At 40.4% G+C, this 52,500-nt stretch overlaps 2 long non-coding RNA genes across 4 annotated transcripts; one reads left to right on the top strand and one right to left on the bottom strand.

The window, feature by feature from the left end:
* Positions 1–6,282: 6,282 nt before the first annotated feature.
* LOC111927507 (uncharacterized) lies at positions 6,283–10,064 on the top strand. 2 transcript variants are annotated; one of them, XR_015282492.1, is made up of 4 exons: positions 6,283–6,496; positions 7,168–7,246; positions 8,687–8,751; positions 9,310–10,064. It is a non-coding gene; the product is annotated as an uncharacterized LOC111927507 (long non-coding RNA). The 2 variants fall into 2 exon arrangements; XR_002863590.2 differs by lacking the exon at positions 9,310–10,064 and having other exon boundaries at positions 8,687–9,303.
* A 26,777-nt stretch (positions 10,065–36,841) lies between these two features.
* Positions 36,842–44,476, bottom strand: LOC147654570 (uncharacterized). 2 transcript variants are annotated; one of them, XR_015282677.1, is made up of 4 exons: positions 44,048–44,116; positions 42,102–42,240; positions 41,349–41,469; positions 36,842–40,073 (listed from the first exon to the last, which is right to left on the bottom strand). It is a non-coding gene; the product is annotated as an uncharacterized LOC147654570 (long non-coding RNA). The 2 variants fall into 2 exon arrangements; XR_015282676.1 differs by lacking the exons at positions 41,349–41,469; positions 42,102–42,240 and having other exon boundaries at positions 44,048–44,476.
* Between the last annotated feature and the right edge of the window lie 8,024 nt (positions 44,477–52,500).

The raw sequence follows: 52,500 nt of genomic DNA on the forward strand, positions 1-52,500 counted from the left end.
TGGTAATTGGACACCTGTGCTAGCAGATTTTGGCCAAATATGCTCATTTTAAGCAGTCCCATTCTGGTTGCCTTGACCTGATCCTTGCTTTCTGTGACACAAGTAGAACTTTAATCCTTCAGTCAGGGTTTCCTCCTCTGTTTCCCTCAGCCCTGTCCCCAAATGTCCTCAATGGCTAAATCCTGAGCTTTCTGATCCCTGTTACAGTCACTGTAGGTGTCCCTAAATTTGGACCCAGCTATTTCCAGCCAAGAAGTCTTCCCAGCATGCCAGCTTCACACTGCAGCATCAATTTTCTGTTCCCATAGTGTCCAACCATATCTTCAGTGGAAGTGGGATCAGCATGACAGATATAGCTGGGTTCAGGTTAAAGCCCTGACAGACTCCAGATGCCTGCTGTCATAATTAAAATAAACCCCACCCTCATAGGTAAAACCCAGTGATCCACACTAGTCTACTCAGGATGAGTTTTTTAAATCCCTTGAAATAATTGATGTTCTCAAACAAAGTGAGGTTTTGATCTTAAAGAAAATAAAAGGTATTCTAACAAAGAATGTCTAATTTTGAAAAGCTGAAAGTTGCTTTTCAAACAATTCTTCCCTGGCCCTGGAACAGGCAGCCCTAAGACTAGTTGTTTTATGGTGAAACATCTTCAGTAAGAAGTATTTAGAAAAGGAACCACAATGCCTCAAGACAGACATGATTCAATGATTTCCCAAAACAGGGATTTTAAATAAATATTGCATTACATCTTTCTGGTTTTGTTTTGTTTTTATAAGCCATCAGTAACATACATGTAGCAGCTTCCAGGAAGGATATGCAGGTAGTGAATTATCCATAAGAAATGACCAGGGGCTGAAAGCTCAAAGCTTCCCTCTTTCCTTGAATTACCTGGCTGGCAGGCTATAACAAACATACATGCCACCCACACACTGTTTTAAAAGAGCATTATTAAGGTTGCAAATCAATTCTTAACTCAAAAATGAACCTTAAATCATTTTCCTTGTGTGTATGAATTATATAATTCTTTAATTAAATGAACAGCTTGTATGTTTTCTACCACCTCATTCAGAGTGGATGGTGTGCTCCTAATTCAATATTTTGTTCTCTGCTTATTATCTGAGGTGTGACCCCAGGCCTTATTTACAGTAAAAATCTCATTCTGAAGACAGAATTATTAATTTCCTTGTGGCTTCTCCTGTGGGGCTCATCACTATAGGATCCAAGGGATTCACAAACATTCACTCATCTCTTCCCAAAACAGTGGAGGGGATGCTGTTGCCTTTGCTGATCTTTCAGAGAAGCAAAGCACAGAGGGATGGAAAATGGGATTTAGGGGGACACAGTATGAGACACATGCCCTGACCGTGGCTGAAGCTGGGAATGACAGCTGCTGCTGCTGCAAGGATCTTATCAGATACCTGGAAGATGAGAAATGCAAAGTTAATGACTTGTAGGAAGAGTTTAGCTTCAGTGGCCAAAGATGGGTTAAACAAACACCAGGATAAATGTGAATCCAACTCTAATTTAACCAAGAGACCATCCATTCTTGTCTTACAGCCTTAATTTTCTAGTCTTCCCTCACCATTTTCATGCTTCGAAAGCACTGAGGGCAGGACTTAAAATGTTTCCTTCATTTAGGATGTCAGGTCCCAGAGCAGACCCTCCTTGCACTGAGACAGAGGGCAGTGAGAAATGCAGGAAGTCCTCAAGCCAAGAAAATCTGCATGAACACCACTTAGACACAAGAAACCAAACCATTAAAATTCAGTGATTCCTAATCTTTGCATCATCCTGCAGTTAACATTTACTGTTTTATTTCCTAGGCTTTTATGAAGACAGTCTGAAAAAATTGATTTGGCCAAAGGAATTATGCTCCTGGCACCCACAAGGACCATCAGCAGGGTTGGAGCCTCTCAAGCACCTTCTTGGACTTCTTCATTTGAGATAACAGAAGAATTGGGCAGAGGAAGACTTTGGGGAGGTTGCTCAATCAATGTCTTTAAAACTGTGTGAATTGTGGTTTTTCAAAAGCCTGAAACTTTGCCAAATCTGGGCAGATTCTCACAGGGAATGCAAAAGACTCATCTCAACCATAGTAGCCAGCCAGCTGTAAAATTTGAGATTCCAGTTAGAAATCAAAGGCAACCGTGTCCAGAACTTAACGCAAAAAAATAATTTAGCCTTCTTGCAAATGGCTATTTCACCCTAAATTTCTACAAAAAGTAAAAAAAAAAAAAAATCAAATATAAACTAACAACCAAAATGGAAAATTTTGATTCCAACACAGAATCTTGGGCAAGACACAAAAAATTGGAAATTAGAGTGTTTTAATAGTATTCATTGTGCAATTCTAAGTTATTGTGACAGAGAATGTTTATAAGTTTTTCTTTTCATCTGGAACAAGGACATAACCTGAGAGATGCTATGTCACACCTTTTACCTGTGCTTTGTTTGCTTGAAGCAATGCAGACTAATCAGAAAATGTGATCCATTTATCAGGTGGTTCAGTATCTCTACTTGACTTTGTAGTACTTTGACATCTCTTATTAAAATGTTGAGAGGAGTATATGCAACAAAAACCTCAGATTGTTACTATATCTGTTCCCACTCCCACTCCTGGATGAGACATTGAGTCAGCCAATTCCTTGATGGTTTCTAGTAATTTTCAGAGGTGTGAAAAGATTACAGTTCCCCCACATCTGACTAGCCCAACTAGAAAATCACACATCTTTGCTGCACAAATATGATCTGAGTTGCCAAACTGGAAACCTTGTGACTGAAAATGCTTGACTTGTTTTTGAGATGTTCAAGGCATTATCTTGTCTACACTGTGCAAAAGCCATTGAGAAATTTAAGTACTTTTTTGATGCCTGGCCAGGTAGCTCTATGGTAGGTCAGGGGCTCATTTATTGTTGGTTGTTGCCACTAGGATTCCTTCTAAAGAGCAAATGTCACCTGCAGTAGGACACGGGGCAAGGATCAGTTCCTGCACGCCCAGGTGCAGCACCTCCCTTACCCCGTCAGCTGCCTGCCAAAATCACCATACAAATGAGACCTACCCTGCACACAGCAGACAGAGCAGGGAGCAGAGGAGTGCCAGGAGGGATTTGCAGGTGGAAAAGGTTAACATCTCCCTGTGGGGTCCTGTTGCATGCTTCTGAACAATCCTAGCACAGACTGGGGTGCCTCTGCTGGATTTCTCTGCTGCCAGAGAGGTGGCATTCCCAAACCTGTGTGCAGTGCCAGCATGGAAGTCACCTGTGAATGGCTTTGGAGTGAGTAGCTGGAGAGCCCTAGCTTGATCATTTGGGTATTATTTTCATTTACATTCTTCTCATACGCCAGCTGATTATTATTGGATGTGTAAATCCAATAATGTGCAATACATGTTGTTGGCTGCAGCTGGCTGGTAGTTGGGTGGGGTTAGAGAGTATTTTTTTAAGAAATCTTTTTGATGTTTTGCGACAGAAATGAGGATTTGTTACAAAATCCCTTTTTTTTTTTTATCTTGGTATAAATGAAACACTCCCAAATTCAGATTAAACACATCAAGTGTTCTGAATATTTTCCCCATGATGCAGATTGCCAAAGCATTTGAATTTTGAGCAGTAATGGGTTTTTCTCTCCCCCATGTTTTCAAGTTGATGCCAAGCAAAAAAAAAAAAACCAACAAAACATTTTGCCCAGTACTAGCTGGGAGATCATTTAGATAGATGCTCTGTCAACAACATCCATAGAATTTATCCCCTAGGGTGTTATATCTGTGTTTCTCAAGCTCTACTATATCACAGCTTGCAATATCCTTTGGAAAAACCATAGGTAGACCACTGAATTAATCAGGTTTACTTGATTTTTGCCCACTTGAACTGGAATAAACAAAACAAATACTAGTGTCTAAAGCAGAACAACTGCATGTCTCTCTGATGGATTAGGAAATCCAAGAAGTATGGTTTTTTAAAGCACGAACAATGGAGAGCTGACATTGCAAAAGGCCTGATAAATGATACTATATTGTTTTCTTTTCAGTGCTTTCCACCACTGCCCACTTGCTTCAAGCCCTAAAGACCAGCTCCAGAAAAGAAAATCTTGATGTTAGTGAATGCAACATCTTACAGTGGAGCTCGATGATTTATATAGTTGCTCTGTAATTAAAACCCCTCAATCTGGATGCCACGTTCTGTGAAGAGCCTTTCTAGACTTTTAGAATATTTGTGAGGAGATTTATTCATGGTATTAAAGAGCAAACTTCTGCTAGCAGTGGAGTATTTAAGTCATCTAGGCACCCAACAATATTTTTCCCAGTCATCTGAATTGAATCTCCAAGGATGTGCTCCTGAAAATAATGAAATAATAAAAAAAACCCCAAAAAACCAGCTGTTTTAATACATGGTTAAAAGCAACCAATAAAATAGTTCATTTTCCCTACCTCTGATACACTTGCAAGTTTAGCTCTGTAAAGGTTAAATAATTGTTTTAACCTGATCCCTCTATGACTCTCCTCTACCTTGTGGGAAAACTCCTGTAAGCTTATTGTAAACATAATTATGCTGTGTGGGCTTTTCATTAATCTACCAAAAAACCACAAGATGACATGCATCAGACTGGTTTTTTTTCTCTTTCTGGAACTTGCCTCTACTTGCAGTTGCAGCAAGATGCTTATTTGTATAGTCTGAGCTTTTTTTGCAAATATACCATGAACTAAATCTTTGGTTTTTACATTCTGAGAATTAAACAGGAGTCATCCCAGGGTTAATAATAACAAGTTTAATACAGACCCACCTCTGTAGCTATTACATGATGGACAGAAACCTCTCGCCCTCCTGTTCTTGGGCTTTGTTGGCAAGTCAAGCCGTAATGTATGAGGTGAGAATGTGAAATACAAAGAGTGGAAGTTACTTTGAGCAATAATGCTGAGTGAAGAGACACATTGCACAGTGTCTTGGTGGCAGGGTAGCCTGCTGATTTACATGCAGTTTGCAAGCTCCCAGGTGAGGATCCTCTACCTCGCATGTGGCAGGAGCTTCCTTTCCATACTGATGCCAAGAGACCCAAAATTACTACCCCAGAGCCATCTGAGCACACAGTCAAGGCTATTCTGCAGGGAAGCAATTGGGACATCTGGGAGCCATTGGTTTCTCCACCTTCTAAGGACTTTTGGAAAGTACTTTCTGCTTTCTAAAGTATGTGATAAATATCTGGCGGCTCTTTTGGGATTTTGGGTTAAGATAATTGGAAAGGAATGGATTATTGTACTGGGTTTGTGGTGGGTAACATGGACTTTCAGGGTGTGTTCATTAAATATAGGTTAAACCCAAGAATATCCCAGTTTTCACATATCTACAGGCTAGTTGGGCTGTCTTCCTCTGCTTTCTCCTTTTCCTGTCAACCACACAGGGTTACTCCAACAGCTCAATCTCTCCCACATTCCAGCAGTTGCCTGTTGTAGAGTAGCTGATGAAAGACCAGAGCTGGAAATCACCCTACAATGTAAGGCCTATTTCCCTTCACTGTCTTCAATAATTAGGAAAAAAGCAAAAGAGTGTAACACTTGTTTGGTTGCCTAAAAGGATGTTTGGAACACAAAAGGATAACATTGGAAAAAAAGCTTTAAATAGACCATGTTACATATGGCTTTAAACTGAAAGAGTAAATTTAGATGGGCTATTAGGAAGAAACTTCATTGTGAGAGTTCTGAGATAATGGAACAGGTTGGGCAAAGCAGTGTGGAAGCCCCATCCCAGGGAGTGTCCAGGACCAGGTTGGATAGAACTTTGAGTGGAAAGTGTCTCTGCCCAAGGACAGGGGTCGAACCCAACCAGTTCATGGCTGGAACGAGAAGAGTTTTAAGGTCCCTTCCATCTCAAACTGTTCTAGGATTCTATGATTCTATGATGTACTGAAATAATGGGTACAGATCCCTTTTGTCACCAAAGAGAAGGTGCAACCAGTGCTAGAATATGCTTTACAAAGTGAGTTTGTCAGCATGGCCTTTCACAGACAGCAGGACTCCAGAATGGTTGCACCTGAAGCAGCTCTGATCCCAAAGCAGCAAGGGGCTCTCTGAGGGCAGCCCAGCACTTCCCACACACTTAGGGACCTAACAAAGCACTCGACTTTCAAATCTGGGCTGGCTCCTCTCCAGCTGAGCCACTGCAGCCTCTGCAGAGGCCAGTGCAGAAAACCCCACAGCTGGTGCTCCTGGGGTGGGAGCAGGGGCAGGAGCCACCTTGTTCACAGCATCCAACAAGATGCATAATTCAGGTCAGCTGCTGCAGCTACAACAACACAGATGCTGCTTCCAACCCTGTATCACTGAGGTCTAGGTGAAAAGCAGCAAATAAACTCTAAAAATGCCTTTATTTTTAATCCCACATTTGGGATTCAGAGGTTGGGCTGCAGCTGACCTTGAAACAACAACCATATCATCATCTGCAGACAAAAAAATGAAAGCACACAGGCTCCCAGTCTGCCAACACTGCTACAGCCCACATGGGTAAGGTGGGGACAGGAAACTGCACTTCAGGACCTTCCTCTGCAAATCAAAGTATTTAGGTCTCCCATGATGTCCTAAAGCTGGGTAACTCTGTGGGCCAGAGTTGGTAAGTGGGAATTGCAATGCCTGTGAAACAGCACGAGAGAAAAATTGCTGTCGTGGATTTTTTTAGAAGAAATCCTGCCAAAACAAATTAAACCTTTTCTGGCACAGCAGCAGGCCTTTTGGATAAGGGAGAAGCATAGATGTTTTATCTTGCCTCTAATAAGCTTTTGATATTGTTTTAAACACTGTTCTTTGGATCAAGTCAAAGGGATAGTAAATGGGAGAGGAGAAATTGCTGAGAAACTAAAGGCTGACAATACTACACTCTCTACCAAGAAATATGTCAAGAACAGTAGTCTCCTGTGGTAATATTCAATCCCCTCATGAATTAATTGGAGAGAGAAAACTCATTAAGTACAAGGTTGATAAATATGCAGGCATCCAAAAGTGAATTCTGAAAGTATATTCAGGGACCAGAGTAGAATTAAAATAATTTTCACAAAATAAAACAAAGACTGGTAAATGGATGCTATTTGACAAGGACAGTAGGGAATCTTATTAATAAAATGTGATATACTCCTGCTTTACTTGGTTTGGCTAAATTTAAATTGAATTACTCTGTTCAGTTTCAGAGAGATGTAGTCCATTGGTAGAAGACACACAGAAGTCCAACAAGAACAGTAAAAAGGCTAGAAAATGCAACCTGTAAGTGGAAGGAATTGGGATTATGTAGACTTTCTTTAGAGAAGATTGCAGGCAGATATGATACTGTTCTTCACATATATGAAATTAAGAATAAAGAGGAAAGGAATAAAATATCCCCATGTCCTAGTGCAGGTAGAACAAGAAGTAATAAGTTTAAATTGCAACAAGAAAGATTTAGGATAGCCTGTGGGAAAAAATGTAAACATAAATGTAATTAAGTACTGAGATGGATTGTTTTGCAAGGCTGTGGAATCTCCAGCACAGGAGGTGTTCAAGAACAGGTAAAACAAGCATTTGTTGGGATTAATACAGCTATCACTTACCTAAGGCTGGTTTCCCACAATAGACTAGATGACTTTTCAAGGCTCCTTCAATCCTTTTACAATTTTGAGAGGGGAATAAGCTGCAATGTGTTAACTACAGCACTGTAAATATGGAGCAGAGCTCTAAGAGTATCCTTATTTCTACTCCTAACATGTGACTTGATTAAAATACTCCTTTTTCCACAATGGTCTTCCTTAACTTTTAATTGCTTATCCTCTAAGTTATTATATTATACTTCTAAGTATCTTTGTTTCAAAAATTTCTTCTGTGCAGGTTTCATAGACCAAATTATATGGGTCAGTGAGATATCAGCTAGGGTACAAAATAACATGAGGGGGTTAGAAGAAGATGATCATAATTTCTTAAAATCCCCACTATCCTAAATAACAATTTTATATGAATACTAAGGACTTCTGAATTTCCTTCCCCTCTAAGACAGGTTTTTCATTAAATATTCTAGTTGAGAATAATAGCTTTAGCTCCTGGATAATAGTGTTCATGTCTTGAATTACACTGTTTATATTCAATGAAATTGAAAATTTCATTGTGGTGGAGCAGCAAAATCAATATAATAAGTACAAAGAAGATTCAACCCACAAACCAAAACAAAACCATGACAGAGAGGATTTTTGCAGACCTTGGCAGAAGTGTAGAATGCAAAAGGCAATGCAGTTTTGGATGTGACCTTAGTACTGTATAATTGTGTGTGTGTGTGTGTGTGTGTGGATATGCCTTAGTTGAATGTTGGTATCTAACAATGTTCCTTGGATGAACTGAATATTGTCCTTCTCCTGTCATCTGGAGCTCATGCCACAAATGAAATTCCTCTCCTCTTCTGGACTGCTTGCATATTTGAGTGACTGATTACTGTGCAAACAGAAAGAGATGTCCTGCCCTGGGCAGTTATGAGGAGTGACTCTGAGGAGCAGGGTGGATGCCAAACACATTGCTCTGCAGATCTTTTCCCTGCTTTCTTCTCATTTTGGATGCAGTACTGGTAGATTATACTTAATATGTATTTTGAAACTAATTAAGTTTGACGGTTTATTATGCATCTAAAAAGGCAAATGTCTAATTTCCAGTTTTTAATATTCTATTTCATATTTTCCTTTGCAGATTGCTAGTGAAAGCACTTTAACTGGAAAGACTATGACACATCATCTCAAGAAAGAAAGATAAGGGTGATTTTTTTTCCCCACATTTGCAGAAATTTTTCCATACACTTCTTTGGATTGAAAAGCCTCATCTTTGGGATACATACCACAAGGCAGAAGGATAAACCAAAATCCTCTTTGGCTGTTATTGCAGCATGTTGCAGGAATCCCCTATATCCTTTGGGACAGAGCAGAAAGCATTGTAACAACATTTCAAAGGAAATAAAGCGTGCAGAATGTACTACCCCAAAATGAACCTCACCTATAGTGGCTTCCTAGACCTTAGAGGTGTTCAGTTGCTGTTTTTCATAAGCACCACTTTGATGCCCCCTGTTTTGCCTTAGGTGTTGGCTGTAGATTTTGCTGGCTTTGCAATTGTGCTTTTAAGTCAGTGCAGGCATTTTCCACTGACTTTATTGGTCATGGGATCAGCCCTATAAGAACGTATCCAGCTTTATGAGAATTTCATTAAAATAATGCACGTGGGTCCAGACCATCTCACCTGACTCTCAAGCCCACAAGGGTGAGGTATGTAGGTAATTAGATGGGGTTCCCTGATGCTGACAGATTATTTCTCTTTTATAGATGATTTAGGAAACATTGAAGGAGAATTACATTCAACACATTCAACACATCATAGAGGTAGGATGAACATACCTATGTATGTCAATACCTGTGCAACTGAAAACCCAGCTAGGAGCTGAGAGACATGGAATCACAGAATGGTTTGGGTTGGAAGGACTTTGTTCCACCCCCTACCATGGGCAGGAACACCTTCCACCAGACCAGGCTGCTCAAAGCCCCATCCACCCTGGTCTGGAACACTTCCAGGAAGGGGGCAGCAATCACTACGGATGCTACTGTCTCTCTGAAGTGGACCTAGAGGAATTCTCTGCAGGAACTTGGAATGTTTTTGCAAGTCATGCAATATTTTATCATGCAAAGAAATTTCTCCATAGTGCTGTATGTCTTTAAGATATGATAGCCCCTGTGATTTGTTAATATTTACTATTTTGATTAGTTTAATACTTTAACAGATACAAGGAGGACTAAGGAGGAAAATAACATCCAACCATGGCCAGAGATGAAAGATGCTGTAAATTAAAATAAGAAATAACATCTCAGACCCATTGTCTTCAGCTTCTGTATTGCCTCTAAAGGCTTATCCTTTTGCAAAGCCCTTGTCATGAATTAAATACCTTCTCCATGAACTGTAAGAAGGAAAAGATAACTTTGAAAGCTTTCTCCACTGGAAGTCATAGAGAAAATGTGTATTCAAACTGGGCACAAGGTTGTGTAGGATGGGGATCAGGAGCCAGGTGCTTTGGATAATATTTTGATGCTGGTCTTGTCATCTCTGTAGTACACTGAACATTTTGAGCTAGAGAAAGGCAGCCTCTCTTTTTTTAAATGCAAATGCTATAAAAATTAACTCTCATTTATAATACTGACCCAGCACAGTTTTCTGATTAATAAAAAAGTCCTGTCTTCCTCCAACATATTGATTGCTCTCAAGAGAAGAACAATTGAATACTCCCTTATCATCAGGAGTGAAGTCATCTAAATTTTGCTTAAGGATGCTCATACTATTTGCCTCAAGATCCTTTGAACCAAAATCCTTCCTGGCTATTTATTCTTTGCCTAAAACAATGCCTCCTTCAATTCTTATGCTGATGTCATCTGAGGCATTCAGGATGTGCTTACAAAAAAAGATGGATTAAACCTCACAATGACCCTTCAAAACAGAGAATTATTATATTTCTGACTTGGTAGAGAAGGGAATTGAGATGGACCAAAAAAAAAATCTCTTTACCCAAAAGACAGCTACATACAGTCTTAACAGTGGAAGGCCTTAGCAAACAGAGTCATTGTTTGTTCTCTGGATTTCAAGTCCATTTTCTAGCAGTAATACAACACTTTCCCTCCCCTATGTAATACTTTCCCCTCTTCCTTCGAACATCTGTCCCTGAACCTCCTGCCTCGTGCAAATGCATTATAATCCTTAGTTTCAATATTTCATTCAAGTCATCCCATAAACAGACACTTTCAAGAGTAAATAATTCCATTTTGAATCATCCCCTTTGTATGTGAGTCATTTTTCCCATGTATCATATTTGCAGTCAGATGCTTTGTGCTTTCCAGCTGAAAAGTACCTCTTGTCTCAGTAATTATTTAGGAATCAGTATCTGCTTTCTATATGTTAGTGAGGGAAAGCTTCCAAATATTCTCAGAAGCTTTCTTGCATTTTCATCACAGCCAATTCAACGGCAAATCTGATTTTTATTCATAAAGAATAAGCATGTCAAGTTTTGAATCCCAGTACAGTCTTTACTGCAGCCCTATATTATGTATTCAGTTTATCCCATGTTTCCATTGTCTTCAAAAAGAGCTGGATCAGGGAGGGATAGAGCTGAGATTTTGGAACAGGTTTTTATTGGCATAAATAGAGTGAGGTGCCTAACCTGAGGCAGTTTGAATGCACAAGTATCACGGCTGTTCAAAGCCTTTGGGGATTTAGAAGTCTCTTCCCAATGCCCAGTGCAGTAAAACAACCAGATCCACACCTGCTTTGTGGGAAGTGTGTCTGGACAGGATGGCAAAATGGAGTGTGTACTGTAAACTCACACCTGAATTTGTTTCACAGCAGCTGCCCTGTGTAGAGAACTCTCTGAATTTTTAGCAAAAGCAAATAAATTGTGTTCACCACTCTGGCTGTTTGCTGTGATCATATTAGACTGGACACTGGACTTCAAAATTAAGGTCTTGCCATCCAGTTGGCAAAATTTGGGCATAAATGTGATATTTCCTGTGTCTATGTGAAACAGTACATCGTGGTCCTTGCAATATTCTGTGAAATTATTGTCCCATGTCACATCTGTGTCCTGCTTTCTACCTTGTTTTGTTTTTAAATCCAGGAAAAGGATTCACTTAAAGCTTGAAATTTTGGAAAAAGAATAAGAATTGATCAAATTCAGCAGAGTGACAGGACGCTTTTCCTGTAACCTGAAAGTTTATGTGGGATTTTGACAGCTAGAGGGAAAATGATTTCTCTTTTCTTTTAAGCCTGTTTCTGATCTCAGGAATTGAAGCTTCAAGGCTTTGGGCAGGTGAAATGATGTCAGAGTCTATTCCAGGAGCACCCTGCAGTGACTGAAAGGACACTTGGCACACTCATATCTCCTTCCCCATCCATGTTAATAGAGAATCCTCAGCTCAGGTTGGCCTTGGTGACTCAGCCCAGAAAATCCCCTTCCTGCAGTCACATGTATGGGAAAGGCTGACTGATTAAATAATTCTTCTACACCATTTTCCAGGTCCTTTTGGAACAAACGAAACAGAAAGAAGCCCCAAGAATGCTTGAATTAAGAACAGCAGGGTTCAGTATTTGGTACTCATTTGGAGGGAGGGGAAAGTGAAACAAGATAGCAGAGGCAGATATGCAAAAAATTGCCTTTGGCATCAGGGAGTCAACAGATAATGAAATGTAGCTCGGGAGAAATGTGGGCAGAGGGAATTTGCTTCAGCTTATAGCTGGGATTAGTTTGTGTTATTGTGGCATTCACACATCTGAGCCCACCTGACAGAAGTCTACATCTCCTCATGGCTTAGTAGTAATTACACAGTATCCTATAAATGTAGGTTATAATGGTCCAGCTGACATTTCTAGAGCCTGTTGTCATTTTGTTAGGTGTTTGGTACCTGGAGGTGATACCTGGAATTGGTACCACCTTAGTTCAGGTGGGACAAGCACTGTGTAAGCTGAATAAGGGAGTCAGTCTGCTCCCCACTGCCAGGCAGAGGTTATGTCAAGGACTTGACTGATCAACAGTGATTTTTGGGTGATCCATTTTCTAGGCTTGAGCTGTGCAAAAGCTGTGCTGAAATCCATGCTCTGCCCACTTCACAATTAAGATTTGAACCTGCACTTTCCTATTTTTCTGGAAAGTTTCCTGACTGTTTGATTGCCTTTTTTTTTTCACCAAAGAGTTTTATCTGCCTAGCTCGAGTTAGTGCCCTGCTGTTTAAGTACCTGTGTACGTGTTAGTCCTCCTACAACAACAGCTGCTCACATGGCCAGTAGGAAACAAAAAAACCCTCAGGCACAAATAAAAAAGAGAAAAGTTTGAAGGATATCATAAAAGTGACCCAATGAACTGTATGAATCCAGGCAAGTTCTAGTCACATCTTTAGGGTCTGGAGAGGAATTGAAATCCTCAGAAGAAACACTCCCATGACAGCTGGGATCTCCCTGCAGATGGAGAGAAGGTGCAGGGTATGGATCTCATCAAAGACAGGCACGACCAGGAGCCTCTTTGGTTTGTGCTCATTCATGCCTTGCCAGTTCAGCTCACTTTGATGATAAAATTCCTTCTCGCTGCAGTTTCAAGGAAATGGGGAGAAAACACACAAAATACTTTGGAAAATGTCACTAAGGCTTTTAGAACAATTTTCTGTTAAGGAGGCAATATTTTGTCTCTAAGGGGGATTTGCCATGTTTCAACCAATACTAAATAGGAAACTAAACCAACCTGTCACTAAAAGTAAAACGTCGACTCATGTCGACATTTGAGCCAAAACTCATAACAGGCCTTGGGAAGAACAGCTAAGATCTCCTGCATCTGCTTCCTATCTGGAGGTAGAGGTCATTAACTTTGCTTTACTTTTGACTATGATAAAAAGAAAGATGAATTAGCATAAACTGGAGTTAAAAATAAAAAATCTCCTCATATTCATAGTGCCTCTCACAGAAGTAAACCCTTGATAAAACTATCAATATTTCTACAGAATCACAATGCTCATTCTTAAACCTTTATTAATCCCATTCTAAGAAACAAAGAAAGAAAGAATTCAAAGTATTCTTAGTGTTACGTGTGATGAAGTGGGGAAATGCTAAGAATTCTTCTCCAGTAATATTCACTGTTTGCAACAGCTAAAATAACAAAACCCAACTCACAGACAAATGTGACACAGAGACAACTTTCCTGGCCCTGTAATTGATGATGCAGAGGACTGTAAGTTCGGAGAACTGCAGATGATGCTCATCAGCTGTGTTGAGGAGACAATCTAGGAGTATTAAAATCTGAAATACACATAACAAGTGAAAAGCTAATCAGTCTTCCATAAAACTTAACATAGCTCTCCAAGGAAGAGTTACAGTCTTTAGGAAAACATCTAAGATATCTCTCAGGGAAAAAATAAAGAACATTTCCACCAGATTTCTGAAGGTTAGAAAATAAAGCACATCTACTAAATCCTGGACTATATGTCCACACAATGGTAACAAACTGTCAGTCTCAGAGCCTTAGTTTCCCAAACTCTGTTGGAGGTGACTGAGACTCATTTCCAAAGCTTTCAGCTGGGATGTTTTATTTAATGGGTTTTGTTGTGTGGGAACTGATTAAGACCAGTGATATGATAAGGTCTGCCACTTAATTGGGAAATGGTTTGACTTAATGAATTTGAGCTCAGCCACTGCCAAGTGCTATCAGAGGGTGAAATCAATGTACCAAAAAGCCCCACCAAACGTTGTGTTATGGAAATGGGTGAAAGGATCTGGCTGGATCAGATTCTGATGGACCTAATGTGAGAATCATATGGTGAGGCTTTGTGGTTGGCATTATGCAGGGAGTCAGTCTGTGATGTTGCCTCCTGGCCCCAGCAGACATTAAACCAAAGGATGTTTTGATCTCTGTGTTGTTTAAAACCTATTTCTTGTGTCTGTTTTTACACTATAAGTGCAAGGCATCCACTTGCACTAGTATTTGTGAGCTTTTAGCTGCTCTAACCAAGATGCTGCAAATGTCTTTGGGAATGGGGCTAAATATATTCAAAAATGTTTGCAGGAGCAGGCATTAATCAGAGCAACCTTTCCTAAAAGGACTGCATTTAATTAAATTAATTATGTTTCTTTGTATTTAATTAATTCCATGCTTCAGGGTTTCCACTGGAGGCCTAGAGAGGCCAAGAAGATTTTTTTTCCCACCTTTGATGAACAACTTGGCTGCTGATTTTTGGTGTTTATTTTTTCCCTATTTTACTCAGATTCATCACAGATTGGCGGCACTCTGACATGGGACATGAGGTCAGGGGCAGTTCTGCTTCCCTCTTGATTTCTTTTTGCTCCTGTACTCAGGTTTAAACCACTCATCAGTTACACAGACAGGAAAATATTCTCCATATCAGATTTGAAACAATTTTGTGCATTGGGTGAATTCCTGGGGCATTTTCCCCTGGCCAGTGTCCTACAATTGAAAGCACCAAAATCAATGGTGATCACTTGAGTCTGCTCTGATCTCATCATGTCAGTACTAAAGTTATTTTGCTTTCTTGCACTATAGATCAAATTTTTGACTTTTTTGTTTGTTTGTTTGTCTGTGTTGGGCAATGTAGCCAATCACATTTGGATTTGTGCAGAGAAAAGGCTCGTGGGGGATCTCCCAGGCTTAAGCATCTGCTACATCTTTGCTCACAGAGGAGTAGGTTCTCTTACCCAGGTGATGCTCTCCAGTCTGACATCCCTGAAACAGCTGAGCCTGAAGTCAGAGCTTAAAATTTCTTTATGCTCATAATTCTTGGGGAAAATGCATCTAACAAAAGGCAAACTACACAAATGACAACTAGCCACAAATTTAAAGAGATTTACATGTTAGGCTCAATAAAAATAGGTGGTATATTTCAGAAATGATAAGCTCCTATTACAGTTCAAAGCAGCCACCATCCTGTTAAGGGCTTCAGCGCTGATCTATTGGAACCCTGGGCACAGAGAATTTCAGGCTTTCTGTGCTGACAGGCACTGAGCCTCAGGAGAACACTGTATTTGACCTGAGGCCATGGAAAAGGGTTCCAAAATTGAATGATAAAACTAAGAAGGCAAATGTGTAGTTTGAATAAAAGTGTGTTATAACACATGGTGGAAAATACAGAGTTTAAGGTTTTGGGATATAGTAATATATATGTAGCAAGATGGAGGTTTTAGGGTGTAGGCTTGTCTTGCTTTTTCACCTTCTTCTTCATAGGTTTGAGTAATATTACGTGATTAGGTGGAAAAGTCCGCAGTGCGGAACACATGTGTTTGGTTATTGGGTTAAAAGTAAAAATAAATTAGTTGGCATTTCATAATTGGGTAGTTGACACTTAAAAGGCCTTGTAGAGAGAAGTATGGGACTCCACTTTTAGTTTGTTAGCTTAGTGCACTGAAGAACTCATGGTCTGTGAGAATGTAACATAGATAAGAAATAATAAACATCTCTGAGTTCGAAAAAGAATTCCGTCTCTTGCTCATTAATCCCAACCCTGAGGAAAAGAACCTTGAGACATTTTACACTGATCCATGGGGCAGAGGTGTCCCTGGCTGCAGAGGGAGAATTCAGAGCAGAGCTGAGGATGGAGGGTGGGATCTCCTCACAGCTGGCATGAAAACAAGCAGGAGACCATTTCTTGTTCTCCCTCCACATGGCAGGGCTGTATCTGAGTGCTCAGCTTGAAAGAAAAGCTTGTGATGAGAGCTGGGACAGCAAGGTATCCTGGCATGCACAGGGATTTGTGGTGACTGTAATTAATTAGGACTGTGACAAACTACTTTGTTCAGAAGGCACCTAAAAGCCAGGTTTGCAGTGGAACTCATATACTGATAACAATGATAACATGAAAACATGGCTTCAGGTTTTTTTAGAAATAAAGAATGTTATTGATCATAGGGTTTAAATGTGGGTTTTCTACTTTGCTTTTGATTTTTTTTTTTTATTTTTTGTTTGTTTGTTTGTTTGTTTGTTTGTTTTGGCTTTTTATTTGATGTGCATCAACACAGAGACTCATTCTTCAGAAAGTGCCAGAGGAAAGGTCAACATCCAAGGCTACCTTAGATGTGAATAACATAGGGATGGAATCACAGAAATGCTTTAAAGTCATTCTGTGTCTGTACAGGACAAAGTTTGGTTCCCACTGAGACAGCTGAGACTAAAGCCAGCACCCTCAGACTGAGGAGCAGGAGCCTACTGGAGCCTCAGAGCTCAGGCCAATGCTCTGTTGTCCATGTAAGAGATGTAAGGAGAGAGCAGCATATCTCATCAACACCCCATCTTTCTGGGCTCTACCCTGTGGGAACTTAATTTATCAGGCAGGTTTTGCTTTGAGTTAAGCCTGGGACCAATGTCACTAGATTTTCCTTCTCAAAATCCTCCCACTTTCAGGTGCAGAGGATGACAGAAATGTTCTGACACAAGTTCTCTGTGGTTCATCTTACAAACTGGGTTGGGATTGTAATGCTGTGATGAGGCTCAATGTAGAGTGTTCCAGAGCTTGCTTGAGATCAAAGGCTGTGTCATTTTTCTGCCAGAAATATTGGTCTGTTGAGGAAGGAAAATGATTGCTGTTAGTGCATCCTGTCAGGTGTGACTTGCGGGGGTTTTGTGTTCTTAGGGTTCCCTATCCAAAAAAACAACTGTCCTGGCTCAAGTGAATTTTCTGCAATAAGGGTAAGGAGAAAGATTTCTTATTTCCTGGTCTGAACTGTGGAATTAATTTCCAGAGGAACTGATGAACATCACAAGACTCTGGTGAAATGCAAGATATCTACTTCTGTGGTATCTCCTCTAACATGGGACTTGAAAATATTCCTTGGGAAAGCAAAATCCCCTATTGCACACCCATGTCTGCTGGGGAAGGAGTGACACAGAGAAGAGGACAAACTCGATGGGTTCCTGGAAGGTGCTCATGCATTGTGGTGAGGAGCCCAACACAAAAACATTCAAGCATACAGTCCCAGGGTCTGCCAGCCCAGCACCACCCCAGCTTCATACCAAAGCCACAAGGGGATTCTGCCTCAGAAACAGGATGCCTCTTACTCACAGCATCAGCATTTGTTGCTCTAAAACGCTTGAAGTTTTTTGTTTGGCTGTTGCATTTTACTTTTTCCAATGAGTTTTAAAGGAAAAAAAAATACACAAGAGATTCCTTCCCTTTAACAAAGCTGTCTCCTTTTTTTAGATGTGCAGCTGAGGAAGGGTGTGTTCGAGGAAGAGAATGCCAGTTTGTTAGGAAAGCTTTTATTTAACAACAAAACCAACCAAACACCAACCAAAACAAAAGTCAACAAGCTCACGGGTAAAGAGTCCAACACAACAAAACACAACAAAAGACAACAAATAAGAAACTAAACAGAAACATCAGTCAAAAAAAAAGGATTATAATTCTTAAGTAACAGCTACAGTTAGAGCAAGCCAGATGCCAAACTGATTTTATTATTCCTCTACTTTAGCATAAATAGGCAAATGTCAAAATACAGCATCTTGTCATTCGACAAAGTGAAATTCTACTAAATTGAACCAAGTTGAACAGACAGACGACTGTAGTTTAGACAGGCACTCCCTCCCCTCCTGACACCGCCGGCCTGCTTGGCAGAACGTTCAGGTTGCAAATGAAAGAAATGTGTTGGAATAGAGCAAGTGATGAAAAAAATGTCCTTAACAGGAACTTTATTAATTAAAACCCAAGAGGCTGACATGCCTTAAGTTAATAGAGTGCAGTGTTGGGGTAAAGGGTATGTATTACTCAGATCTATAAGCCAGGTTTATCCCCTGCCCCTATTATCAGGACTGGTGGGGGTTTCTACTGTAATTTAAACAGTATTCACTGCTGGAAAAGAAAATAAAAGAAACACAGCATCAATAAAACTGAGCATTTTGTACTTCTGCTAACCTTAGGGCAGTGTGCTGCTCTCACCGTCTATAAAATCTGGCTGTCAGTGTGACGGTGTTATGCTGGGGCAGATCACCAGAGTATCTCTCAAAGTACCTAAAGTAGATTATCCCCTAAAGCAGTTTAGCCACAGAGTGGCTTCACAGCAGTTGTCATGGCCTTGCTGACTTCTGGCATTTGAAAATCCACCTTGAATAGGATCATGTCTCAGTTTGTCCATGAGTTTTGAGTTTCTCTCAGCTTTCTACAGCTAGATTGGACTTTAGGCTGACCAAGAAGGTTGCTGGAGGGGGATCACCCAGGGGCCATCTGAGCATCTTTCTGGCAATAGCAGAAGACATATTAAGAAAGGGTACAGCATTTCCTGAAGATCACAGAATCAGCTAGGTTGGAAAAGACCTTTGAGGCCATCAAGTCCAACCTACGACCTAACACCACCTTGTCAACTACTGTCAGATGTACCTTGTCTTCCATAAGACCTATAAAGCACATTTTAACTTCTTGTTTGTAGAGCTGTTCTGCCTGTCATAATTCGGCAAGGTATTTTTCATCATAGGATCCTGTGTAAATATTCCGTGTCCCTGAATATTTATAAGAACTTTTTCCATGCCACTCATTGCCCTTCAAGCTGGATTTCTCTGGAAGTGTCATCAAAATATTTGATCATCTTGCCAGTACAGAGCACAGAAAAAATATTTACTCTTGTCAGGCAAGATAAGGAGAGAGTGACTGGAGGGGAGTTTAGACCACTCAAGAACCTTGACGAGTCTAATGAAAAATAAAACCAAGAACAATTAAAATTGGAACTCTGGGGTGAAATTGTTCAGGCTGTGTCCTGATGGAACCTGAAAGCAAAGAGATAGAGAGACTGGTGGGAAGTCACATTCCTGGGCATTATGTAGTTGCATAAACCACACCTCATGTCTCCTTCTACAGCCTTTGTCACATTTAGCCTAATTTCAGCATGTGGTGCTAAGGAATTTTTGTCATAATGAAGCAGGAACAACCATCTTTTCAACTGGGGAGCATTTCACTGAGTTCCTATCCTGTTCATGGATTGAAACAGTGATCCAAAAGCAGGGAAATACCGTATCTGATTGGAAAATATTAATTCCACTGAAGACAATAGAAAAGAAAGGGCAGGAATTAGGGTTAGCACCTTGCTCACAGTGCACTTCTTTGCAACAAAGTAAATGAAAGGACCAGTGTACCTTATGGGCCCTCCACTGCACTAAGCATCAGAGGGATTAACATGAGGTAGAGAAAGAAGAAAAAACATTTAGAATTGCAATATTGCAAAGGAGATCATAAAAAAACCTGGTTTGCTATCTTTCCTTTTTGACTTTGGTTTTAAATTTGATATAAATTTCACACAAAGGAGGAATAATTTTTTTAAACAAAACCAATAGCACTAGGAAATTTCACCTTTTCATCATGAAAGAACAGAACTTCTTTCCTGTCCTCCTGCTGGTCAGTCCCAGCCCAAAACCCAGGGTCCAAAACCCATGCTCAAAAAAAGTATATGAAATAAAACAATACACATGTTAAAATACCAAACAACTGGTAATAATCAGGCTATTGAAATCAGGGGAGTAAAAGAAAGGGAGTTGGACCCATTTACCAAAGAAAAAGGAAAACATACCCAAGGCTATTGTAAAAAAAAAAGAAGAAAAAATGGCAATGAGAAAAATTTATTTCTCTAAACAGAAATTTCTTGCTAATATAAAGGTCTCCTCAGGACAGAGGAAACAGGCAGATGCCTCACTCAGGCTAGCAGCAGTTAGTCATATTTATCTCATTGACTTTCACCTCCAGTTCTATGGCAGTTCCAGAAACCTCAATGGAAGTGGACCAGCCATCAGATGACTCCAAGTTCTCCATCCATTATTTTAGGCCATTGAATGTTTACATTCAAATCTAAACACAGCTTATGGCTTATGGCTATTTCTATTTAAAACTTCCCTTGACAGTAGAGAGCTAAATTTATCTTTCTGTTACTATTATTTAAAATAAGATAACTTTGTTTGACAGGTGAAGTTAAATATTTTTTAATCTTTAAAATGGGATTAGATCAAAAAATTCTGGAATAATTCCTATATGAGTTCCTTGTAACTTCATATTTAATGAAATTTTGAAAAATTGGAAGGCAAATCTCAAATTACTAGAAATTACTTTCAGTGAAAAATTCAATCTTAGACAAAATTCTTCACTCCACGGAGTTTATCAGAAAGATAACTGAGCAGTGATGCAACTAGATTCTGTGAGAATGTTCTTAAGGTGGAAAGCCCCAGCATGCAATTGGTCTTTAATCAGAGAAAGGGATAATGGAAATAGAAACTCTAAAAATTACAAGTAGAAATAGAACAATGGAAATGATTATTCATAAATACCAACTACAAGGAAAGCAATGATATATTCATCTGAGAAACTTTTCAACAGGATATAAAATTGTCACAGATATATTTTAACCAATGCAATATTATGGTTTTGTGGAACAAAATTTATTGGAGTATTTAGCCAGGATAGTTTGGATAATCTGATAGATGCATCACCATATTAAATGTTTTATCACCTGCCATGGCCTTATATCTGCTGACTAAATTAGTCCACAGTGGTGTCCCCAGTTCCAGCCTTGATCATCTATGAAGCCACAGACCTAATCTTTGCAGAATGAAGAATGGTTGTGGTGTTTTGGCACAGCTGAGGGTGGAGAGGCACTGGAACAAGTTTGTCAGAGAAGTTGTGAAGATGCCCTATCCTTGGAAGTGTTGAAAACCAGGTTGAAGAGGGCTTGGAGCAACCTGGTCTAGTGGAAGGTCTCTGTCCATGACAAGGGGATGGAAATAAATTATATAAATAAATCCCTTTTGACCCAAAACATTCTGTGATTCTATGATTATGGTGTTAAAATTTGAAGTTGCATGGTTCTAGTTTAAAATTTGATGCAGGGTTCGTACAGCTCACGTATGTGATGCCCCAAAGGAGGTGAAAGGGGTTTCAACTGCTGGGGAAGGCTGTTAATGCTGTCAGCCTGTCCAGATCTTCCCTCTGAACAGAAACATGCAGAGCAAACTGTGATTTATCAACATAAAAGAAGTGCCAAGGGAGAAATTAAGATCTTCCCAGTCTTTCACATGGGCCTTTGAATTCAGGCTGTCTTCATAGCAGGAATATTAAGCGATCTGAGGAGACTGCCTTACAGTCATTCCCAGGCTTCTTTGTGGAGTAGCTGGCAGAAAAGATGGGAGGGAAACAGCAGAGAAAGGTGAAAGATAAAAGGAAAAGTTTGAAGTGTTCCACTTATTTAACTGACTAAAGTTCACCATCTGTGTAGAGCGGTGTTGAGAGCCAAGGAATTTGCATGTTACAATGAACCGTTTATGGAATACACAAATACATGTTTAAATATATTATAGTAAATTTTCTTGTAGCTGGGGTTTTTTTTACCATTAAAAGACCCTCTTTACACTAATGTTCATAACTTTACATTAGTCACTTCTTGTAAGGATTCAACAGGTTTCTAGAGATTCTGAGGATTTCATAGAAAGTTTCTCAGTATCACATCTAACATAGTCATAAGCATTTACTTGAAGTTTTCATTACACTTCCAAAATGCATGGTTGTTTATTCCCCCTTTAAATACACCCACTATCAGTTTTACCAGCCTGGTTCTTTTTTTTCTTTTTTTTTTTTTAATTGGATGATACCAATCAAACCAGGATCAAACCAGGAAGAATATTGCAGGTGAAAATTTTCCACTTTATTAGAAAAAGTGACCTCCCTAATCCTTTCTGACACATAAATAAGAAAAATCCTCTCCAGGACCAGGTCACACGTGCCACCTCTGTGGGTTTGCATGAAGAAATTCAGTTTCCAGCTTAACATTGTTCAGGTGAAAGGCTGCAGATTTGCAACATTGAAGAATCTGGAGGCTCAGCTGCTATAATCTAGTAGATCTTGGCACAAAATGAAGTTCTGAACCCATCTGGTCACTTAATGGCACTGTGAGTGGGTAAAGAGAGAAACAATAGAAGATACCCAGAGGTATCTTGCTCCTGTGAATTCTTTTGGAGTCTTTGTCAGTCCAGCAGCATGTACAGTTCTAAATTATTCTGCACCTTCAACATCCCCTCAGTCTTCAGCTAAACTCTCTGCATTTCTTTAAGGAAATTGTAATCGTTGTTCAGTGCTGTTGAACTCAGTAATTCTTCTACCTTCTCCATGAAAATTGTTGTTTAGGTAGATAAAACCTACAGAGGGGTCTGCCCTGATCTTGCAGTTTCAGTATGGTATGGATTTGGATCAGGATGAACTGAATACAGTGGAGAAATGGTCTGAAAGAACAAAGAGAAGCACATGCAAAATTCCAGACTGAGGATGAATAATCAGCTGTATAAATACAAGATGAGGACTGAAAGTTTTATTGAAAAGTGTAAAGGTGTTATAGTGGATCAGAGGCTGAGTGAGGGTGCATGTCATGCTGTTGAGGAAAAAAAAAAAAGACAAACCCAAGACCTTGAAGCCTCTCTTTCTCTTGTCAGTATTGGTATGTCCCCTGCTGATTACAGCATCCAGTTCTGACACATCTCTTAGGGAAGAGCATCCCTGGCCAGGTCATCAGAGAAATCCACCTGTGGATGGGAGAATGGTTAGAAAACTTGATCTAGGATAAAAAATGAAAGAACTACTTTTAAGGCAATAAACCTGCAGCAGCTCCTGAAGGTATCTTCCATACATTCCTGTCTACATGCAATGTCCATGGAACATAATTACTTTCCTACTTTAGCTACCACATATGAACACATTTCCTTCTGCTCCCATAAGTGAAAACTCCCAGGGGTCCAGAGTCCTGTGCCTCCTCACTTGGCCTCCTCCAAATTTGGCTTTGACCTCCTCTTCTCCAGCCTTTAGACAGCTCCAAACCTGTCAGCCAGCAGGTCAGGGCTCTCCCCAGCCAGCTGCCTTGCAGCCTCTGGATGAGGAGTTGGCTGGGCCCTGCCTGCTGTGTACAAAATAATCTGGGTTTAGGCATCAACATGTACTTGATTTCTTCCCCCTGTAGAGCAGTGTCTTCCCAGCTAAATTACAAGAGCTCTTATTTTGTAAGATATCAGGAAAGTAGTCAGCTATGAGCTATAAATGTAGGTCCATTGCCTGTTCAGCTCCACAAAATAGCAACTGCTCATCTTTAGGGCCATAAAATCAAGTAAAATAAAACATACACTTTCCTAAAAGGGGTTGTGATTCAATGAAGCTGGAAAAGCTTCTGTCTGAATAGGCAATAAAACAGGTTTTGGGATCCAGTCTCTTCCATAGGTGTTTGAACTAAACTAGACTTTGATGCTCACTGGCCATGGAGAAATCTGTGATTTATTGAATTTCCTCTGCACCAGGCAGGGTAAAAAAAGTGAATGCTGCAGGAGCATGTGCACTGCCATTACAACACTTACTGTTGTGCTAAGCAAAGCTACTAATCATAACAGAAAAACCCTAAACTACCAAAAAAACCCCCTAAAGATACATTTTCATGGCAGAATATTTGATGTAGAAAAAAGTGTACAAATGTGTGCAAACAGATGTACTGAACTGGGTAAAATGTGGACAGTCCCATTGAAAACCTGGCCATGACTGACCAGTGAGTTCAGAATAATTTTCAAAAATTGTTTAATAAGTAATCATTAGTATGGAAGAATTCCAAGGAAATCATGGAAACTAAAAAAATGAGATAGGACTTATTGGTAACATATTTTTGTGAATTATTAGCCTGCAGTCTGCACAAAGCACATATATCATATTAAAGAAACTAATTTTCCTAGAAAAGAAGTCTTAGGATAGACCTGAACTATAGTGAATATTCCATCTGTTCAAACTGATTTTATCTCCATGAAAACAATTCAAGTCTCTATTTATTTTTTTAGCTATGCTGCTGCTACTGAATGAGAGAGCTGTGATGTGTTACGTATGTGCACCCATTCAACAATCACATTATTGACATTCCAGTCCCCTTAGTCTTTAGGCAATATCTTCAATGGAAAACTTCCCTGTGAGGTGATGGAATATTAGATCAGACCTTGTGGTCATGATCAATCCAGAAAATGAAGCCAAACACAAGGGAATTGATTTTAAACATACGTTGAACAAATCATCTGAGGGCATTGCAAACACTGAACAAAAGTGAACTTTGGAGAAGAAAATACCTTGTTTTGCCTCAAATGTGTCAAGCACATCCACGAGCCCACCTTAGGGGTAGATGTGTGCACCTACACACACTTGCACGCATGCACAGAGCCAGCTACGTGCACACACATATCCATGTGCATATAAATAGTTTTATGGCAGGTGCCTCCAAATGGCAGTGTTCCCACAGAATCCCCAGTTCTGTTTCTTGGCATGGAAGCAGACTTCCCTGCCATGTAAAGACATGCTGTTACGCTCTTATGAGTTTTAATTTTCTGGCTAATTGTTGACAGAAGATCATGAAATCTCAGGGCACCCAGTCAACCCTGAGACTGCAAGGGAAAGCGAGGAGCCCAGACACACTTAGCAGCTCTTAATAACTTGTTGAATCTGAACTTCTGTCAACTCTGGCCTTTATTCTTTCCCTAAATCTCTGCTTGGAGCTGTTTTCTGTGTTGAGACATCTTGGGAGCCAACAACCAGCATGAAAGGAAGGATTGCTCTGCCCATCCTTGTAATCCCCTCTCTACGGGAGAGGTGCAGACATCTAAATAAAGAAAATTGCACTTTGTATGTCACCAGACTCCTCATCCATCATGCTGCTCAGCCAAAATGTGTGCATATACGCCTCCAGTGAGCTATCTATGGGGGAACAGAAGAAAGAGCAGGAGGGATTGCTATGTCTGCCTGGTTTCTAAGAAAGCAATGGACTCCCAGCCTAGGAAAAAAAAGTGTTCTGATTAGAACACCACAGCCCTTTCTGATTCATTGCCTTGGAGAAGTGAGAGCAGCTTTGGCATATACCCCTAGTATTGTGTGCCAGCTCTGAGAGAAGCCACACTGAGAAGCCTGGGGCCATACACCATGAGCAAAAAAAAATAATCCACCGCAGTAATTGCTTCTTGTTAGTGCAGCTCAAACCCACAGACTGCAAAAGGTTAAGCTTTTGGTATAAAACCTAAATAGAGTCTGTCATGTTGTTCCCTCATAAATACAGTACTGTACTGTTTAGTTTGTTGCTTAAATCCTAGTCTTGCCAGTGCCTGGACATTCTGCAGAAGTCTGAACATGAGAGAAGATTTCTGGTGTCAAAATAATTTTGAGACGAGACATTTATTTTGTTCTGTTGGGGTTTTTTTGGTGGTGGTGTTGTTCTGTTTTATTATTGATTTATTTTTATTAATATTTTTACTCTCTTCACTGGGATTAGCCTTCTACATGTGATGTGCCAAAACACACTTGTGTATGATCATGAAACAACATTGTGGCCTCGTGCCAAGGAGAAGGTCAGGTCCTCAGGCCATGAACCTGTGGGTCTACATGTGAACAGCTTCAGTGTGGGAGCACACCTGGAAGGGTCAGAACAGGGCTCCAGGCTCTCTCTAGGGAGGCTGTGGAGAAGCCACAACCCCCTTGACTGGGCTCTGAAGAGAAAGCAGATTTCTCAAGCGTGGCTAACACTGTCCCAAAAGCCTCTACACACAATTAACTTGGGGAACTCAGCACCACTAGACAGAATTGAAACCAAGGTGGCAGTGCTATTCAAAGATGGCTGCTGAAGCACATCACAGAAACATCCAGAAGTACCTTATCTTGCATAAAAATATGTGCTTAGGGAAAGCAGCAGGGAATTTTTATTCCTAACAAGCAAATTTCTGCAGTCCACACTCATTAACAAATTGCCTTAAAAGGCAGTGAAACAGTTAACCAAAGCTGCAGCTCTCTGAAGAAACTCGTGCATAAAAATGTACAAATGTTGTTTTCCTTCTCTGTATCAGCTTGTGTCCCAATGAACTGCTATAAATTATTCTGCAATACAGATTCTGAGTAGTACAGTTAAGCTCATCCCAGATAAGAAAGGTTTGTTGTTTGCAAAGATGTCATGGTTTTACCCACAGTAATAATGTATCCCTAGACAGAGGAATCTCAGCCTGCTCGTGTGAATCCTCATGACTTGCTACAGTGGGAAAATATCAGAGTTAAAGATGGGTCAGAAGATGTCGAGTGAGTGATCAGCAATTCAGTCTCCTGAACTAACCTCTGGAAACCCTTGTACCAAGTTCAGGGGTGAAACAAAAGTTCATCTTGAACCGTTTCAGCACGACCTAAACTGTGCTGTTCAAGCTGTACAGACAGCAGGAAAGCATTTCATTGCAATTTCTCTAATTGAAAAGTAATTTCATTTAACAGACTTCAAATAGATTCCATTTTCCAGTGACAATTTTTGTGAAGCAATTCATTTAAGCACTTATCAGTATGACAAACAGGATATGAAAGCAACTTGAGAATGAATGAGATTTCTAAAAGCAATTACTTTGCTAATGGTTAAGACAAGAATTTTCACAATAGTTTTAATTAAACATATGTAGTAAATAGTCAAATAAAATTAATAATATTGGCAATTGTACACCCATAAAAATGTATCAGACAATTTGCCCTTCTTTAAAGCAAGCAATTTAAAGACATTTGTTCACCTGCTCTATTCTTTTGCTGGAAGCTATTAAACATTCAGTTACACTGATCTGAGATTGCAATCATGTCTGGTGTGATGAAATGTGTTAGATTAGATTTACTGACTGGGGAGCCTGGATCACAACTGCTTCCTATTCACTTCAGAATGAATCTGAAATTATTCCTTTAAAAATTGTTTTATGAACCTCAGACCTAATTCAAGTCTCAGTTATAGGGTGTTTCACAAAAACATATCTCAATGTCTAACCTCTGTCCTGACATCCATTGTCAGATTCCTGCTCCACCAGCAATTTCCCTTTAGGTTGGGTTCTTCAAGCATGGTTCATACTCTCCTGATCATCTCTGTTGCTGGTCTCTGATTTGGTGGTGATTGTTTCTGCCCCAGCTTCCTCACTCTTACCCTTCCCTTTGGTGTCTCCTCTCTCTTTTCATGTGTCCACTGCCTCCCCCAAATGGAACTCAAGCCCAGCTGCTTCTCTATCACCCCTCTTTGGAACAGAGACTCTTGGGGACCTCAGGATTTGGCTGATTTCCCTATTACCCAGTATATATTCCTGTAATTTTGCTAGTCTTCTAACTAATTTTTTTTAGTTGTTTCCAGACAACTCAACATGATAATATTACCAAACCCTTCAGTGCAGTTTTCCTCTGCCTTGCTTTTGCTTCACCATCTCCACTTTGGAGTTTTTTTCATCTTGAACTTTCACCAAATCAGATCTCATGAGTGCTTTCCAAATTGCAGCATTACCTTGCTCTGGTTTTTGGTGCCATTTATTTTACTCTCTTTCTGTCTCAGAGAACTCTGCTTCCCTTTTTCTGATACAAACAGGGACCTGTATGTTCCCCCTTTAGCACTGGCAGATCCTGTCCTCCTTACCTCTGAATTTTTCACTTTCTTTTCATTTTTACTGCATTTCATGCCCCTCCTCAAATCCTGGTTCTCCCACTGCACCTCCAGAGACACTGGTCAGGATTTAGGGTGCCATCACACTTAGACTGCTGACTGTCACACTGAGCAGCAGTTGTCACCTTACCCTGTGCTTACTCCATTGCTCTCCACAGCCATCTCTTGTTCCTTGCCTCACACCTACCACCTCATCACCAACACTTGGAGAGTCACCAGGACCCACTGAGTCACCAGGAGAGCCCATGTGTGAGCCATTAGTCCTTGGCAAACACGGTGTAAGACAGCTTAAGTGGGAATTTTATTAACACAGGGTCTGTATTTATACAGCTCCTAGTTGGGGATCTGACCCCAGAGTTCAGGTTCCCCAGAGGCTGAGGCACAATGGCTAATAATAATACTAATCCCACAGATATCATCAAGGGAATGTTTCTGATTACAATACAGATGCTGATGTTCGAACACAGGGTTTCAAAATCTGTTTGCCTTGTAATTTAAAAGAAATGGTTATGCTGTGGAAGGCCCTCTGACCCTTCTATACCTGCTCCCACAGTGATGTAAAATTCATCCCCTGCAGAAAGGCAGAACAATGAGCCAATTAGACCCCCAAGACCCACAAAGGGTGAGTCATGTCCACAGAGCACCTACATGTTATGAAAGTATATTGCTGAAAAAAATACCCTAACTCTGAAACAATCTCTTTGAACACAATATAAATGCTACTGTGGACCACAGGGGTTAATCCATTACAACAAGGCAATTAGATTTAGTGACTGTTTGGAAGATAAAAGCAGCGAGTCATAATCAATCCTGAGAACCCAGACATGATAAATTTCCATAATTTCCTCTTACTTCATAGATCTGAGCATGACAAAGCGAGTTAGGGTGGAGTGGTTACAGTCCCATGTCAGAAACACAAGAGGAATTTTATTTTTATTAAACAAGTTACATGTGAAAAAGGAGTCTTTCTCTCACTCTCTTTCTGGCAGTCCCATTCCAGATGGTGATACGTTTGTTTAGCCCTCAAATACTTTGACAATGCTTCTTGCTAAGTTTTGAATGTCAGTTTCTGGAGGAAGATGGGAGCAAAAAGGGCTTCTTTCCTGGTGCTCCTGCAGCCAGGGTATTTAAAATTGAAGTTCATATTCACCACCTTCTGGTTAAATCTTGATCAGGATAGTTATACTCTTCTTTCAGCATGTTTCACCCACCATGGTGGGTGAGAAATCTCATTTCCAGTCTTGTCAAGAGGTGGGACATAATGTTATGCACACCCAGGTGCTTCCTAAGCCACACTTCAGTAGTGGACCAAACAAATTCTGCAGCTGAGAGTAGCAAATCCCCCATTCATTAAGCAGTGGGCTGTCCACAGAGACAAAACTTCAGGCCAGTGTGAAAGACTGGCTCAAAGGAAAACCACCCTGGTAGTTTGAGTTCTGCAGCCATGGGTTCACTCTGCAGCACAGGTCAGCTAACCCAGCTGCAGGAGGATCCTGGCTCCCAGATCATGTCCTCCAGCAACCTCTGTATTTGCCTAAATTAGGTAGCTGAGTTTGGATGCCTGCTTGGTGTAACCTCACTGCATTGTGACATGCCTGCAAAGGAAAACATTTTGTTCTCACTGGATATGGTATTGAGGCAAGGCCCTTGAAATGCTGATGTGCAGAATCAGTGCTCAGACTTTCTCTGGAGACTTGAGTTAGAGGAACAGGACTGCAAGTGCAAGGCACTGCCACCCTGCACAGCACAACTCCTCCCAGCAATGCAGCCTGGGGCTGGGGAGCAGCTGGGGAGCTGGCCTTGATCACAGGCAGTGGGATTCATCTCAGTTTTGGCTCTCCAAAAATTAGTAACAACTAAGCAAGCCATTGAGTCTCCTTCTGAGCTCAGAGGGAAAAGATCAGAGAAGGATTATAAACATAGAAGCATTATTTTGGGAAAGACCTTTAAGATCAGGGGTAGGCAGAGGTTACTGAGGGATAAAATCCCCAGACTGCGGGGATTAATATTGTGAAGGTGCTAACCATGCAACACAATAACAACTTGTTTAGGAAAGAAATTTAACATTTAAAGAGATGAAGTAACATAAATGCAACTCTTTAAATCTCTAGCAAGCTAAAAACAAAAAAATTAGATAAGATACAAAATTGTTTGATACGTCCAACATCTAGTTAGCATCATTCTCACCTTTTTCCCTCTCCCTAAAAGAAAGCCCCAAATTAAGCAGGTTGGTCAGAACCCAGGCATTGTCCTTGCCCTTTGTAGAGATGTAAGTTCAGAAACACCACACAGGAATTCTCAGGAAGAAAATTTGTCCCTAGTGGAACAACCCTATTTTTCCCTAGGAAAATATCAGTTGTCTTCTTCAGTGAGCCCCCAACTCAGCATCACAGGAGTTGCCAACCAAAAAGGTAACAGAACTCTAAGAGCAAATAAGCAGCATCCCCTTTCTCTCCCCACCCACCCAATCAGACCCAGCATTGTGCATCTGCTGGCAACATTTGGGTTGGGAGAGCTGGGATGCGCCGCCTCGCTGGCTGTGCTGTTACTCGGCACCTTCAGTGACACATAATCCCCTGTTTGACAACTGGCCTGCATGTCTGTGGTGATGTGACCAGCTAACAGCAGTTCAAGCATTCCTCTACTGTGTGCAGCTCATTAGGCCTTTCAACATTCTTTCTTATTAATATAAGAATATGTGAGGAGGAAGAACATGGTAGCAATTAAGTACAGCCATGAATTTTATGAACAGTATGCTGGAAACCACATTAATGACTTCATCAAGGCAGAGTGCACACATCAGCCCAGTGATATTTGCTTCTTAAAATAAATGTAGAGCTCAGGAAAGATGCTCAGCTGACAGCCCTGAGGACCAAAGCACACTTCCAGCCACAGAAAAGACACAGTGAAAGCAGCAATGGGGTATACCTCACCACATTGCCATGCACATGTGGGCCCCAAGCCTGCTGCAGACAGATCACCTCTAGACTGGCAGAATAATTAAATATTTCATCCTTTGCTGCTTATCCACACTTGGAAGAGGTTCCTGTTTACGCCAGCAGTAAGAGAATCTTTAGTGCTACAGTAACCAGAGCCTGGATTCTCCTCCAAACTGCAGCAAAACAAATCAAATTACACTTCTCCAAGAGTCAGCATCATTTCAATGCACTTCTTTTCCTCGTAGGAAGTAGAGGCTCTGAGCTGCCTGTGAATTTAATCTTTGTTGTCTATTTGCTATTTTTTCCTGATATATTCACACCTTTTTTCCCCTTGAGTCTGGAAGAAGTTTAGTATAAATATCCCTACACTTTGCCTATTTTCATTACAGTGGTTCCCTTCTTAAACACCCCCTTTGCCACACTGTCTAAAGATGACCAACTTGAACAAAAAAGTCTTATCTCAGTCCTTATCATACTGACCAGCAATGCCTCAGTGGCTTTTACTCCAGGGCTACCTGTTGGGTTATTCTCATCCAGTGGGTGGCCAGTGGTCAGCTCTATCCCACTGGATGATTTATTCCAGCTCCAGACACCAGACACTCCCACTACATTGGCACACCTCAGGGGTGGACAGCCTAGGACTGTTCTAATGAATAGTTGGCTTTTGAATGCAGAAAAGTGGAGGTTTCTTTAAAACTTTTAGCTTTTTAAGGGAAGAAGCCACTTTTAATGCAGTTTATGCAGTGAGAGCAGTAAGGTCCAGGTGTCCTGCAAAAACAACAACAACATATATTTCAGACATCCCCAACCACAAAATTCATATCCAGTTCAGGATTTGAACACCCATAAACTTTGTTCTTGGTTGTGAAATTCAGCTCAGATTCTCATGGCAAATCATTTCTAAGGCCAGTGTCATAACAGGACCCAGGCCATTCTCTGCTAGGAACTGAATCCCTGCACATAGAAAACCAGAAAATTGTCAAGTAAAGAGAAATATACTGAAAAAAATGTTAATGGACAACCCCTTCAGCAACATCTGCTACCTGGGTACTCCATGCATAAATCTTTTAGGCTGCTTCACCCTCTTTATTTCAACTTTTATTCCAGTGCTAATGAAATTTATCACATGCTGATTTTGCACAGTTTCTATTTTATGAGTGGATATTTGAGAAAAAAACAAAACCAAATTTTGCTATGTATTCTTCCTCATAGTGAAGGAACTAAAAGAGTAAAGGAAATGCAAACAAAGTTTTCCAAATACAAGAGAGGAAAGAACTTTTTAACAATCTGAATGATGAACCTGTGAAATTCATTACTTTTACATAAGATTACCAAATACACCAGAGGACCTAAAACAAATAATTGATTTTAAAGTAATCTTATGTATGAGCAGAGCAGATTTATCCTTGAACAAAAGCCACCATTTAATTTCTCTATAAACTTTTATGGGTTTTAATGAAGTTAAGCAACTGAGGAAATCATTCTTCAGATAAATCCAAGTAATTGTGCTCTCTGCAACAGAATTGCAAAATCACAGAACTGCTGGGTCTGGAAGGCACCTCTGAAGATTTCCCAATCCAAGCCCCTGCTCAGAGCAGGGCCACCTGCAGCAGGGTGCCCAGGACTCTTTCCAGATGGGTTTTGGATATGCCCAGGGATGGAGACTCCACAACCTCTCTGGAAAACCTGTTCCTGTGCATGACCACTCACCCAGCAGAAAAGGTTTCTCTTATGTTTAAGTGGAATTTGCTCTATTTCAGGTTGTGCCCACTGTCTTTTCTTCATTGATTGGGCTCCATGAGATGAGACTGGCTCTGCCTTATTTCCCCTTAGCCCCTTCAACCAAGTGTTTGTACACACAGAGGTACTTTTATTTTTCTGATCTAAATTCTCTATCACACAATCCTGCAAACACATATGTGTGTGTATATATATATATATCAATTTAAAAACATAAGTATTCATAGCCATGTGGCTGGCTTTAAAACTGCACATAATCCTGATCATTTTATAGTTACTCTGGTGTGCAAGCCTGCACAGCATCAGAACATTTAAAATAACCAGTCTGGATCCCAACAAGAAATATGCATCTGACCTCAGGATGCCAGGCATCTCACAAACATAGTTAAGAATTATGTATGTCAGGAAACTTACGTGGAGAAAGATTAGAAATGGAAACTATGAATATTTAAGTGTCTCCTTGGGTTTTTTAATGTAAATTTCACTGAGGCCAATCTCTTCAGTCCATGTTTTTTTTAAACATTTCCATACCTCTCAAAGTATCTAAGGTATGTTAATAACCAGCTTTTATGCAGCACAAGCAAAATGACACCATTTCAACTTATCAGAGCTCCTGCTTAGCAAAAATGTCACCTTTATGCGGTTTTTCACTTATTTTTGTTTAGAAAGAAGAGCTCTTCCTGCACCTTTTCTGAATTCTGAATTCTGAATTAAAAAAGGAAGGGCAAAGGTGGGTGATGAAACGTGCTGTGAAACACTGTTATATATGAGGAACCAGGCATGTAATGTGTATTTTCATAACGTTCCCAGCAGCAGCCTAACTTCCACTTCAGAAGAGCTAGCCTTTCACATTTCTTTTTTTCTATGGGAGGGAAGATTTCCAGCACTGTGTTTAGTTTCCATATCACGCTTTTGCTGGAAATGTCCTCTTTCCATACAGTACCTCTGAGTCACGGCTCAACGGGAACGCTGACTATAATCTCCTCTTGACATTAAGATGTTGCTGAGCGACCAGAGGATATTTCAAGCAGTGGAATTCATGTTCAGCCACATGTTTGGGCTGACGACCAGTTAAACCTTGCTAGAGCAATATTTTTCTATGCCGTTAGTTTTTATACCAAACAAGGTCTGTAGTAACTGGATGCCCCAATTGAGCAAAGCAGTTTACAAGAAATAAATCACTCCTGGCATTAAGAAAACACAAGGCCCATGACTCTCAGGCACGGCATCATTCAGATCTTTATTTCTCATAAACCTAACCCCCAACTATGTGCATTCTCCTACACGGTGACTTTGAGTTGTGGTTGGTGCATTTCCACAACCCTTTATTACCATGCTTACCTAATCTTGCAGCCTTACTTAGCTGCAAATGCATAAGCCACGATTTTGCTGCTCAGAAAAAGGTAAAAAAAAAATGCAGGTGAAGACCTGACATGAGGTAGAAATTTTATTTGCATAGAAAACCAAACCTTAATTCTCATGCAAAACCCCCAGTGATGCATGAGGACTAAAATTTGGTGCTGAGAACCGTGTGTAGCTGGTGCAAGCTCCTGAGTTTCATGTCCTCTTTCCACCAACCCGCAGAGGATATGAATTATTACAACTCCTAGCGTGGCTTTCCGCTCTGGAGGTTCCTGAGTTGCACCCTGACGTGTCAGGTAAGCAGGACCCGTCTGACACTTGGGAGCCTCAGCCCTCTGTTGCAGACGAGCTTCCTCCAAGTAGAGGGGGAGTGCAATCCATGGCAATGTGGAGCTCAGTTTTCAGACAGATTTCAGACCAGAAGGTGGTTGTTCTGTTCTGTTTCTGGAGCAGCACCCTCAGTTTTAGAAGCCCCAGGGAGCAGCTGCTGCCAGCAGGGAGCACTGAGCAAAAGCTTGGAAAGAAAAAAGGAAACAGATCCCAGCACGTTGCTTGCTACCCTCTCCATCACAGGAAGGTAAAAGAGGAGCACTGGACCAGAACTGGAAGTCAACCTCAAACCCACAGATGTCAACCTTGTCTGTGCATTTTTGCATCAAAGAGTCAGTGGCTGGGCACAACCACAAGGTCATCTCAATCCCTCTACCTTCCAGTGCAAGATCAAATCAGACCCAAGAGGCTACAGAAGCTGATGCTCCTTGGAATAGATTTATTTCCAACCTGGAAGTTTCTCATCTCATATAAAATTGATATTCAAACCTCTGCATGATGTATGTAGCTGTTAGTTCCCCTTTTACAATGTCAGGAAAACAGTACTTGCATTTTAGTGCCCATAATCTCATCTCTCCAGACAGTTATCTTTCAGCATCAGAGCCTGCTTCTTCCTCTCTTTCTGTACAACATGTACCATAAGAAGACCTTGATTTTTGACTCAGACTTCTCATTTCCTCACCATGAAAAAGAAAAAAAAAGCTATTTTGAGACTTTAAACAAGTTCCCACACAACAGAATCTCACTTTTTATTTCTCATATAGTTAGTAAAATGGTATCAAAAGCAAATAGTTACTGCTCAAACATAAAGTGTTTTACCTAAATTATATATATATTATATGATTCATTTTTTAATGTGCACTGCCTTTGTCTTGAAACATTTTGTCAAATGTCTGAGTTTTTCTCAGCCCATTTTACTCACCCTTTAAAATCATCCAGTCCAACCATTAACCCAGTAATGTCAAGTGCACCCCTAAATTATGTCTTTAAGCACCACATCTATAATAATAATTACAAAATCTCTCCTTTCTGCTGAAAAATTAACAAAAATATTTGTCATTCAATCTCAAGGGTATGTGCAGAAATTTTGGTTACTGTAGGAAAGGTGATTGACTAGATATTAATGATGGTACTTCTGGCTCTAAAAGCATGGCTTGCATCCATGAGGAACAATTCTCTTTTCTTTATATTGTTTTCAGCTAATCTGCTAGTTGTATACGATTTCCTAATTTTCCCAACCTGGAAATGGCTTTTTAAAGATGTATATTCCAAGAAAGGTCAAAGGATCCTGCTCAGAACAGCTACATTTATTAAAATAAATTAAGTGGGGTCAAACCCCTTTCTCTGGTCCTAAGAGCAGATAGCACAGCATAGATCATATCCACGTTCCCAAAAATTCCAATGTGTCATTTCCTACAGTGCTTCTCAGGAACACCATGAAGAAGTCAGCACAGACCATGTGAGTGACCAGGTGAGCCCCTGGCACAGGCTGAGTTTCAGTGCAGAAGTTTAGCAGAGGTCTGTTTTTCAGCTTTCGGGGGATTTGTGCTTGTTATGTTATTGAATAAAATATAATCCTAGACTGATAATCCTCCTTTTTCACACTTCAGCTATGGACAATCCCCTGTCCATCTCTGCACAGATGCAGAAAATTGCATTTTGGAGCCAGTTAATGGAAGCAGAGGTGAATGCTCCTGTCCCAGGCTCACTCCCATAAATGCAGGAGCTGGGCTCCCTGTGTGGGCGCAGGTTGAAGCTCAGTGGGCAGATTTCCAGGCTCGGTGGCGAGGGCAGCAGGTAGATCTCCTGAGACTCATGACGGGAAACTCTATGGCTGTGAACCGCTTTAAGATGCCTTTGAACTCTCAGCTGTGAATAATCATAACATTTCCACAAAATTGACATAAATTCTATGGTGATTATACTGAGTTCATGTTAACTGTGGAGCCAGAGGTATAAAGCTGTGGCACCGAGTGGCAAGTGTGCTCATGAAATTGGATAGCCCACACTGTAATTTGTAAAACTGGAGTGTGTGTTTGGCCGTTGGATAAAATTGGAACAGCTTAACTTTGTGTCATCAGTCCTAATAATATTAATAACACTTTTTTCCTAGATGGTAATTTTGGCCAATATTCCTCAAAGTATTTTACAAAGTGACAAGTAAAATTAACTCCAGTTTATAGGATAATAATTCGAGGCACAGAGAGGTGAAATTTCTGGCATTAGGACTCGCAGTCAAAGATCTGAACACCCTGCACACCAGACTGCCTTCTTGGTGGTGCTAAATCCCTGTTTTGGACCAATAAATTCTGAATTCATGTCTTTATGCACCCCAATGCCCTTTCCATGTTTTAAGTATGATATTTGTAGATATCACACAGATCTTGTATGTGTGATATAAAGGATTCAGGCTGGTTTCCAAAAAGAAAACAATTAGTTGCTGTTGGAATATTGTTTTGTATCCTAAGCTGTGTGAGAGAAAAAAAGCAGGTGAAAAGAAAGCAGAGTAAATTTTTTTAATGGATCAGTATCACTTATGAGGGCTATTCATCTTTTCTAAACTGCTTAACCATCCCCAAGAACTGTTGTTCTTCAGACATAGGGAAATAGGGAAGCACAACACATTGATACAAACAATTTAGACAGATAAATTAATAAAAGCAATTAGCAGATATGAAATACTAACAAGCTCTACACATCTTCTAAGCTCAAGTGTTGCCTTCACCCTCTCACAGAGCCAGACACACTGGGTTTAAAGGTTCAAACTCTTCCTCCTGCCCTGCCCAGCAAAGAAGAGAGATGTCCAGAATATTTTCAAAGCAAATTATGATGGAGCCAACCACAAGAATGTCCTGCCATTTTGCAGTGGCCTGTACCAAGCCAGTCTTGTTGTTTTCCTGGTGGAGCAAGGAAGAGATGTAGTGCATTCTTCAATTTCAGCCCCATCAGCCCTTTCCAGCCTCAGGAATCTCTGGATAATGGATGACCAGCTGGCCCCTGTGGCTCTCTAGGTGATTAGATGTGTATGTGCTGAATGGTAAGTGCTGTGCACTTTGGACCACCCCCCATCACGGATCTCTTGTCGTGTTTGGTGCCAAGGTTGAGGATGGACTTGTCATCTGCATCCTACTGCTCCCCCATGAAACACACCACTGGAAATCCAGGAGGACAACACCAGTGTTTTTTCTTGCTTTGTGACAGCTTGGCTTTCTCTAGAATTCTTCAAGACCTTTCTCTTGGCTTTCTAAAGAGTGGTTTCAGCTCAAATATCCCATTTCTAAAGGGGACTTATTAAAAAGAGGGAAAGAAGGTTTTTTGCAGAGGCAGATAGTGATAGGAAATGGGAAAAGAGTTTCGAACTAAAAGAGGAGATATTTAGATTACATGTAAGGAAGAAATTCTTCCCTGTGAGGGTGATGGCATCCTGGGAGGGGTTGCCCAGAGAAGCTGTGGATTCCCCATCCCTGGAAGTGTCCAAGGCCAGGTTGGATGGGGCTTGGAGCAGCCTGGGATAGTGGAAGGTGTACCTGCCCATGACAGAGAGATTGGAACTGGGTGATTTTTAAGGTCCCTTCCAAACCCAAACTATTCTGTGGTTCTGTGATTTTTTTATGATATTCTTCATTGCACAGCTGAGGGGCCAAGAGCCACAAAAAGTCTTGGGTGATTAACTTGTCCTAATTATCCTTCTAAGATCCAAATCCCTGAATTACCTCCCACCTAACTTTGGAGGTGCCTCCAAGGCACCATCAGTTGTATTCCCCACATTTGCCACAAATCCTTCCTCTTGGCACTGCTAAAAAGCAAAGAGTATAACATGTGTGTCATTTCTAAATGCTGCCAATCCTCTTTTCAGGGTACAGGGTATCTATCCAGGAATATACTTAACAGTGGGAAGGACAGGTGAATAAGGGAACTCTAGCCCTCCTTTAACACCATTTGGTATGGGATATGTCCTCTGTGACAGCACTGGGAAGAAGCTGGCAGGAGCACAGCCCTCTGCAGAAGTGTATGGGACTTTAACTCCATACCATTATTCAGACTACACTGTCCTGTATGTGGCTTTCATAGCATTATGACACCCCTTTTATACATCTTCATAACTTTGTGAATTTAACCATTCAGGCTGAAATTTTACAAATGCTGTTCACCTGTTTTCAAAACAGAGCCCAAGGAAAAATGTTCCATTGTCTCTCAGCATAAAACTCAACAGAACCCAAATAGGTGTTTCATTAAAAAATTCTCCTATTCCTCTTCTCCGGAGCAGGGATTTGGAATTCAGCAAGGAGCTTACCCTACTGTCAGAGACATGTCTTTTCCTGTGAATACCTTCTCCAGTGAAATTACCCGGTGAAATTATCCTATGAAATGAGCCTTTGGGAACTCTGAGGTCGCACACACTCCACAGAGATTTTTTTTTTCAAGTTTAACAGCTTTGGAGTTTCCTCCAGCCCTGAGCTAAATACGAGTTTCTAGATAATTTGCTGCTCTTGGCTGTGGAAGGGGTGCTGGTAATGCCGGGGGAGCACGGAGACAGGGGATGCTTCTCGTGTGCTCCCATTGCTCCTCCTGCTGGAGTTGAGCAGCATGAGGGAGGTTGCTGGGGAGGGAGATGGGTAAAGCACCAGCTGTGTGGGTATAAGTAGGGCAAAGGAAAAGGGTTGATACGTTTAGACTTTTCCCACAATTACTGAAGCTGGCAATTTATATGGTTTTTTAAGGGAAAATTTACTTTCTGCACAAGTTTTTTATGCTGTCAGCTGAACAAAAAAAAGCCATTTTAATTGCACAGGGAGATGTAAGCACAAGTGTTCCCAGCCACAAGAGCAGGGATCTCAGCAAGAAAGCAGATGGGGCCTCTTATGTCTCTCTTTTCTGTCCCTGTAGTCCCTTACTCCATTTCCCCACATCCTCACAAGTGTTATGGGCCTGCCACATGGCATCTCCTAGGTCTCAAGAGTTCTCATCCTGAGCACTAGATGAGACCAAGATGGTTTGGAAGAGATAGGATATGATCATTTCATTATAAAGTCACAGAATTTTATGGGTTGTAAAAAACCTCTACAAACCTTGAATTCAATGATTAATCCAGCACTGCCAAGCCCACCACTAAACCATATCTCCAGGTCTACACACCTTTTAAAAACTGCTATAGATCTTCTGCACATGGAAAAAAACTGAGACTCCAAAAACTTCTTAAACTGTGGCTTTTCCTAATTTCTTGCTTGCCTTTGCAACCTAAAGCTCTTGAAGAACAAAGAGATGGATTCATGTGTTTGTATGTAACATCCATTTTTCCCAGGTAATTTGTGCCTGGAATAACACAGACACCAGACTATCTAGTGTGAAAATGTACAATATCCTAAGTAAAACTGCTGTCAGAAATTGGCATGTGGCTATAGGCTGCAAGGCTGAGAGACACCACAAATAGGAAAACAATGAGAGTTTCATGAATCCAGTTGCTCAATAACCTAATGCAGTTTTTCAAAGCCTCAGTGGTGGATTCCTGTCTCCAGGCTCTGTTGTGGTCAAGGAAGTGTGAGGAGCCACAAATGACAGCATGTTCTTGGCAGCAGCATGCCGGCCTCGCAAGTCTTGCAGGACTCTTGTTCTTCAGGTCTTCAGGTTTTCATTCACCACAGAAATAAAAGGGGCATGCACATGATTTTCTAAATTTTCTTTCCATCTCCTGTACTTCATGCACATCCTCGGTTCATACGTGTGTGAGTCTGAGAATGAAAGAGGAAACTGACGGATTTATCTATTTCACATCACTTTTCAGTAATGTTATTAGATGGAAAATGAAAAAAATAAAAAGAAAACCCATCAAGCAATGAAAAAGAATTTTTAGAAATGCAGACAGTAGACAGAACTGAAAAAAACTGTTTGAATTGTCATAAAATTTTATATGGACATAATTGAAATTTCTCAACAAATCTAAAAGGGAATTATACGTAGTTGTGACATAGGGTGGCAGACAGCTGCATTCACTTTGAATTTCACTATAGGGGTTTTCTAGGTAAGTGTCTCTCACCACTAGAAAACACAATGTCTGAAATCCTTTCTTTTTGTAAAGGTAAAAGATGTTGTGTTGGACACTGTGTGAGACAGACTTGCCTGTTGAGATCCCTAGTGAAAGGAGGTGTTCAAAAATCACTCCTGGTAATTGGGAGAGGAATAAAGCACCACTGCCTCACCTCAAGTGCAGCTCCTCACCAGGATGTGCAGGGCTGCTCTTTGAGTTACTGAGTAAGACAAGCTCCTCTACAACTGGAGAATACCAAAGCTTTCTCTAGAGTCTCAACAAAGAAAACCAGGTTAAACTGAAATAATACTCAAAGATCAAAGTGAAAATCCCATTCCTTTAGGAAGATTGTGTCTTCCTACACAGGGATAAATAACTGAAGTTAAAACTTTCTTTGGGAGACAGAGAAATTCAAAACTTTGCTTTGGACAATTTGGAATTTTTATAAGCTTGGACACACCAGATGAAGACAAGGAGCAAGGAAGGATAAACAAGAAGCAATAAGCTTGAAATTCAACAAGAACAATTTAGATTTGATTAGAGAAAAATCTTTTTAAAGCTAAGAAAGTATATCACTTAGGAATTTGAGTTTGTCATTATAAGCTGTTTTTTAGAACATGCAAAAATGCCAAGAACAAGATGGATGATGTTCATGCCTTCAATATATTTGTGAAGTCTTTTCCAGAATTCCTGACTTAATATTTCTCTAATTCTGATATGTCACATGCACACATGTAAAGCTACATTAAAAAGACACCACTAAAAGCAGGCTTCAAAATGTTCATAGAAATCAGACTTTATACTTTTCCTGTCTTTTGGCCCTGTACATGTGTGATAAAACAGCCAGCAGCATTATCATTGCCTCACTGCCATTTTCATTAGGAGCAGTGGCACTGGGGCTGGACTGTACAGGCATGGGGTCCAAATACCAGGTCTCTATCTACTCCAGACCTAAGTGACAATTGAAGGGTAAACTCACCTTTGCAGTGCATTACCAACAGCTGTTGTGGCTGTGCTGGCAAATCAGCCTCCTTCTGCTACAGTGGGATGGATTGAAGGACAGTTTTGGAGTGGGGACAAGAGAAATTGTCACCTCCTAGCTGATAATGGTAAGAACAGAGGTGTTTAATGATATAAAGAGACTGAAGAGATGCTGTAGACCTTTTGCTTCAGTAATTTTTGATTTGGGTCTCCTTCAGCAGAGCTTAGGCAGAGATCACCAGTTCCACCACAAGTGTGCTTGCTTTGGGACAGGTCAAGAAGACCACTACATCCATAACTTGTATGTGTGAGAACATAGCATTGCTCAACTGTCTGTAATAAAATGCCTGGAAAAGTAGAACTTCTATTTTTTTTATTTTTAAATAAAAAAAGAAGAAGGGAAGAGGGGAATGAATGAGGTAACAGAGATTTGAATGACTTAGCAGTCTGCTGAGCAAAATCTTTGAAAGTTTTAATCGTGTATCAGTATTGTTTTGGTGAAAACAGTAAAGGTGCAATAGCAATTCTGGTACATCTCTCTAAATCTTCTAAATTTGAATGTGTGTGAAGATTGCATTTATGGTTTCACAACCAGCTAGAATCTGTAATGCCTCAGAGGAACCACTTTGTCAAAGTGATGACTGCTCAGATGGTTGGTTATAATCTGAGTCAACACTTCCCAAGATAGAGAGATGAAGAAGACATCATAATAATTGTCAAAAAATTATGATCTCAGAATTAGTGGTTTAACTCCCCTTCTGCAGCTATTAGCTCCTTTTTTTGCAACTCCACTTTTGCACTCTGCTTCATTTGATGTGAAGTTAATAAGCAAATCCTCCATTTCTTTTTCTGCTTCTTAATGTTACATGAACATTATTAGAGACAGGAGCCTTGAGGAAAAAAAATACATATGATTAGATAACTAAAGACTATCATAATTTACAGTGCCAGAAGGCAACATTTGGAACTTGATTGACACCCTTAATTCTAGCATTTATCAGCTTTTATGTGCTTGGTTCCACAACTATAAAATGTTCTTTCAGGTTGGTTGGATTATTTATTTATTTTGAAATGTAATATTCTAGGTATCAAGAAAAAAACCATTTTCCCTTCCCCTGCATGGCTCATCAGGTGCCACCATGCCAGCATTCACGTGGGAAGGACTGGGCTGTATTGACGCAGACTGTGGACCAAACTCTATTAAAGATAAAAGAAAAAGCAGCAGTGAGAGTAAACTGTCCTCTTCTACCAGAGTTATGTGGAGGTGAGAAAACTTCACCAGCAATTTTCACAGACATTTACTGACTTCAAAGGAATAATGAGCAATAGAAATGCTGGGAGTCATCCAGACTGCAGTGAGCACAAAACCAGGGATCATTCTTTCTTCCCCTTCCTCTCTTACTTCTCCCAGTCTCCTTCCTACTTATGAGTATAATAATCCCATCCTTCCATGCTAGACAGACTCAAATACAGCTGCCCAACTCACAGCAGAAAAATATCAGGAGTCAAATTAAGCATGTGAGCATTTAATTATTCCCTGGATGGACGGACTGAAGAACAGCAAGACAGACAAACAAATAGATAAAAGCTGCTAAATATATAGACTAGCACAAGGAGAGGTATGCTTTTATTTGACCTGCTAAATATCTGATCTCAGATTTCATATTCTCACTGTGTCCAAAAACTGCATTAAAAATATTTAGGGACACATTATACTAAATTTACAAAATCTGGAGTCAGCACTTGTTCACACACATCAAAGCCCTGTATAAACATGGGCACATTTGACTCCATTGTACAGATGCTAATGACTTTTTTTTTTCTGTAGAGGTTTACTTCTTGGTCACTCATGTGGTGGGGAAGATAATTTTCAAGAAGCCCAGTAAGTAAATTCAGTAAGGCCCAAGGAAGTGGGTATTGTCATCTGTTAACAACCATGTTGAGCTTTGAAGTCAGGAGAAGCCACAGTGCTCACCACATGGCCATGGTTAATTCTGAGTGGTAATGTCTTCCTCCAGATGACATTATGTCAACCACTATAATAATGTGCTCTCTCTAGCTTTGAAGGGTTTTTTCCTGATCTGTGCCTAGGATTTTATCGGAAGAGTCATGGACCTTAGGGGAACAATTGCCAAAAACTCATTGTGAAATTTTGCAGGATCAGATTACTGTGGTGGAGAGAGGGTGAGAGTCCAAAACAACTTTAGACAAATCTGCCTAACTCAGTTTATTTGATATAGATTGTACAATTGCACAAAGCCTTATTTCCCTGTAAATAAGAAAATAATGCTGCTTAGTAACAAGACAATCATATGGCATTATTCCAGCTCAACAGAGTGAATCTTGTAGCAAAACCTTTTTTTGCCTTAAGATAGTATATTTCTATTAATATGAAAGAATAGTGTAAAAAATGTTTGTAAGAAAGATGTTTTATGAATGAGTAAACATTCTTCAATTCTTTATTACTCAGGTATCATGTACTGACAAGACTTGTGCTCTAATACTTTCTATTCTTTACCTCTTTATCCTTTGAGTAACTCCTTTTCAGTGCAAAGAAATTCTCTTTCAGGTCTGTAATGGTTGTGAAATTAAATTAGCTGACTTGGATCCCCATTATTTCAATTAAAATATGATCCAGAGCTAGTCAACCCTCCTGTGTAGCATCCATTACTGTATTACTCTTACAGTGCTACTTACCCATGATCAAACAGCAAAACCATGAGATGACCAGAAACTGAATTTACGTCTCCAATACCCAACTCCACTGCCTTGACCACAACATCATCACTCTCTTAAATCAGTCACATTTGTTTTTTGTTATCCCAAATCTCATCAATGAGGTTTTACATAAGAAGAAAAGCATCAGCATTGGGCTAAAAGTAGCAGCCAGTGGGAGTGTTCCAATCCTAATGGCTTTTGTGGGTTTGAATTGGTATTAATGAGGGCAGGACTTGCCCTTCTGCTACTTGGCCCACAAAAGGATTTCAGTATGCAGTGCTTGAGAGGTAGGGATAATGGGAAAAAAATGGTCAGGATATGGATTTGTGCACGTCAGTTACTTGGTCTCTTTGTGCAGTTCTTTTTCTGGGAGTTTAATCCCATGGTCAGTCACTCCTCAAACACACTGAACTCACATCACCTTCAACACTACAAGTGCTGTGTATTGTTAAGAGTAACTCACCTGTCTCATGTTAAGAGTCAAGTGTTTCAGCCAAGGCCTGAATGAGACCCACATACTGAGGTTGTCCTTGAGCTCAGGTGCCTGTGGTTTGTGGGTGGGGAGAGAGTTTGGATTCCAGCCTAACTGCCTTCAAGACACATGCTCTGGCAATCTGAGGAATTAACAATTTTTAATTCAACAGATCTCGGTAATCTGCACCTAAAAACTATCTGAGAGAGATTTTGGAGGGTTCACACTTATTTTTAATAACCACAGAAGCTCGGAATTCCTGAAGATGAAAATTCATGTGCAAATTTTCCAAGGCAGAAAAGTGAGATGATGCAGATAGCTGACTGAGGTGACTTAATTCATTGCAAAATTAAAGGAATGTAGTAAAGTGATTCAATAAGCAAAGAATTTAGAAATAACATGTAATTGGGGCCACTCAGTAAATTCAAATTAACCTGATTCTCTTTTGAACCAACACACTGGTCTATAAAAATATCTTCTGAGATATATGAGGTACATAGGCTTTTGCAAGGTCAGTTGGGTGTGTCATCATTCTCCTGCAACCATGAACTTTGCACAGTCTCAATAGAACAGAAGTAAAATGAATTAAGAAATTATTAGCCAAGAGATGTCAGAAATAGGAATGTCAACAGGAAATTAGTTTTTAATATGGTACACCCCCCAGGCTCCTACAGGGATTGGTTTTGTGTCATGTCATCCAGTGCTTTGATCATTGTTCTGAGAACAAGTATAAATATTGCTGTTCATATAGTTTTCAGATTGCAGAAAGTTTTCCAGGTGGCTAAATAACAAATGAAGACTAAGCCTCAATACCAAATGAATTGGATCAGTCAGTAACCTCATCCCAATCAAACAAGAGACGTTTTGGCAGGAACAAATGGAAGTATAGCTCAAGAAATAAGTGGTTCAAACAGTGCAAAAGATCTCCAGACCAGCCATGGATGCTTTTCCAGAAAAATATAGATAGTTACATTAAAGTTATGATTTGTGCAGGCAAGATGTGGGTCAGATCACATTATTTCCAAGTTTTCAGTTTTAGATTACAAGAACCAAGTTATTCTGACCACAAGTATACACTTCTGCATAGAACTAGTCACTCTGGACCCCTTAATCACAGAGTCATAGAACCATGGAGTGGTTTGAGCTGGAAAAGGCCCTCAAAGATCATCCAGAACCAACACCCTGGGCTGGGGTATCTTCCACTAGAATAGATTGCTCAAAGCCCCATCCAGCCTGGCCTTGAATACCTCCAATGACAGAGCATCCACAGGTTCTCTGGCCAATTTCAGGGTCTCACCACCTTCATCACAAAGAAGTTCTTCCTTATACCCAGTCTAAATGTCCCTTCTTTCAATTTAAATCCATTGACCCTTGTAGACATACACAGGCACTGGTAATAAGTCTTTCTCCACTATTCTTATTATCCCTCTTTAAATACTGAAAGACCACAATCCGTTGGAGCCTTCTTTTCTTCCAGCTGAACCACCTCAGCTCTCTCAGGGGGAGATGCATTTTAAACCCATGATGTATCATTCTAAATATAGATAACAAAACCAGACTAGCCAAACTTAATCTAGTTAAGCAATCCCTAAGGGATCCTGTTTCTTTCCTTTCCTTATAGTAGATGCCTGGGCTAGCATCCTCAAAGTATATTCTAAAGTTATACAAGATAAATCCCACCTCAAGTGAGAACAAAGGAAACAATTCCTTTTAAGTAATGAGACATTAATGTATCTTTTACTAAATCATACCTTCAGAACAGCAAAAGTCAGGAATAGCTCAATTCACTGTTAAAAAAATGACAACTTATATTGGAAGATAGTCTGAGAAATGATGAAAAAGTCCAGTTTTCAAAAAGAGTTGCTCAGTTTCACAGTGCACTTTTTGAATCACAGACTGTGTACCCCTCATATTTCATTTGTATCATGACATGGCAGATTGAGTGAAATGGTGTTTTTGTGGTAGTAATGCCATTTGTTTACTCCTAGAATCCATTTGTCAAAGTAAATTTCAACAATAACATCAATGTTTTCTGACTGGTGGAGAGTTCAGTGTGTCTTTATCACAAACTCAACCACATCTGTCCTTCAAGCAAGTCTACTGACATTTCCAATGACGAGGAAGGGAGAATGGCAGGCCTGCTCACCCCTACGTGTCTGGCTTGCCTCCCTGACGTGACATCATTGCTCATGCCCCACTCCAGCATAATCGAGCAGGTCAGTGGTTATTCCAAACTTCACCCATTCCAGATTCCACCCTTAACCCTACAAAACAAGTCTTTTATAGTTAAATGATTCACTTATTAGGTAAAATAAACATGAAAATAATGTCAAATTAAAATAAAGAGAAGTAGCATGAAGTTAAATTCAGACTGACACTGAGCAAACAGTCTGGCTGGAATCATTATACCCTTTTGGAAACAGGCACGGATATCAGAGCATGGATCCAATTAGTTTCAATTGGGAGGACCCTTCCTGTTCCTGGCTCCCTGAGCTTAAATCTCACCATTTAGATGTTATTTTAGAGCCAGGGACAACTGTCCTGCAGTTGCCATCTACAGGAACTCGAGAAACCTGCAAACTGTGTTCTGGGCTCAAGACAACAAAGTACTGAAACAAAGCCTGCCATTTATAATTTGTGAAGATTTTTAAGACCTTAAAGAAGCCTTGGCTTCTATGAAAACTTGGAAAGACAGCTAACCCAAGCCAGGTTCACCATGTGTAAGCACAGGTCTTGGTGTCTGGAGCCAGCAGAGGGGCCAACATACACAGACAAAAAACGAGGGCAAAGGGATGTGCAAGGGCAGCTCTGCAGCTGCCTCAGAGAAATGCTGTACCACTCTTTCAGGCTGGCTTCCATTAATTGTGATCCACAAGAGATTAATTTAGATGCACTACCAGACCACCTACAGCTGCTTTTTGGCTTTTCTGGTGCTGCCTCTTACCTCAGCCCATCAGAGACAAAATGACACACAAAGTGATGTGGGAGAGCAAGTCAGCAGCACGGGGCCAAGCTTGTGTCTGTAGGCAACTTTCTGCCTTTCAGACATAGTTCCCTTGTTAAAGTTGTGGTATCACATAGAGAAAACAACAAAACCACAAAATTAACTTGGTGGTGCCAAGTGAAAGTCAGAGAGGAACTTTTTACAAGGATAGGTAGTGATTGGGCAAGGCCAGGCTGGACGGGGCTTGGAGCAACCTGGGAAAGTGGAAGATGTCCCTGCCCATGGCAGGGGTTGGAATGACATGATCTTTAAGGTGTCTTTTGATCCACACCATTCTGTGATTCTGATTCCATCCAGATCAGGATATGTTGGACACAGGATTCTTTACAGAGTATGGTTGCTGTTGGTACCACTCAAACACAAACCCCAAAAGAAGGAAGTGCATTTCCCAGGCAAGCTAAGCTTGCTTGAGCTCAGTGAAAAGACATTTTTCAGGCCCACATTGGAGAATAATTCTCAGTAGCACTTGTAGATTTTACACCTCTATGGAAACCATCCCCAGGGTGTGTATAGTTCAAGGTTCATCCCCATTTGTTTGCAAACATTCCAACACCCTGAGAACTGGCAGTTTCTCCCAGCTATGTCACAAGAGGTGGCATTTTAATATCCTGACCCAAGAGAACCCAGGAACATCTCAGCAGCTACCTGTGATGAGGCACCTGTGAGCACCACAGATATGTGCAGTACCTGATTTTGCATGCAGTGAGAGTCAAAAAGAGTGTCAAGATGTAAATTCAAATACCTAGGTCTTTATCTATATTTTGGGAGGAAATATGGACATTGAATGCCTTTTATTTTGTTCAATTTCTTGGCAGAATCTTAAATCAAATGGAGCCACGGTATTTATACTGGTACACCCATCTTTTTCTTCTGATTTCTGTGTATTTTGTGGCAAGAAGTTTTCATCTTGCTCTCTTGGCTACACCTGGAATTACCAATGCACATAAATGTATTATCTAAACACTTAAATTCCCTTTCAGCACAATAAAAAACATACATGCATTTTTAATTAATACACTGTTGAATTTGAAAATTGGGTAACAGTGATTTAAAATAAAAATCATAGCTGATATGACCATCTCTGCCAAGTCAAAGTGATTCAATCAAAACCTGGCATAATCAAATGGTATGAATTCTTCCCAACATTCATTATGATCTTTAAAACAATCCTTCATCCAAAAAGTTGATACAGCATCAGTCATCACTCCCAGGAAGCATTAACAAAAGAGGTGTAAGAAAAGGCAAAAACAAGAAGCTCTTATTAAAAATTATGCAGATAGGGCAAGAAAAATCTTAACTTTGTTTTTACTATACTTGCCTTTCAAATATAACAGCTGATGTTGTGTACTTAGGCCTGTGTATATGTATTCCAGTATTCTCTGGATGGGAACCTCAGCTTTTCAGCAGAACACTTTACATCCTGGCAGTGTGTCACAAGGCTCTGGCCACACAATAAAAGCCATGTCTACACAATTCTTGAGAAATAAAACCAGAAAGATGGCATTGCTGTAGAATTTCTCCCTTTCTGTCCCTGGAGAAGGTGATGATGTGTCTCAGCATTTGGCAGCTGCAGGTCAAAACCACAAAAACAATTTTAAAAAGCTGGGAGGTAAGTTTGGCTAGAGAAAAAATAAAGGCATTTGTAGGCATATCTGTAGATTTCACCAGTTACCATTTCATGCAATACATCATTTCATCTCTTATTATTAAGAATGTCTTAGAAGCAAACACTTCAGACCTATTTTCAGTGTCATTACACTGTGAGAAAGTTGAGCGGACACTACGGCAGTAAATGTTCCCTTTGACCTCACAGAAATCAGAGACTAATAAGAAATGCTTCTGAAAACAACATCTTCAAGAAAAAATTGCTCATCTTCTTCCCAGTAATGCATTTTTTACATTTGCTGCCCAGAGCAGCTGTGAGGCCCATCCATGGAAGTGTCCAAGGCCAGGTTGGATGGGGCTTGGAGCAACCTGGTCTGAGAAAAATGGCCTGCCCATGGCAGGGGATGGGAACAAGATGAGCTTTAAAGTCATCTCCAAGCCAAAGCATTCTGTGATTCCATGATTCTATGACTGCCACAGCCTTTCCTGGCACAAGGTGTAGTGCACAAAAGGGAATCCCTCCTAATGTCTGCTTTACAACAAGAGAATGTGTCCATTCTGGCCCCTAGAATTTTATAAACAGTGCAGTTTCAGCACACTGGCTACTGTTTTGTATATTAAATTGTTGGGGGGGTGGTATCAATAAACAGCTGCATGGTCAAATTAGTATTGTTTACTGTCAAATTAACAAGGAAAGTGATACTTTCTGCTCTTTGTTTATAACCCTGCACAGTTGGCCCTGGCATCAGAAATACTAAATGAAAATGGACAGCTCCTGATGGTAGATGGTCTCTGAGATCAAGCAGAAGGGAAATTTTGTTTGTCTTAAAAGCTAAACAGTATCTTTTCAGGTTCATGTGCTCAGAATAACAGCTATTCAGCTGCACCAGCTGTTTTGTATTTCACTGCTAACTGTGTGTCTCATTTCTTGCAGGTCATTTTTTGATTGTTGATGTTCACTCAGGGAAAGGGAACAGGAGTCCAGAGCACATGTGTGTGCATGAGGTAGAAGAGTGGGGAGACGTTTAAATTCCTGGATGAAAGTTGTGTTCAGCTCTAGGTTTTTGTTGCACTGAGCTTTAGAAGATAGTGATTCACTGTCTTTCAGCTCACTCTCTGAGCTCTGCTTTTGGAAAGATGGTGTAAAAGCAAAGTCAAACGCTTGCAACAGTTACATGATACTGCACCCACACTGAGGGTGTTTTACCCCAAAAAAATGCCTCAAAAAATCTACAAACAGACTTTGAGTCTAAAGAAATCTGAGCTCTTCAGTCAAAATATAAATTTTGGACAGAACTGAATCATTGCTTTTATTAAAATATCTACTTTAATAGGGAGAACTTAATTTATTCCAGCTGACCCTCTCTTTAGGTGTGGTCTACACGACTTGAATCATGAAGATGTTACCTCTGCACATTGCTTCTTGCCATTCGCTCACTCTTCTGACTTTCCTTCCTCCACCTTGCCAGTTATTAAAATTACTCTTATAATAGTTTCTAAACTCCCTTCACTTAGACAGAAATATAGAAAGGCTGTCATCACACAGCAAAATAAAAATAATTCACCATGATAAACAGGCACAACCTTTGTTTATGATAGATTTACCTCTAATTTTACATTATTTACCTTATTGTCACTTCAAGACAAGTTTTTACAGGACACTTGTTGTTGGTGTACTCTTCTCTTTAATCCAGTAATAATTCTACCATGTATTTACAGGAGTAAACTTATGAGAACTGTGTGCACAGCTTTCTAGAGCTGTATTTCCTGTCAGAGGAGGCAGAACTTGGAGACAGTAAATATACAGACTGTTTGTATCCTTCTGCTAAATGTTCAGAAGCTATGTGAATGAGGGTGGCATAAATGCTTGGATGCATTAAACCCAAAATGCAGCTCTCTGTCTCCAGTTAAAAGGCTTTTGCAGTGATATCATGTTGATAAGAACTTTGAAACACTATAAATAGGTAGATAGGATCTCTAAAAAAATGTGTTTGAGGTCATTCTAACTCATCTATCTCAAGAAAAAAATTCACTGCAGGCAACTTTTGCAGATCACATAACATTTGGCGAACAGTTATAACAGTAAGAGGGATCATTGCTCCAGTGACAGACCAGCACCACAGTTTGGCATGAAAGGTGGAATGAATCACCTCCAAAGTGCTTTCAGGACACAGTTAGACCTGTGCTGGGCACCTGACCTGTGTTTAGTCATTGGAGGTTTCATCCCAACAGTCAGTGAGGTTCATCTGGCTGTAGACACCCACATCTGGTCAGAAGCTCTTTGCCCAAGGTTCCACTAACCAGAGCAGTAAGGTTTTGACTATAGTGGGAGTCAAGACAAATAGTTCACTGGTGGATATTGACACATGTAGACACCTGAAATTATGAGCTAAGGTGACATCTAAGTAACTTCCCCATGTTGCCCATGTAAGAGATTGAGTGTTCCTTATTCCACCCTAAGGGGCAACTGTAAAGTAACAGGTAGGATGTCATACTCCCCAAAATTCTGAGGAAACCTACATGAGTGATCTAAACTATCCACAGCCTTTAGAGGACTGAAATTCAACGAGGTGAGAGAGAGGGGATGGGGAAAAGGGATGAGGGAGGGAGGGAGGGAGGGAGGGAGGGAGGGAGGGAGGGAGGGAGGGAGGAAGGAAGGAAGGAAGGAAGGAAGGAAGGAAGGAAGGAAGGAAGGAAGGAAGGAAGGAAGGAAGGAAGGAAGGAAGGAAGGAAGGAAGGAAGGAAGGAAGGAAGGAAGGAAGGAAGGAAGGAAGGAAGGAAGGAAGGAAGGAAGGAAGGAAGGAAGGAAGGAAGGAAGGAAGGAAGGAAGGAAGGAAGGAAGGAAGGAAGGAAGGAAGGAAGGAAGGAAGGAAGGAAGGAAGGAAGGAAGGAAGGAAGGAAGGAAGGAAGGAAGGAAGGAAGGAAGGAAGGAAGGAAGGAAGGAAGGAAGGAAGGAAGGAAGGAAGGAAGGAAGGAAGGAAGGAAGGAAGGAAGGAAGGAAGGAAGGAAGGAAGGAAGGAAGGAAGGAAGGAAGGAAGGAAGGAAGGAAGGAAGGAAGGAAGGAAGGAAGGAAGGAAGGTTGGTTTCTCTTTTTTATTAGAAAACAGCATCATATATTAAAAAACTATATGACAATCTTTACTGGCATTTTTAGAGAACAACTGTGCTATAAAGCAAGAAATCAAATCAGTATCCTGTAAACTGAATTTTTCCCTGTGCTTTCATCTAGATGTTTAATGATATTCTTCTGAACTGACAGCCTCTGTAATATTATTTCTTCAGGATAACTCTTCACAAATGACTAAAATTCAGAGGTGAAGCTATTTCTGAACATTTCTGCACAATTTTAGT

This window comes from Cyanistes caeruleus, chromosome 2 (assembly GCF_971803275.1).
Source record: "Cyanistes caeruleus chromosome 2, bCyaCae1.hap1.1, whole genome shotgun sequence".
Lineage (NCBI taxonomy): Eukaryota > Metazoa > Chordata > Aves > Passeriformes > Paridae > Cyanistes > Cyanistes caeruleus.